The 72,089-nt window shown below is 36.7% G+C and overlaps 1 pseudogene across 1 annotated transcript; it reads right to left on the minus strand.

Moving 5' to 3' along the window:
• Positions 1-20,490: 20,490 nt before the first annotated feature.
• Positions 20,491-21,316, minus strand: LOC309640120 (large ribosomal subunit protein uL2 pseudogene; annotated as a pseudogene). Its single transcript has one exon. The product of its transcript is annotated as a large ribosomal subunit protein uL2 pseudogene (transcript).
• Positions 21,317-72,089: the final 50,773 nt, after the last annotated feature.

The following is a 72,089-nucleotide window of genomic DNA, read 5'->3' on the forward strand; positions in this document are numbered from 1 at the left end:
TGGGTTTGTACTTGGGGGCTGGGGAAAGAAGTGGCTGGGATGAGGAAACTGCACTGTGTTTGTTCCCTTGCCAGTTCCTCCATGACTTATATCTATCTCCAAAAGAGAAGAGTTGATATTTTACAAGGAACTATGTAGCACATGGAGTCCTTTGCAGTTATGATTTGGAAGCCAGCTGACAAAGTGAGATTTGATCTTGCAATATTTTAGCCTATTTGGGAAGACACAACTAAATATTTGGTATAATAGTGTTGCCGAAATCTTGGCTTCTGTACACAGGTGTTGAATAAAAATATGGAGGCAGAATTTAGGAGGAAAGAGAAAAAGTGGCTTTAATTCTTTGCTAAGCAAGGAGGGAACACAGTGGGCTAGCACCTCCAAAAAACTGTGCCCCCTTCCCTGGGGAATTGAGAGAGGTTATATAGCTGGGGCTCGTGGTCTATGGTAGGTGATAAGGCTCAAATTAATGAAGGTCTTGTATTCTTCTTCCTGCATTACTGCAAAACAGTCACAGCTGGCATCAGGCAGCCTGGTAATTGTGTCCATTTGTCTCTGGGTTGTTGACCTGTGACCTTTTGTTTCTGAAATGCAACTGCTACAAGGGGGTGCAGGATATAATTCACATAGTGTCAAAGAGTGATGGGTTAGCTTTGTGAAGTACAAATCTAGTTACAGACACTACAAATTAGTAACAGTTAAAATAAAACTAGGAAGGATTAACTCTTTCAGGCCAGTTTATGTTTCTTCTCTAGCCTGTTCACTCTTCCCTTGTTTTCTTTGTTTCTCAGAAAAATCTCATTTCTATTTTTGCTGCAATACCTTTGGGCATTTCCCATTTTCAATGATTAATATTCGTCTTTACATCTAGCTGCCTATACATTAATTCGCTGGCAAATACAGGCACATTGAGTTGTCACTATATGTGATAAAATATGAATCTAGGGTAACACATTGCTGTTTTCCCTCATGGTTTTCATTGTTCATAAAAATCATAAACTCTTCCCCAGCAATAGTGCTTTAAGCTGTGATTAGTAAACAGCTAACCTTTCTTCTTAAACACAGTACACAAATTTAAAAGCATAAATATTGTTTTTCCAAACTTGCATCATTATATTTGATCCCTTACTGACAGGGGGACAAAGGATCTGTATTTCTGGTTTTTTAGCTATCTTGTCAGAGAAGAAAATAAATTCATTGCACTGGGGTGTTGTCTATTTTTTGAGATAATGAAATCAGAAATAACTAAAGATTGACTAAAGTTACTTTTATTAGAATACATGACTGAATATACAAGGACCAAATTCCAAACACACTGACGTTTCTTCTACATTATTGTTTTTCTCAAGAGTAATATTATGTCAGCCATTTTTCTTAGTTCACTTAACAATAAGAAAAATAAATATCATTTGGTCAGTCATGTCAGTCAAAATGTGTGAATGAAACAAGCTAGTATCCAATGTTTACAGAAGTAAAAACCAATATTGACTCCAACTTTTACCCTTGAAAATGTATACTTTTGATGAAGGTAAAATTTAGCGTCTTTAATCTCTCAGTTAAATCTGCTGTGTTTCACTGCCCTGCTTCTTTCAGGCCCAGAATCATTTGGTCAGTGTTTTGTCATTGTGAAGTTAAGATAGAGCATTACTATCTTCATGAAAGTTCCATGTGTTCTAAATATTTTGTGTCTAATATTTGCTTGTAGAATGAAATGTCTTATTTTCTAAAATAGGTTTGAAGGAGACTGGAAGGGGAATTTTGGGAAGCACTAATTTTCTTGATGTCCTTAGCTATTGTCTATTCTACTAATATGTGAGGTTTGACTTGAATTAGATCCTTTAGTGATGCCAGAGGTATAGAACAAGCAAGTCACACCATGCTATCACAATAATAGCATAGAAAGGAACAGATAAAGGCATTGTAACTGTAATCTAAAAATCAGTGTCAAATAATGAAAACAATTTAGAAAAGAAAGCTATAAACATCTTGGTTTCTTCTAGTGAAAATCCACTCCCTTCTTCAAGCCCTTATTGTATGTATTGGGCCTGACACACAGACGACTGCTCAGATTTGATTTTAAGAACACAGAGGTGATCTCTGAAACTCCAAACATTTCATTCTGTTTTGGCATCTGAAGTTTTCATCATCTCACTTACTTCTTAAATTATAAATCCTTGTGCCTAATGGGTTTTAATAGTTAATTATAAGAAAATAAATATTAATCTCAATTTAACTATTCTTCTAAATGAAAATGAAGGAAGATAAAGTTAAAAGTTTAAGCTGAAAAAAATCTAGAGCTTGGGTCACTGATAGAATTGGAATAGTGTGTGTGTGTGTGGGGGGGGTAGTTCTTGAGGGAATGAAAGAAATCGGTCGGGGGTATTCTCTTAATTTTCTTGGGTGGATGGAGTCACAGGAAAGAGAAGACAACTAAAATGAATGTGAGAGATTTCTTAATAATTTTATTCAAGAGATGGCTTTGTGTAGTCCGTCTGGATTTCTTTTGAACTAAAGATATATGTACGGATCACAGAACTATCTGGTTAATTTGCTTCCCACGTAAATGAATGAATGAATGAATGAATAAATAAATAAATAAATAAATAAGTTGTTTATTCTTTGAAGACACTGGAAAACTCATTTACTTTATTCATTCACACACCCTTTTCAAAGTATTATCTGAACATTTTTGGCAGCACCAAGGAGCTGTTTTGAGCTAAACATACTGAGAGGTCAGGCTTCCCACACTTAAGGACACCCAAAGATAAGGAAATTCATGCTAACATGATTTTATTTCTAAATCAGTTAAAAGTCATAAATTTTATTTCAGAGTAAAAACTTATTTTTCAGATCAGGAAATAAAATTCCTGGAAATATAACTATGTTACTTGTTTGGGAAAACATCATGTCTTCACAGAAATTTAGAGACCTTTCTTCTTTCAACCTTAATCGTATTTCCCAAATCAAATTATTTTGTATCACAAGATGAGATTTTACTTTGCTTCTCTTGAAAGAGACATATATATTCCACCAGGATTCTTAATAAGCAGATGGCACAACGTGTTGGAGATTGGGAAAAAATCCCTATGCCAAAATATGATTTATGGCTTAAATCATTCCCAAAAAATTTGATCAATATAACCAGTTGCTTGAAGACATTGTATTTAATATAAATTTCAATAAAATAATAATATGCAAGGTATTAGTAAACTATAACCCATAGCTTTGTGGAAATTATCAAATTCTTTCCAAAATAGCACTAAGCTTAAGTGAGTTTAGAATAAAGAATAGGGTCAGTTTTGGAATGAAGGAGTGGATTAAGAGGAAGTCAGATCCCTTTTCCCCCATAAACTTTACTGACCCCGTACCATCCACCTGAATAACACACTGTTTATTTTCAAACAGGCCTCTTTTGCCCTCAAATAAGTTTATAAGTCCCAGCTTCTCATCCCAAACAGATTTCTGCCCTAACCCACCTGAAGTAGCCTCTACTTAAAGTAGAAGGCTACAGAAGACCTGCTGAGTTTAGTTGAGATGAGCTTCCTCAGCAACCATGCCCTTCACAGCCAGGCTTTCAAAGAGGTGGTTGATTGTGCTTGGGTCTAGATGAGTATGAGCAGAAACTCATCCTAAAATCGAATGCCCAGGAAGCCTAAGAGATCATTGTCATTTTGCCTATTGCTGTTCTGGAAATTTACCTCCAGTGTCCTGATGTTTCTTGTGCTTGCCACTTATGCTCACTCTGAAAGCATCTTAACTGAGGATTTAAAATAATTCTGAGAATTTATCCCATCTCATCTTTTTTTTTTTTGAAATAAGAACTTTATTGCCATCTCATCTTTTAATTTGATTTATATTTCACCTCCATAAAAACTATGTTTTGAAAAGTCAGCAATGGCTCTCTATAACATGTCTATTTCTCAGTCCATGTTCTCTTCCAAGGGATGACAAACTAAGGATTCCTTCCTTCTGAATATTTTTTCTCTTTATTTATAAAAATGTTTATTCAACAGCAATTTATTGAAACGTCTAGGTTCTAATCTTGAATTTAAGTACAAAGATAACCTCACACTTTGTGGTTACACTCTGCTACTTTGTTTCTTACCATTTAAATTTCTCCATTGCCTGTTTTCACACAAAATTTCTTTAAATATTCTCAAGCTTCTATTATATTTCCCTTATTTTTTTTTTAAAGCTAGGCTCCCTAATTCCTTTTGTTGTATCTTTCTAAAAATTTTTTTATTGAAGTATAGTTGGTTTACAATGATGTGTTCATTTCTGGTATAAAGTGATTCAGTTGTATATAAATCAATCAATCAATCAATAAGAATATATATATATATATGTATATATGAATTCTTTTCCAGATTCTTTTCCATTATATGTTATTACAATGTATTGAATATAGTTCCCTGCGCTATAGAGTAAATACTTGCTGCATATATGTTTTATGTGTATTAGGTTGTATCTGCTAATCCCATGCTCCTAATTTATCCATCCCCACCATTACCTTTGGTAAGTATAAATTTGTTTTCTATGTCTGTGAGTCTCTTTCTGTTTTGTAAATAAGTTCATTTGTGTCATTTTTTAAGATTCCAAATACAAGTAGTATCATATAATATTTGTCTTTCTCTGTTTGACTTCACTTAGTATGATAATCTCTAGGTCCATCTATGTTGCTGCAAATGACATTATTTCATTTTTTTTTTTTTTTAACGCTGAGTAATATCCACTGTATATATATACCACATCTTCTTTATCCAGTCATCTTTCAATGGACAATTAGGTTGCTTCCATGTCTTGGCTACTGTAAACAGTGCTGCTCTGAATATTGGGGTGCATGTATCTTTTCAAATTATGGCTTTCTCTGGATATATGCTCAGGAGGGAGATTGCTGGATCATATGTTAACTCTATTTTTAGTTTTTTAGGGAACCACCATACTGTTCTTCATAGTGGCTACACCAATTTATGATCCCACCAACAGTGTAGGAGGGTTCCCTTTTCTCCACACCCTCTAAAGCATTTATTATTAGTGAACTTTTTGATGATGGCCATTCTGACTGGTGTGGAGCGATACCTCACATTTACACTTCTCTAGTAATTAGCAATGTTGAGCATCTGTTCATCTGCCTATTGGCCATCTGTATGTCTTATTTGAAGAAATGTCCATTTAGGTCTTCTGCTCATTTTTTGATTGGCTTGGTTTTTTGCTTGTTTATTTTGTTTTGTTAATGAACTATATGGAAAGTTTGTATATTCTGGAAATTAAGCCCTTGTAGGTAGCATTATTTAAAATATTTTTTCCCATCTCATACCTTGTCTTTTCATTTTGTTTTTGGTTTCATTTGTCGTGCAAAAGCTGATAAATTTGATTAAGTCACATTTCTCTATTTTTGCTTTAATTTATTTTGCTTTAGGGGAATGACCTAAGAAAACCTTGGTACGATTGATGTCAGAGAATGGTTTGCTTATGTTCTCCTCTAGGAGTTTTATACTGTCATGTCTTATAACTAAGTCTTTAAGTCATTATGAGTTTACTTTTGTGTATGGTATCTAACCATATGGGTGTCCCCATATGGTTAGAAGGTATGTTCTGACTTCATTGATTTACATACAGCTGTCCAACTTTCCCAAAATCACTTGCTGAAGAGACTCTCTTTTCCCCATTGTATACTCTTGCCTTCTTTATTCAAAATTAATTGACCATAGGTGTGTGAGTTTATTTCTGGGCTCTCTATTCTGTCCAGGTGATCCATATGTCTGGTTTTGTGTCCCTACCATACTGTTTTGATTACAGTAGCTTTGTAGAATTGTCTGAAGTCCAGAAGGGTTACGTTTCCTGCTTTGTTCTGGGTCTTTTATGGTCTTTTTTAAAAAGGTAGTTTATGATTCCTTATAAATTTTAGGATTATTTATTCTAGTTCTGTGAAAAATGTCATGGGTAATTTGATAGGGATCACATTAAATCTGCAGATTGCTTTGGGTAGTACGGCCTCTTTAACAATATTAATTCTTCCAATCCAAGAACATGGGTTATCTTTCCATTTCTTTGAATCATCTTCACTTTTCTTTATTAATGTTTTATACTTCTTATCATCACCATATAAGTCTTTCACCTCCTTTGCCAGGTTTATTACTAAGCATTTTAAATGCGATTTTAAAAGGGTTTTTTTTTTCTTACACTTGCTTTCTGATATTTCACTTTTAGTGTAAAGACATGTAACAAATTACTGTATGTTACTCTTGTATCCTTCTACTTTGTCTGAATGCTGTGGCCAGGACTTCCTATATTATGTTGAATAGAAGTGGTGAGAGTGGACATCCTTGTCTTGTTTGAGATTTTAATGAGACGGCTTAAAGCTTTTCACCCGTAAGTATTATGTTGGCTGTGGGTTTGTCATAAATGGCTTTTATTATGCTGAGATACGTTCCCTTTATACCAACTTGCTGAGAGTTTTTATCATAAATCGATGTTGAATTTTATCAAGTGATTTTTCTGAATTTATTGAGATGATCATGTGTTTATTGTCTTTTGTTGATGCTGTGTATCACATGAATTAGTTTGCATATGTTGAACCATCCTTCTGACCCTGGATGAATCCAACTTGATCATGTTGTACGGTCTTCTTTATGTATTGTTGGATTTGGTTTGCTTATATCTTCTTGAACATTTTTGCATCTATATTCATCAAAATATTGGCCTATAGTTTTCTTTTTCGGTAGTACCTTTGTATAGTTTTAGTATCAGGATGATGGTGGCTTCATAGAATGACATTGGGAGTAATCCTTTCTCTTCAAACTTTTGGAATAGTTTGAGAAGTATTGGTATGAGTTCTTCTTTGTATGTTTGGTAGAATTATCCAGTGAAGGCATCTGGTCCTGGATTTGGTTTGCAGGGAGTTTTATTTATTTATTTATTTATTTATTTATTTATTTATTTATTTACAGATTCTTTTTCACTTCTAGTCATCAGTCTGTTCAAATTAACTATTTCTTTTTCTTTGTGTGTGTGTGTGTGTGTGTGTGTGTGTATCTCTGCCTTGCTTCTGTCTTTTTTTAAAAACATCTTTATTGGAGTATAATTGCTTTGCAATGATGTGTTAGTTTCTGCTTTATAACAAAGTGAATCAGTTATACATATAAATATGTCCCCATATCTCTTCCCTCTTGCATCTCTCTCCCTCCACCCTCCCTATCCCACCCCTCTAGGTGGTCACAAAGCACTGAGGTGATCTCCCTGTGCTATGTGGCTGCTTCCTACTAGCTATCTATTTTACGTTTGGTAGTGTATATATGTCCATGCTGCTCTCTCACTTTGTCCCAGCTTACGCTTCCCCATCCCAGTATCTTCAAGTCCATTCTCTAGTAGGTCTGTGTCTTTATTCCCGTCTTGCCCCTAGGTTCTCATGACCTTTTTTTTTTTTTTTTAGATTCCATATATATGTGTTAGCATTTCTCTTTCTGACTTACTTCACTCTGTATGACAGACTCTAGGTCCATCCACCTCACTACAAATAACTCAATTTTGTTTCTTTTTATGGCTGAGTAATATTCCATTGTATATATGTGCCACATCTTCTTTATCCATTCATCTGTTGATGGACATTTAGGTTGCTTCCATGTCCTGGCTATTGTAAAGAGAGCTTGAATGAACATCTATTTCTTCTTGATTCAGGTTTTGTGGACTGTATATTTCTAGAAACTTGTCCATTTCTTCTAGGTTGTCCAATTTGTTGCCATATAATTGTCCATAATATTGTCTTATGATTTTTTGTATTTCTGTAGTGTCAGCAGTTATTTCTTCTCTTTCAATTCTTATATGTTTATTCGGGTCCTCTCTTTTCTTCTTGGTGAGCTTCACTGGAGGTTTATGGATCTTGCTTATCCTATCAAAAACAAGCTTTGGTTTTACTGATTGTTTTTCTATCGCTTTTTAAATTTTTTATTTATTTCCTATCTTTTTATTATTTCCTTCCTTCTACTGACTTTTGGTTTTGTTTGTTCTTTTTCTAATTCTTTTAGGTTGTAGGTTATGTTGTTTATTTGAGATTTTTCTTATTTTATGAGGAAGGCTTATATCACAATGTATTTCCCTCTTGGGACTCCTTTTGCTGCATACCATAGATATTGTATGGTTGTGTTTTCATTATCATTTATCTTGAGGTATTTTTAAATTTACTCTTTGATTTCATTGTTGACCTATTAATTTTTTAGTAGCACGTTTATTACTCTCCATGTAATCGGCTTTTATTTTTGACTTATTTTTCTTTCTGTGGATGTTTTCTACTTTCATGCCATTGTGGTCAGAAAATATGCTTGAAATAATTTCTATCCACTTAAATTGTTTGAGGCTTGTTTGTGTCTTACTATGTTGTCTATACTAGACAATGTTCCATGTGCACTTGAAAAGAATATGTATTCTGTATTTTGGATGTAGTGTCCTGTAGATATCAGTTAAGCTAATTGTTTTATTGTGTCATTTAGGGTCTCTGTTGCTTTGATTTTCTGTGTGGAAGATCTGTCCATTGATGTCAGTGGTATCTTAAAGTCTCCTACTGTTACTGTATTCCTGTCAATTTCTACCTTATGTCAGTTAATATTTGTTTTATGTATTTAGTTGCTCTTATATCAGGTGCATATTTGCTAATAAGTGTAATATCTTCTTCTTGCATTGATCCTTTTACCATTGTATAGTGTCCTTATTTATCTTTCTTTATGGCCTTTATTTTAAATTCAATTTTATCTTATATGAGTAGTGCCACATCTCTTCCCTGTCATTTCCATTTTCATGAAATATCTTTTTCCATCACTGCACTTTCAATCTATGTATGTCCTTCACCCTAAAGTGGGTCTACTGTAGGCAGCTTTGTAGATTCTTGTTTTATTATCCAATCTGTCACTGTATGTCTTTTGATTGGAGCATTTACTCCTTTGACATTTGAGGTAATTATTTTTATGTTTGTATTTATTGCCATTTTAAATATTATTTTCCAGTTTTTTTGGTATTCCTTCTTGTTCCTTTCTTTTTATTTTTAATTTTTTTAAAAAAATTTTAACATCTTTATTAGATTATAAATGCTTTACAATGGTGTGTCAGTTTCTGCTTTATAACAAAGTGAATCAGTTATATATATATACATATGTCCCCATATCTCTTCCCTCTTGCATATCCCTCCCTCCCACCCTCCCTATCCCACCCCTCTAGGTGGTCACAAAGCACCGAGCTGATCTCCCTGTGCTATGCAGCTGCTCCCCACTAGCTATCTACTTTATATTTGGTAGTATATATATGTCCATGCCACTCTCTCACTTTGTCCGAGCTTACGCTTCCCCCTCCCCATGTCCTCGAATCCATTCTCTAATAGGTGTAGGTCTTTATTCCCATCTTGCCCCTAGGTTCTTCATGACCATTTTTTTTTTTTAGACTCCATATATATGTGTTAGCATACGGTATTTCTTTTTCTCTTTCTGACTTACTTCACTCTGTATGACAGTCTCCAGGTCCAGCCATCTCATTACAAATAACTCAGTTTCATTCCTTTTTATGGCTGAGCAATATTCCATTGTATATATGTGCCACATCTTCTTTATCCATTCAACTGTTGATGGACACTTAGGTTGCTTCCCTGTCCTGGCTATTGTAAATGGAGCTGCAATGAATATTTTGGTACAAGACTCTTTTGAATTATGGCTTTCTCAGGGTATATGCCCAGTAGTGAGATGGCTGGGTAGTATGGTAGTTCTATTTTTAGTTTTTTAAGGAACCTCCATACTGTTCTCCATATTGGCTGTATCAATTTACATTCCCACCAATGGTGCAAGAGGGTTCCCTTTTCCCACACCCTCTCCAGCATTTATTATTTGTAGACTTTTTGCTGCTGGCCATTCTGACAGGTGTGAGATGATATCTCATTGTAGTTTTGATTTGCATTTCTCTAATGATTAATGATGTTGAGCATTCTTTCATGTGTTTGTTGGCAATCTGTATATCTTCTTTAGAGAAATTTCTATTTATGTCTTCTGCCCATTTTTGGATTGGGTTTTTTGTTTTTTTGATATTGAGCTGCATGTGTTGCTTGTATGTTTTGGAAATAAATCCTTTGTTAGTTGCTTCATTTGCAAATGTTTTCTCCCATTCTGAGGGTTGTCTTTTTGTCTTGTTCATGGTCTCCTTTGCTGTGCAAAAGCTTTTAAGTTTCATTAGGTCCCATTTGTTTATTTTTGTTTTTATTTCCATTACTCTGGGTGGTGGGTCAGAAAGGATCTTGCTGTGATTTATGTCATAGAGTGTTCTGCCTATGTTTTCCTCTAAGAGTTTGATGGTGTCTGAACTTACATTTAGGTCTTTAATCCATTTTGAGTTTATTTTTGTGTTTGGTGTTAGGGAGTATTCTAATTTCATTCTTTTACATGTAGCTGTCCAGTTTTCCAAGCACCACTTATTGTAGAGGCTCTATTTTCTCCACTGTATATTTTACCTCCTTTTTCAAAGATAAGGTGACCATATGTGCATGGGTTTATCTCTGGGCTTTGTATCCTGTTCCACTGATTGATATTTCTGTTTTTGTTCCAGTACCATATTGTCTTGATTACTGTCACTTTGTAGTATACTCTGAAGTCAGGGACCCTGATTCCTTCAGCTCCGTTTTTCTTTCTCAAGATTGCTTTGGCTATCCAGGGTTTGCTGTGTTTCCATACAAATTGTGAAATTTTTTGTTCCAGTTCCGTGAAAAATGTCAGTGGTAGTCTGATAGGGATTGCGCTGAATCTGTAGATTGCTTTGGGTAGTAGAGTCATTTACACAATGTTGATTCTTCCAATCCAAGAACATGGTATATCTCTCCTTCTATTTGTAAATCTCTAATTTCTTTCATTAGTGTCTTATAGTTTTCTCCATACAGGTGTTTTGCCTCCTTAGGTAGGTTTATTCCTAGATATTTTTTTCTTCTTGTTGCAATGGTAAATGGGACTGTTTTCTTAATTTCACTTTCAGATTTTTCATCATTGGTGTATAGGAATGCAAGAGATTTCTGTGCATTAATTTTGTATCCTGCTACTTTACCAAATTCATTGATTAGCTCTAGTAGTTTTCTGGTAGCATCTTTAGGATGCTCTGTGTATAGTATCATGTCATCTGCAGACAGTGACAGCTTTACTTCTTCTTTTCCAATTTGGATTCCTTTTATTTCTTTTTCTTCTGTGATTGTGTTGGCTAAGACTTCCAAAACTATGTTGAATAATAGTGGTGAGAGTGGGCAACCTTGTCTTGTTCCTGATCTTAGTGGAAATGGTTTCAGTTTTTCACCATTGAGGATGATGTTGGCTGTGGGTTTGTCATATATGGCCTCTATTATGTTGAGGAAAGTTCACTCTATGCCTACTTTCTGGAGGGTTTTTATCATAAATGGGTGTTGAATTTTGTCAAAAGCTTTCTCTGGATCTATTGAGATGATCATATGGTTTTTCTCCTGCAATATGTTAACATGGTGTATCACATTGATTGATTTGCATATACTGAAGAATCCTTGCATTCCTGGGATAAACCCCACTTGATCATAATGTATGATCCTTTTAATGTGCTGTTCGATTCTGTTTGCTAGTATATTATTGAGGATTTTTGCACCTATGTTCATCAGTGATATTGGCCTGTAATTTTCCTTCTTTGTGTCATCTTTGTATGGTTTTGGTATCAAGTGATGGTGGTCCCTTAGAATGAGTTTGGGAGTGTTCCTCCCGCTGCTATATTTTGGAAGAGTTTGATAAGGATAGGTCTTAGCTCTTCTCTAAATGTTTGATAGAATTTGCCCTTGAAGGCATCTGCTCCTGGACTTTTGTTTGTTGGAAGATTTTTAATCACAGTTTCAATTTCAGTGCTTGTGATTTGTCTTTTCATATTTTCTATTTCTTCCTAGTTCAGTCTCGGAGGTTGTGCATTTCTAAGAATTAGTCCATTTCTTCCAGGTTGTTCATTTTATTGGCATAGAGTTGCTTGTAGTAATGTCTCATGATCCTTTGTATTTCTGCAGTGTCAGTTGTTACTTCTCCTTTTTCATTTCTATTTCTATTGATTTGAGTCTTCTCCCTTTTTTTCTTGATAAGTCTGGCTAACGTTTTATCAATTTTGTTTACCTTCTCAAAGAACCGGCATTAGATCAAAGAACTGATCTTTGCTATCATTTCCTTCATTTCTTTTTCATTTATTTCTGATCTGATCTTTATGATTTCTTTCCTTCTGCTAACTTAGGGTTTTTTTTGTTCTTCTTTCTCTAATTGCTTTAGGTGTAAGGTTAGGTTGTTCATGTGAGATGTTTCTTCTTTCTTAAGGTAGGCTTGTATAATTATAAACTTCCCTCTTAGAAATTATTTTGCTGCATCCCATAGGTTCTGGGTCTTTGTGCTTTCATTTTCTCTTGTTTCTAGGTATTTTTTGATTTCCTCTTTGATTTCTTCAGGGATCTCTTGTTTATTAAGTAGTGTGTTGTTTAGCCTCCCTGTGTTTGTATTTCTTACAGTTTTTTTTCCTGTAATTGATATCTAGTCTCATAGCATTATAGTCGGAAAAGATACTTTATATGATGTCAATTTTCTTAAATTTACCATTGCTTGATTTGTGACCCAAGATATGATCTATGTTGGAGAATGTTCCATGAGCACTTGAGAAGTATGTGTATTCTGTTGTTTTTGGGTGGAATGTCCTATAAATATCAGTTAGGTTCATCTTGTTTATTGCATCATTTAAAGCTTGTGCTTCCTTATTTATTTTCATTTTGGATGATCTGTCCATTGGTGAAAGTGGGGTGTAAATGTCCCCTACTATGATTGTGTTACTGTCAATTTCCCCTTTTATGGCTCTTAGTATTTGCCTTATGTATTGAGGTGCTCCTATGTTGGGTGCATAAATATTTACAATTGTTAAATCTTCTTCTTGGATTGATCACTTGATCATTATGTAATGTCCTTCTTTGTCTCCTGTAATATTCTTTGTTTTAAAGTCTATTTTGTCTGATATGAGAATTGCTACTCCAGCTTTCTTTTGATTTCCATTTACATGGAATATCTTTTTCCATCCCCTCACTTACAGTCTGTATGTGTCCCTGGGTCTGAAGTGGTTCCCTTGTAGACCACATATATACGGGTCGTATTTTTGTATCCATTCAACCAGTCTGTGTCTTTTGGTTGGAGCAATTAATCCATTTACATTTAATGTAATTATCGGTATGTATGTTCCTAATACCATTTTCTTAATTGTTTTTGGTTTAATATTGTAGGTCGTTTCCTTCTCTTGTGTTTTCTGCCCAGAGAAATTCCTTTAGCATTTGTTGTAAAATTGGTTTGGTAGTGCTGAATTCTCTTAGCTTTTGCTTGTCTGTAAAGCTTTTAATTTCTCCATCCAATCTGAATGAGATCCTTTCTGGGTAGAGCAATCTTGGTTGTAGGTTTTTCTCTTTCATCACTTTAAATATGTACTGCCAGTCCCTTCTAGCTTGCAGAGTTTCTACTGAAAGATCAGCTGTTAACCTTATGGGGATTCCCTTATGTGTTACTTGTTTTTTTTTTTTTTTTTTTTTTTTTCCCTTGCTGCTGTTAATATTTCTTCTTTGTATTTAATTTTTGATAGTTTGATTAATATGTGTCTTGGCATGTTTCTCCTTGGATTTATCCTCTATGGGACTCTCTGTGCTTCCTGGGCTTCATTAACTATTTCCTTTTCCATATTAGGGAAGTTTTCAACTATAATCTCTTCAAATACTTTCTCAGTCGTTTTCTTTTTCTCTTCTTCTTCTGGGACCCCTATAATTCAAATGTTGGTGCATTTAATGTTGTCCCAGAGGTCTCTGAGACTGTTCTCAATTCTTTTCACTATTTTTCCTTTATTCTGCTCTGCAGTAGTTATTTCCACTATTTTATCTTCCAGGTCTCTTATCCGTCTTTCTGCCTCAGTTATTCTGCTATTGATCCCTTCTAGAGAATTTTTAATTTCATTTATTGTGTTGTTCATCACTGTTTGTTTGCTGTTTAGTTCTTCTCTGTCCTTGTTAAATGTTTCTTGTATTTTCTCCATTCTATTTCCAAGGTTTTGGATCATCTTTACTATCATTATTCTGAATTCTTTTTCAGGTAGACTGCCTATTTCCTCTTCTTTTGTTAGGTCTGATGGGTTTTTACCTTGCTCCTTCATCTGCTGTGTGTTTCTCTGTCTTCTCATTTTGCTTAACTTGCTGTGTTTGGGGTCTCCTTTTCACAGGCTTCAGGTTTGCAGTTCCCGTTGTTTTCAGTGTCTGTCCCCAGTGGCTGTTTGGTTCAGTGGGTTGTGTAGGCTTCCTGGTGGAGGGGACTAGTGCCTGTGTTCTGGTGGATGAGGCTGGCTCTTGTCTTTCTGGTGGGCAGGTCCATGTCTGGTGGTGTGTATTGGGGTGTCTGTGGCCTTATTATGGTTTTAGGCAGCCTCTGTGCTAATGGATGGGGTTGTGTTCCTGTCTTGCCAACTGTTTGGCATAGGGTGTGCTGCACTGTAGCTTGCTTGTCATTGAGTGGAGATGGGTCTTGGCATTGAGATGGAGATCTCTGGGAGAGTTTTGCCATTTGATATAACGTGGAGTTGGGAGGTCTCTTGTGGACCTGTGTTCTGAACTTGCCTCTCCCACCTCAGTGGCATAGCCCTGAGCCTGGCTGGAGCACCAAGAGCCTGTCTTCCACACAGCTCGGAATAAAATGGGGAAAAAGAAAGAAAGAAGAAGATAAAATAAAATAAAAAAATAAAATAAAATGAAATAAAAATTAAAATAAAATAACATTATTAAAATAAAAAATAAAACATAATTATTAAGAAAAAGAAATTTAAGTAATAATAAAATAAAAAACCAGACAGAGAGAACCCTAGGACAAATGGTAAAAGCAAAGCTATACAGACAAAATCACACACAGAAGCATACACATACACACTCACAAAAAGAGAAAAAGAGGAATATATATATATTACGTTGCTCCCAAATTCCACCTCCTCAATCTGGGATGATTTGTTGTCTATTCAGGTATTCCACAGATGCAGGGTACATCAAGTTGATTATAGAGATTTAATCCACTGCCCCTGAGGCTGCTTGGAGAAATTTCCCTTTCTCTTTTTTGTTTGCACAGTTCCTGGGGTTCAGCTTTGGATTTGTACCCGCTTCTGTGTGTAGGTCCCCTGAAGGCATCTGTTCTTTGCTCAGACAGGACGGGGTTAAAGGAGCAGCTAATTTGGGGGCTCTGGCTCACTCAGGACAGGGGGAGGGAGGGGTACAGATGTGGGGCGTGCCTGCCGTGGCAGAGGCTGGCATGACCTTGCACCAGCCTGAGGTATGCCATGCGTTCTCCCGGGGAAATTGTCCCTGGATCACGGGAACCTGGCAGTGGTGGGTTGCACAGGCTCCAGGGAGGGTAGGTGTGGATATTGACCTGTGATTCCACACAGGCTGCTTGGTGGCTGCAGCAGCAGCCTTAGCATCCGATGCCCGTCTCTGGGGTCCACGCTGATAGCCGCGGCTCGTACCCATCTCTGGAGCTCATTTAAGAGGCACTCTTAATCTCCTCCCCTCACGCACCAGGAAACAAAGAGGCAAGAAAAAGTCTCTTGTGTCTTCGGCAGCTCCACACCATTTTCTGGGCCTTCTCCTGGCTAGCTGTGGTGCACTAGCCCCCTTCAGGCTGTGTTCATGCAGCCAACCCCAGTCCTCTCCCTGGGATACAACCTCTGAAACCCGAGCCTCCGCCCCCAGCCCCCACCCGTCCTGGCAGGTGAGCGGACAAGCCTCTCGGGCTGCTGAGTGCTGGTCGGCACTGATCCTCTGTGTGGGATTCTCCCTGCTTTGCCCTCTGCACCCCTGTTGCTGTGCTCTCCTCTGTGGCTCTGAAACTCCCCTCTCTCTGCCTCCAGCCGTCTCCGCCTGCGAAGGGGCTTCTTAGCATGTGGAAACATTTCCTCCTTCACAGCTCCCTCCCACTGGTGCAGGTCCTGTCCCTATTCTTTGTCTCTGTTTTTTCTTTTTTCTTTTATCCTACACATGTATGTGGGGAGTTTCTTGCCTTTTGGGAGGTCTGAGGTCTTTTGCCAGTGTTCTGTAGGTGATCTGTAGGAGTTGTTCCACATGTAGATGTATTTCTGATGTATTTGTGGGGAAGAAGGTGATCTCCGCATCTTACTCTTCCGCCATATTGAAGCTCCTCCAAGTTGTACTCACTCTAGCACTAGGTGGCCATCCCTTGTTTCACATCAACATGACCTCAGGCACAAACCTCCTTGTTTTTCCATTTTGTCTTTAAGTTACTTGTTGAAAGAACTGACCCACGGTCCCAAGGACTGTCATGGCTTCAGCTGGTGGGGCCCCTCCACAGCCGGCAGCCTCAGTCAGGTCACCCTCCCCTCGGGCTCCAGGACAGTTCAGTGACAGACCTCTTTTTCTTTTTTTTTTTTAATTTTATTTAATTTTATTTATTTATTTATTTATGGCTGTGTTGGGTCTTCGTTTCTGTGCGAGGGCTCTTTCCAGTTGCGGCAAGTGGGGACCACTCTTCATCGCAGTGCGTGGGCCTCTCATTATCGCGGCCTCTCTTGTTGCGGAACACAGGCTCCAGACGCGCAGGCTCAGTAATTGTGGCTCACGGGCCTAGCTGCTCCGTGGCATGTGGGATCTTCCCAGACCAGTGCTCGAACCCGTGTCCCCTGCATTGGCAGGCAGATTCTCAACCACTGCGCCACCAGGGAAGCCCCCCTCTTTTTCTTTTTGTTTTTCTTTTGTGGTTTGATGGTTTCCTTTTGTATTATGCTTGAGTTCTCTTTTGTTTGGTTTTGGGGAATCTAGTAAGATTTTGATTTGTGATTACCCTGGTTTTCAAGTATGTTAGCCAATTCTATATCTACTTGCTTTAGGCTGATAGTCATATAAGTTCAAGCACATTCTGAAAAAAAATCTACATTTTCTTTCACCCCACCCCCACATTTTATGATTTTGATGTCTTCTTTTACATCTTCATGTTTATCCTTTCTACTTATAATCTATTCCACAATTTATTTTTGATTTTTTAAATCTATATACAGGCTTATTCAAGTGATCTTCAATCCTTTGATATATTTGTTTTTCCTATTATGGTTTTCTCTTTCCTATAGATTCTTATTTCTTTTCTATTTAAAGAAGACCTTTCAATATTTCTTTTAGGTTAGGTTTAGCATTGCTGTATTCTTTTAGTTTTTCTTATCTGAGAAAATCTTTATCTCTTTTTCTATTTTAAATGGTAATCTTGCTGGGTAGAGAATCTTAGGTTGCAGATTCTTCCCTTTCAGAACATTGAATATATTTCACGACTCCCTTCTGGCCTGCAACATATCTGTAGAGTAATTAGCTGATAGCCTTTTGGTGGTTCCCTTGTAACTAACATTTTTTTTCCCTCTTGCTGTCTTTAAAATCCTCTCTTTAACTTTTGCCATTTTAATTATAATGTGTCTTAATGTAAGTCTGTTTGGGTTCATCTTGTTTGGCACCCTCTGTGCTTCCTGTACCTGGATATCTGTTTCCTTCTATAAGTTTGAGAAGTTTTCCGCTATAATTTCTTCAAATACATTTTTAATCCCATTTTCTCTTTCTTCTCTTTCTGGGATCCCTATTATGTTTAGATTGGCATGCTTTAGATTATCCTATAGGTCTTATATATTGCTTTCTTTTATTTGTCTTTTTGTCTGCTGTTCTGATGGGTGATTTCTATTATTCTATCTTCCAGATCACTTATTCATTCTTTTACATTACTTAGTGTGTTGTTTATTGCCTTTAGCTCAGTGTTTATCTCATCAATTGAGTTGACGTAATCTTGTTGGCTCATTTTTTTAGTTTCTAGTTCCTTGTTACAGTGATCTGCATTTCTATCAATAGCCTTTCCTTCAGCACTTTTATTACTTCCTTTCTGAACTCAGGTTCTAGTAGAATAGAGAAGTCTCTTTCATTGTTTGTCCTTTCAGGGGAATTCTCTTGTTATTTTCATTGGGAGGGGTTCCTCTGCTTCTTCATTTCACTTATACTTCTCTGACTCTATGAATTTAGGAGAAACAGTTATCTATTGTTGTCTTGAATGGTTCTTTTTATGTTGAAATGTTGCTGTGTAGGCTGCATGAGTCTATTTTGGTAGGAGAGGCTGTTTTTGTATGGATGCCTACCACATCTTTCCTCAGGTTGTGTTGACTGTTTTTCCCTTGACTGGGGTGTTATTGGTGATGTGGTGACCAGAGCTTGCACTAGATGTTGGGCAGGGCCTCCTCTTTGCTTCTGTGGCTGTAACAGCCTTGTTGGGAGCAAGTTCTGCTCACCAATTTATGGAATAGAAACCCCCAAATCCGGTTCTATACAGCTGTGTGAAGTAGCAGAACTGGAGCAATCCTGCTGGGAAAAGAGGCACTGAGTATTCCTCTTCAGGGGCTGTCCACCAAGAAGTGCAGTCTCTGAGATCACCTGTCACCCAATGTGCATGCTTACAAAATACATTGTTGTTGGCACTGCCCTCAACCCCACCTCAGCTGTGGGAACACTGGCAGTTCTCTGGATTTCCCTCAGGCACTGTGTTCACAAAACTACCATCACAAATCTTCCAAAGACTGGCACTGGACCCACAGTGGTTGCACACCTGGGTCCACCGTGGGAGTGCAGACACCAGCCCTGCCTCTATCCATGCATCCACAAAGCCCACCACTGTTGATATCAGACCCACCCTGGCCACAGGAATACCAGTAATTGAATTTAATACTTATATGTAGAGAAAAGTAACACTATTTTTATCACTTATTCTAGTCACTTTTACACTTACTCTAATCTAAACTAAATTTATATAAATTTATTTAACATTTTTTGAAGTCACACTACAAGGTGGATTAAAATTGAATTTGCAGAAGCTCATGCAGCTCAATATCAATAAAACAAAAAACCCAATCCAAAAATGGGCAGAAGACCTAAATAGACATTTCTCCAAAGAAGATATACAGATTGTCAACTAACACATGAAAAGACTCTCAACATCACTAATCATTAGAGAAATGCAAATCAAAACTACAATGAGGTATCACCTAACACTAGTCACAATGGCCGTCATCAAAAAATCTACAAACAGTAAATGCTGGAGAGGGTGTGGAGAAAAGGGAACCTTCTTGCACTGTTGGTGGGAATGTAAATTGGTACAGCCACTATGGAGAATAGTATGGAGGTTCCTTAAAAAACTAAAAATAGAACTATCATACGACCCAGAAATCCCACTACTGGGCATATACCCTGAGAAAACCATAATTCAAAAAGAGTCATGTACCACAATGTTCATTGCAGCACTACTTACAATAGACAGGACATGGAAGCAACCTAAGTGTCCATCAACAGATGAATGGATAAAGAAGATGTGGCACATATATACAATGGAACATTACTCAGCCATAAAAAGAAACGAAATTGAGTTATTTGTAGCGATGTGGATGGACCTAGAGACTGTCATACAGAGTGAATTAAGTCAGAAAGAGAAAAACAAATATGTATGCTAACACATATATATGGAATCTTAAAAAAAAATGGTTCTGAAGAACCTAGGGGCAGGATAGGAATAAAATGCAGATGTAGAGAATAGACTTGAGGACACGGGGAGGGGGAAGGGTAAGTTGGGACGAAGTGAGAGAGTGGCATGGACATATATACACTACCAAATATAAAATAAATAGCTAATGGGAAGCAGCCGCATAGCACAGGGAAATCAGCTCGTTGCTTTGTGTCCACCTAGAAGGGTGGGATAGGGAGTGTGGGAGGGAGAAGTAAGAGGGAGGAGATAGAGGGATATATGTATCTGTATAGCTATTTCACTTTGTTATACAGCAGAAGCTAACACACCATTTTAAAGAAATTATATTCCAATAAAGATGTTTTAAAAAAAACCGAGATCTGAATGATAGGTGGAAAAGGGGAAGACAATTTAAGTCCAATAATTCATTCTGTGAGTAAATGGCAAAATACAAAAGAAGATAAAAAAATACCAACTTTCCTCTTCATCTTGGTTGCAAACTTTTACAAATTCAGTTATTTTGAATGCCTGTGGACTAGAAAAGGAGGAAAAAGGCCACTAAATTATTGTCCAAATAACTTTTTTCTTCTATAGAGGAGGCTAAGAATAAACTGAGATGGTTGAATGGCTTTAGTAAAACAAGAAAAAACTGCAATTCCAGATTATGTGAACAATAAAGCGTTGTTTGTTAGCTTTAGAGATGGGGAAATAAGAATATCTCAGAATATTGTTTAGAGCCTTGTTACTCTGGGCAGGTTAAATTGTGTTCTTCTGAGAAGACAGAGGGATTGATGGGATGATATCATCAAATTCTAGGATTTCAAATTGTTTCCATGACTGAAAGTTTGACAGTTTCAAATGGAATAATTTAAGGTGTTCCTTACAAAAGCTGCATAGGAACAAGTAAAAACAGGCTAGAATAATTTGTGTGTGTGTGTGTGAAAAAGACAAACTTTATTGAGCCCCCAGCCCTAATTCTCTTTGTCCTGCACAGTCTTGGTTCCCCGGAGATACCCAGTCCAGCAGGCAACAATAAGACCCACTTTCCGGCCAGCAGGGGCATCTCTGCGGATGGTAGAGGGTTTGCCAATGTGCTGGTTGTTGCCACCTCTGAAGGGATGCTCAACAGGGTTCATGGCCACACCCCACACGCATGGCCAACAATTCCTCTTTGCCTTATACTTGTGGCAGGCACGGCCGGCCTTCAGAATGGGCTTGTCAATGCAGCCACCTCCAGCCACCACAATGACAACAGCTCTGTTGATGGAGGAGATGACCTTCTTGGAGCCCAAGGGCAGTTTCACTCTGGTCTTCTTTGTCTCAGGGTTGTGGGAGATGACAATCGCATAGTTCCCAGAGGCTCTGGCCAGCGTGCCCCAGTCACCAGGCTTCTCCTCCAGACAACACACGATGGTGCCCTTGGGCATGGTGCCCACTGGCAGCACATTGCCGATGTTGAGCTGGGCGTTCTTGCCGTAATACACGACTGGCCAGTGTGGATGCCCTCGGCGGCAATGAACAGCTCCATCCGCTTCTTAAAACGGTACGGATCCTAGAAGACCACCTTGGCAAGGGGCACGCAGCAGACCGGGTCATGGATGATGTCCTTCAAGATGCCCTTGATGTAGCTGTGTCGCTTGGCAAAGTCCACAGCGTGCAGACGCGTGACGTCCTTTCGGCGATTCACACGCACGTGGAACACGGAGCCGGCCGGCACCCTTTCTCTGCCCAAGGATCACGCGGCCCATCGCGGTGGTCTGCTTCTGAGCGCGGCCGAAAGAGCAGGCTAGAATAATTGTAAATGACATTTATCTCTAAATATTCATTCAACTAAAATCAGAACATAAGAGGGCAGTGATGTGAAAGAAAATGCCTCTAACAGAAAGTAACATTTTATAGATATTTATCCTGCTTAGTTGGACATTCTGACTAATTCCATACTTTTTTAAGAAAAAAAAAATCATACTTTCTTAATTATGATCTGTCTTGATATTCAAATATTTTAGTTCTTCACTAAAGACTTATTAATATTAACTAACTTGATTAAAGGTTTGAATTTATTTCCTCCTCTACCATCTCTTTTATCTTCTCCATCTCTTCAGTCTTTTTAATCGCTTCTCAGGATTTTTGCTTACACTATTCCCCAATCAAAAATGTTCTCACCTCTTTATGAGGAAACACTAATCACTTTATATACTTCATTCAAATCCTCACTATTACATACAATCCTCCATGACAATCATAAACTGTGTTATCACAAATTCATGCTGCTTTCCTAATTATCAAGTCTAAAGGCACATTTTCATTACTCACCTTCTTTGCACTATTTACTACATTTTAAGGTGGTTATCATCTCCTCAACTTTGACATTATCTTCCATAATGACTTTTGTTGTGAGCATGTCCTACGGTTTTGTCTGCTGTCACACCTGAGTACATTTTAAGTGTCAACTTCACAAACCATAGTTCTAAATAAGGGACCCTGTAGAGTAAGCATCACATTTTATTCTCCTTGATATGACCTTGCAGGTATACCTCATTGGCCCTAAGATGGACATCTCTCCAAACAGCAGCCAATAAACAGGAGAAGTTTCACAGAGCGGTATCCCTGCACAGAATGTGGGAGCAGAAGTCTTATAGCAAAATAGAGCATGATTTGTGTAAAACATCTGTTTTGCATACATCATCTCACAATCTAGCAATCTGTGAGATGTGGCAAAGAATTCATGTAGCTTAGATTCTGCTAAGCGTCACCTAATTAGAAGTAAACTCTTTTAAGCAACTCTGTTACTACCTACATCTTCAAGCTTCTTAGTTCCTTGATGCCTTGGTTAAAATAGTTAAACAAAAACCTAAGGAAGAGGAGCAGTGGTTAGGTTCTGACCTATAGCATCAATTCTAGTGTAGCTGATATCCCCAGACACTAGAGAGCCTGGTCTTCTATAACCCAACACAAACCAGTTGTGCTCCCACTCACCTCTTCATTGTATGTCAGAGCAGTTTACTAAAAATCCCCAGCTCATTACAAGCTCATTCCCACTTTCACAACTTTTACTTTTTTGATCCTTTCACCAGGCAAGCCTTTGATTTCTTGCTTCTCTAGAAAAATTCTACTTATTCTTCCAGGCTCAAGTGCCACCTCTTTAAACAAGCATTTTCTGTCCCTTCACCTTAGTGCCTAAGACTGCTTCCCTTCCTATGAGTTTTTGTTGAATCTGTGGTCTCTTCCTTTAAGCTGGATGCACAATGAATGACTTATGAGTTTTTTTTTAATTTTTCAAATGGTGGTGTCTTCTCCCAACTGAATTTCAGGTACAGCGAGTACCATAAACACATTTAACCTTTTCTTGTATGTATCAGAGCACATAGAGACTATTAGTGAACTGATTGAATTAAATAGAAATAGATGGTATAAGATCAACATGCCCAACATTGACTATGTACAGAACACTCTTGGCTGGAGATTGAATTTTTCTTCAGTACACCAGCCCTACTAAAAATCTTAAATCAATAATATTATCTATTTTGCTACTGCTATAAATATTTTACATAAATTATTCTCCCCCTACCAGTGCCCTTTGGTAGTGCCCTCCCACACTGAGTCTGGAGTGGATTTGCAAGTTGTTTTGGCCAATAAGAGTTGAAAATTTTTGTGCAAGAGGTCTTTATCAGTCTTTTTCTGTTTTTTGGAACCTAGAGACTACCATGTGTCAAAGCAGAGCAAGCTTCCTGCAAGACAAGAGATTATGTAGAGCAGAGATAAGCAAACCCAGCTGAGGTTCTGCAGCTCAACCAGCCTGCCAGCTGACATGAGAGGGAGGTTATCTGGACCATTCCCTTTAGCTGAGCTGACTCAAACCAAAAAAGACACCCATTCTACACACAGTATCATGAAATATAATATTGCTTGTTTGGACACAAAATATTTATTTATGTGACTCATTTTGTAAATTTAAGACATAGATGTTGTTTACAAAGATACAGAAGTTGTTCATATCACAAATCAATTAAAACATATATCAACCTACAGTGAAATAAAGTCATGGCTGATGGAAATGGAAGTACATACATTCCCTCCAAACTTATTTGAAATTTTAAAGAATATTGAAACTTTCCTTTGTTATCTTGCCTTTTTTTTAATGTGTTTGCTTTTGCCTACAACAAGCCAAACAACAGCCTAACCATTTTTAAATTTTAGCCTTTATTATCAATGCAAAAATAAGATTTTAAATATTTCTTCTTTAATGAGAAATAAACTATATTAAATTTTTCTTTGTTTCTAGACACTAACATGACAAATGGGCCTATTCAAGCAACTTAAAATTTTTTCATGACATGTTTTTAAGAAAGCAGAAATCAGTAATACATCAGGTCTGAGTTATATGTCAAACATATGAGAGTTTAATATTTCAAGTTTGTTAAGCTTGATTTTCCCATTATATTGTAAAATTATCAAAGGCAAGAATCCTGTAATAAGCATTTAAAAAATTATATTAGTTTCAGGTTTACATAATTATAATGTGACATTTGTATATCCTACAAGGTGATCACAACCACGAGCCTCATTACCATCCATCACCATCACCTAGTTGACCAACTTTACCCATTTTGCTCAACCCCCAACTCCCTTTCCCTCTGGTAACCACTAATCTTCTCTCTGTATCTATGAGTTTGTCTTTGTTTTATTTAGTTTGTTAGTTTTTGTGGTTTTGTTTTTGTTTTTGTTTTAGATTCCACACATTAGAGATACTATATAGTATTTTTCTTTCTCTATCTGACTTACTTCACTTAGAATAAAACCTTTAAGGTCCATTCATGTTGTGACAGATGGCAGAATTTCATTCTTTTTTATAGCTGAGTAATATTCCTTAGTGTGGGTATACCACCTCTTCTTTACCAATTCATCCACCAATGGACACTTGGCTTGCTCTTCTGTCTGATAGTTTCTTATTAGTGTATAGAAATACCACAGACTTCTGTATATTGATTTTGTATACTGAGACTTTACTGAGTTCATTTATTAGTCCTAACAGTTTGTTGGTAGAGTCTTTAGGGTTTTCTGTATATAGTATCATGCCATCTGCAGATAGTGACAGTTTTGCTTCTTCGTTTTTGATTTGGATGTCTTTTACTTCTTCTTCTTGTCTATTTGTTGTGATTAAAGCTTCCAACACTATGTTGAATAAAAGTGGCAAGAATAGGCATCTTTGTCTTGTTCCTCACCTTGGAGGAAAAGTTTTCAGCTTTATACCACTAAGCATGATGTTAGCTGTGGGTTTGTTACATATGGCCTTTTTTATGTTGATGTATATTTCCTCTATACTTTGTTGAGAGTTTTTATCATAAATGAATGTTGAATTTTGTCAAATGCTTCTCCTGCATCTATTGAGATGATTATATAAATTTTATCCTTTATTTTTACTAGTATAGTGTATAACATTGATTGATTTGATATTGTTGAATCATCCTTACATCCCAGGAATAAATCTGACTTGATTGTGTTATATGATTATTTTAATTTGTTTTTGGATTCTGTTTCCTAATATTTTGTTGAGGGTTTTGCATCTATGTTCATCAGTGATATTGTCCTGTAAGTTTATTTTTTAGTGATGTTCTTGTCTGGTTTTGGTATCAGAGTAATGCTGACTTCATAAAATATGTTTAGGTTTCCCTTCTCTTCAATTTTTTAGAAGAGTTTGAGAAGGATAGGTATTAAATCATTTTTAGATTCTTTTTTTTTTTTTTTTTCAGAATTTGCCAGTGAAGCTGTATGATCCTAAGCTTTTGTTTGTTGGGAGAGTTTTTATTACCGTTTTAATTGTCTTACTAGTAATTGGTCAATTCAGATTTTCTATTTCTTCATGATTCAGTCTTTGAAAATTCTATGTTTCTAAGACTTTACCTATTTCTTCTAGGTTTTCCAGTGTGTTGCATAATTGTATGTAGTAGTCTCTTATGATCCTTTTTGGTATCAGCTGTAACTTCTTTTTCATTTTTGATTGTAATTATTTGGACCTCTCTCTTTTCTTCTTGATGAATCTGGTTAAAGCTTTGTTGATTTTGTTTATATTTCTAAATACATTCTCTAAGTTTTATTAATATTTTCTATTGTTTTTTAGTCTCTTATTTATTTCTGCTCTGATCTTTATTATTTCCTTTCTTCTTCTACATTTGGGCTTACTTGTTCCTCTTTTTCTAGTTCCTTTAGATGTACATTTTACTTCTTTTTAGCCACTACTTATTGGCATCTTTTCTGTTAGGAAAAGCTAACCAATTTCTGAAATGCTTTTAGGATGACAATGACACAAGATTGTATTAGTCAGAGATGGAAGATTTAGTGCCCAGGTTATAATCTGAGGAGCACATGGAAGCACAACCTTCTTTTATGAAATGCCTGTTCCAGCCTGGAATTCTCTCACTGCAGACTACCTGGGAGAATAATAATATTACAAATTTAGTTACACAGTTTGTTCTGCTGATTTTATTTAGTCAAGCATCTAATTCTTGAGAACATGAGATACAAGGCAGTCTCTATATTTTCTGGAAGAGTTTATATAATATTGGGATTACTTCATAATTATGAGGTAGAACCATCTGAAAATTACTTTGAGTCTCTTATATATTGATGCTGATAAATTAATTTTTCACAAGTGATTCAAATCTTTAGTGGTTATAAGACTGTGACTTGTTTTACACTTCTACTATTCCAAAATTTCATAGGTTATATTTGAAAGGAAATTTTCTACTTAATTTACATTTTCAAATTTATAATATTTTTGTATATTTTTAAAGAACTCTGTTTCACTATTTCATATTATCATTTGTTCTAAATTTTTGGTAAATTTGGTTGGTCAGTTATGTATATTTCAGTAGACTTTTCAGAAAAAGTTTGCTTTTGATTTTGTTGACTCTCCATTTTAATTTCAATAGTTTATTTCTTACTTTCTCTGTTTTAATCCCTTTTATTTACAGTTGTTCTTTTAAATATCTCAAATTGGATACTTAGCTTATTAAATGTTGGTGTTTTTTTTCTCAAATATAAACCTTTTAGTATTTTGGAGAAGGAAAAAATTTTCCCCTACCCTTTCTAGATTATGGCTAGCCTAAGAATTAAATTGACAAGAGACAAATTAACAGGAATAAATTAAATTTAGTTACATGCATATGGGGGTACCATTAGAAAAATGAGACTCAAGAACAAGTTAGACAATTGAAGTTTATATACCATCTGAGAGAAGGAGAAAGGGATAGGGGCTTGGGACTTCAAAGAAGAGGAAGGCGATTCATATGGAGATGAAAAAACAAGTGTTTGGTAAACAAATTGTTTGCTATGCCAGGCAAAGACAATAAGACACAAAGCAGCAGAGTCTGATCTCTAGACCCCACTGAATTACCCTACCACACCTAGCCCATATTTTTTATAGATATCTGTGGTGGTAGTGCTCTTGCTGGACCAAACCCTTTATCAAAATTATTTTAGGTAGTTAAGGAGGAGGTAAAAAGAAAGACTTCCTGGGTCTCCTGTTTCTTAAAAATAATCAGCCTAAAATAATCCTCATGCCAAAAGGATACATTTTGGGGTGTCAAATTTTGCTCCCTTATAAGTGTAAGTGTAAAACATTTCTAAATGATGCTATTTAGACTCTACAAGTTTTGATGTGCTATATTTGTATTATACTTACTTCAAATATTTTCTATTTTCCATCATGATGTACTATTTTGTTTGCTTTCCCTTAAGCATTTAAGCTTCTGTAAGATGTAAGCATCAGTCTATAATCCATGACATTTTCTATCAAAAAATATTTATCTATTGTCTCAACCCAATTTTGGCAATACAATTTAATAAAATTGATGGTAAGAATTTGCCATGGCGCTGCTTACATTATAGAGTTTATTTGATTTTTATTTAGGATAAAATTGAGTTCTACACAAAGATTGGCATCTGAAGACTCTGCCTTACTCAATGTATATAAATAAAGCTTTTGCTTTCTATTTGTTTTTTAGTATTTAAGGAGTATACACTGTGTGTCAGCTAATGTGACAAATGTTTCAAATACAGAATCTCATTTCATCTTTTATTTTTTTATTTTTAAATTTTTATTTATTTTATCTTATTTTTATTTTTGGCTGTGTTGAGTCGTTTGTTGCTGTGCATGGGCTTTCTCTAGTTGCAGCGAGTAGGGGCTACTCTTTGTTGTGCAGCACAGGCTTCTTATTGTGGTGGCTTCTCTTGTTGTGGAGCATGGGTTCTAAGCATGTGGGCTCAGTAGTTGTGGCTCATGGGCTCTAGAGCACAGGCTCAGTAGTTGTAGCACTTGGGCTTAGTTGCTCCGTGGCATATGGGATCTTCCCAGACCAGGGGTCGAACCCATGTCCCCTGCATTGATAGGTGGGTTGTTAACCACTATGCCACCAGGGAAACCCTCATCTTTTATTTTAACATACCTTATCTCCATTTCTCCCAAACTTGTTACATATAAATTAAATAGATTACTGTTCATATGCAGTTATCTAACTTTCAGATTTTTGAATCAAATTAAAGAATAAAACCAATTTTGTTACAGAATGTAATAATTCAGACATTTACCTATTGTTCTATGTTTAAAAAATGTGTGTGTGTTAAAAGAAATGAAGAAAAATAATAAAAATAAAGCAGGGTAATGAAAAAAACACTCTCATTATTCAATTTTGAGGCAGGACGTAGACGGGCTCCAGCTAGGACATTTACAACTGGCCTTCTGTTTATATTTCATGGGGCAGGAAAAAGTGGGCTTCAGGCCAGACACTTACAACTAGCCTCCTGTTTGCATTTTCTGAGACAGAAGATAGGTGGGCTTCAGGTTAGACATTTAAAATCAGCCTCCTGTTTGCTCTCTGAAATGAAGCAATGACAGAGACAGGGTAAATAGCCAAGCTTTGTCTCTTGTGGACACTTTAAGACAACAGTCATAGCAAGAACAAAGAGGAGCAAAACCTTGTTTGAGTAAAGGATCAAGAGAACACCGCTTCCCCCCAACCCACCCCCCGCCTTCCTTGAGGCAAGGGAGACACTATGCATGCGCAGAAAAGCTCCTTGGGGGTCAAAAATCAGTGGACAATGCCAGGCCATAATGAGTCTTGGTTCTCCCAGATGCCTTTGCATTGAGATCCATCTTAGCTAAGAGGTGTGTGTGCACCTAGGGGGCAGGTACTGAAACAAATAAGCCAGGGAGACAAAACAAGATGATTGGCCAGAAGGAAGACAAAGACCTGAAAGAACTGCCCTATATAAATGACTTAACTGCCTCTTTACTGTGCTCCTCCTCATTAGGGAGGACACCCACACCCTTTCTATCCAGGTGTGCATCTCTGCCTTGCTTCTATCTTAACTAAACAAACTGTTTCTCTGTGTGCTCTCCCACTTGTTGTTCTGTGACTCTAATCATAAACTTTGTACCTGTTTTTACAGTTTTTGTCTCTGTGAGAAATGCATTTTTCACTGGGGGCAAGAGCCAGGGAAAAATAGCTTCTAGCCTCTAGCCCTTGCTGGTCTGGTGGCTAGGATTCCTGGTTTTCTTCCAGGCTACCCAAGTTCAATGCCTGGGCAGGGAATTAAGATCTTGCTTCGTGCCACCTCTCACTGCTCCGTCTCTGAGATTAATTTGATTTAATAGGGAAAATGCATTCCTTTTTTAGATTTGTTGAAAGTAACTCCATTTAAGTAAAATGATACCTGTAGAGTTCTTTGAAGATTTCACATTTTCTGATAAAATTATAGGCATAGAAAAACACACCAGACTAGTCCTAAGCCCTTCCATGCCATAAATAGTATAGCTACAATTAGTGATTTTTGCCTGATGTTAACAAATGCCAGAGGGCATCTCAATCTCTGCAGACAAGTTCTCCAGGATTAAATTATCTCTACCCTCCTATTCTTCATAGAACTATACTGTTCCTAATATACCTTGCTTCAGACATAGGTCAAAGTATGCAACTGTCAATTTTTAATATTCATGATATTTTTTAACAAATGAAGTGTGCAAGAAGACTGCAGTACTGGAGGTTGTAGGAGCCAGTGCATTTATGGAAGAGATAGCTTAGTTCATTGAATAATAATTTGAAGAACTAAGGGACACAGGAATTTTGATCTTAAATCTCAAGAACTGTCTTTCCTCTTTGCTTATGATCATTAGGAGAGAGAAAAATGAGTGAGCATTCTGGGTTTTAGTTCTATCCTTATTATCTCAGTACATCAGTTTTGCACATCACTGCAGTTTTCAATTTTTTTCATCTTTAAAATGGAAAATCAAACTGGCTGAATTATGTCTCCTCTAGTTTTAAAAGTCTAAGCTTTGATGATGGTTATTATGGAAATTTTCATTAAATGTGGACTCATTTTTCTTAAAAGTAGATTGCTGAGGGAAATTTGATATTTTGTTTTATTATAATATAAATATGTATATAGATGAAATTCTATAACTTTTTAAGTTATATCATTTTCATCCTTGAAAATTTTGAAAAAAATTTTTTTTTTTTGGCTATGCCAGTTACATGGAATACATAAAGTAATTTTAGAATGAATTCCTGTAAATAAGTTACACAGCTCTGAAAGTTATAGTAGATTTTTCCAGCCTTCAGGTGGCATTTTGGTGTTGTAAATCAAGCATTTATTTGGTAACCTGGTTACTACAACTTCCCATAGTACCAAACAACATACCTTTTCTTTGCCTCTGGAGAATATAGCTCCTTACAAATGTGTTACAGTCAATTTTAAAGCAAATTCTACTTTTAGTTTTTTAAAGAATCTCCATACTCTTCGTCATAGTGGCTGTATCAATTTACATTGCCACCAACAATGCAAGAGGTTTCTCTTTTCTCCTCACGCTCTCCAGTATTTATGGTTTGAAGATTTTTTCATGATGGCCATTCTGACTGGTGTGAGGTTATAATTAATTGTAGTTTTGATTTGCATTTCTCTAATAATTAGTGACGTTGAGCACCTTTTCATGTGTTTGTTGTCCCTTTGTATGTCTTCTTTGGAGAAATGGCTATGTAGGTCTTTCACACATTTTTTGATTTTTTTTTAACATCTTTATTGGAGTATAATTGCTTTACAATGGTGTGTTAGCTTCTGCTTTATAACAAAGTGAATCAGTTATACATATACATATGTCCCCATGTCTCTTCCCTCTTACATCTCCTTCCCTCCCACCCTCCCTATCCCACACCTCTAGGTGGTCACAAAGCAACGAGCTGATCTCCCTGTGCTATGCGGCTGCTTCCCACTAGCTATCTATTTTACATTTGGTAGTGTATATATGTCCATGCCACTCTCTCACCCTGTCACATCTTACCCTTCCCCCTCCCCATATCCTCAAGTCCATTCTCTAGTAGGTCTGCACCTTTATTCCCATCTTGGCCTTAGGTTCTTTTTTTTTTTTAACATCTTTATTAGAGTATAATTGCTTTACAATGTTGTGTCAGTTTCTGCTTTATAACAAAGTGAATCAGTTATACATATACATATGTCCCCATATCTCTTCCCTCTTGCATCTCCCTCCCTCCCACGCTCCCTAACCCACCCCCTAGGTGGTCACAAAGAACCGAGCTGATTTCCCTGTGCTATGCGGCTGCTTCTCACTAGATATCTATTTTACGTGTGATAGTGTATATATGTCCATACCACTCTCTCACTTTGTCCCAGCTTACACTTCCCCCTCCCCGTATCCTGAACTCCATTCTCTAGTAGGTCTGCATCTTTATTCCCGTCTTGCCACTAGGTTCTTCTGACCATTTTCTTTTCTTTTTTTTAAGATTCCATATATATGTGTTAGCATATGGTATTTGTTTTTCTCTTTCTGACTTACTTCACTCTGTATGACAGTCTCTAGGTCCATCCACCTCACTACAAATAATTCAATTTTGTTCCTTTTTATGGCTGAGTAATATTCCATTGTACATATGTGCCACATCTTCTTTATCTATTCATCTGTTGATGGACACTTCAGTTACTTCCATGTCCTGGCTATTGTAAATAGAACTGCAATGAATATTTTGGTACATGACACTTTTTGTATTATGGTTTTCTCAAGGTATATGCCCAGTGGTGGGATTGCTGGGTCGTATGGTAGTTCTATTTTTAGTTTTTTAAATAATCTCTATACTGTTCTCCATAGGGGCTGTATCAATTTACATTCCCACCGACAGTGCAGGAGGGTTCCTTTTTCTCCACATCCTCTCCAGCATTTATTGTATCTAGATTTTTTGATGATGGCCATTCTGATCGGTGTGAGATGATATCTCATTGTAGTTTTGATTTGCATTTCTCTGATGATTAATGATGCTGAGAATTCTTTCATGTGTCTGTTGGCAATCTGTATATCTTCTTTGGAGAAATGTCTATTTAGGTCTTCTGCCCATTTTTGGATTAGGTTGTTTGATTTTTTAATGTTGAGCTGCATGAGCTGCTTGTAAATCTTAGAGATGAATCCTTTGTCAGTTGCTTCATTTGCAAATATTTTCTCCCATTCTGAGGGTTGTCTTTTCGTCTTGATTATGGTTTCCTCTCTGTGCAAAAGCTTTTAAGTTTCATTAGGTCCCATTTATTTATTTTTGTTTTTGTTTTCATTTCTCTCGGAGGTGGGTCAAAAAGGATCTTGCTGTGATTTATGTCATAGAGTGTTCTGCCTATATTTTCCTCTAAGAATTTGATGGTGTCTGGCCTTACATTTAGGTCTTTAATCCATTTTGAGTTTATTTTTGTGTATGGTGTTAGGGAGTGTTCTAATTTCATTCTTTTACATGTAGTTGTCGAGTTTTCCCAGCACCATTACTGAAGAGGCTGTCTTTTCTCCACTGTATATTCTTGCCTCCTTTATCAATGATAAGGTGACCATATGTGTGTGTGTTTATCTCTGGGCTTTCTATTCTGTTCCATTGATATATATTTCTGTTTCTGTGCCAGTACATACTTTCTTCATTACTGTAGCTTTGTAGTATAGACTGAAGTCAGGAAGCCTGATTCCTCGAGCTCCATTTTGCTTTCTCAAGATTGCTTTAGCTATTCAGGGTTCTTTGTGTTTCCATAGAAATTGTGAAATTTTTTCTTCTACTTCTGTGAAAAATGCCAGTGGTAGTCTGATAGGGATTGCATTGAATCTGTAGATTGCTTTGGGTAATATATTTATTTTCACAATGTTGATTCTTCCAATCCAAGAACATGGTATATCTCTCCATCCATTTGTATCATCTTTAATTTCTTTCATCAGTGTCATAATTTTCTGCATACAGGTCTTTTGTCTCCTTAGGTAGGTTTATTCCTAGATATTTTATTCTTTTTGTTGCAATGGTAAATGGGAGTGTTTTCTTAATTTCATTTTCAGATTTTTCATCATTAGTATATAGGAATGCAAGAGATTTCTGTGCATTAATTTTGTATCCTGCTACTTTACCAAATTCATTGATTAGCTCTAGTAATTTTCTGGTAGCATCTTTAGGATTCTCTGTGTATAGTATCATGTCATCTGCAAACAGTGACAGCTTTACTTCTTCTTTTCCAACTTGGATTCCTTTTATTTCTTTTTCTTCTCTGATTGCTGTGGCTAAGACTTTCAAAACTATGTTGAATACTAGTGGTGACAGTGGGCAACCTTGTCTTGTTCCTGATCTTAGTGAAAATGGTTTCAGTTTTTCACTATTGAGGATGATGTTGGCTGTGGGTTTGTCATATATGGCCTTTATTATGTTGAGGAAAGTTCCCTCTATGCCTACTGTCTGGAGGAATTTCATCATAAATGGGTGTTGAATTTTGTTGACAGCTTTCTCTGCATCTATTGAGATGATCATATATTTTTTCTCCTTCAATTTGTTAATATGGTGTATCAGATTGATTTATTTGTATATATTGAAGAATCCTTGCACTCCTCGGTTAAACCCCACTTGATCATAATGTATAATCCTTTTAATGTGCTGTTGGATTCTGTTTGCTAGTATTTTGTTGAGGATTTTTGCATCTATGTTCATCAGTGATATTGGTCTGTAGTTTTCTTTCCTTGTGAAATCTTTCTCTGGTTTTGTTGTCAGAGTAATGGTGGCCTCAGAGAATGAGTTTGGGAGCATTCCTCCCTCTGTTATATTTTGGAGAAGGATAGGTGTTAGCTCTTCTCTAAATGTTTGATAGAATTCTCCTTGAAGCCATCTCGTCCTGGGCTTTTATTTGTTGGAAGATTTTTAATCACAGTTTCAATTTCAGTGTTTGTGATTGGTCTGTTCATATTTTCTATTTCTTACTGGTTCAGTCTCAAAAGGTTGTGCATTTCTAAGAATTTGTCCATTTCTTCCAGGTTGTCCATTTTATTGGCATATAGTTGCTTGTAGTAATCTCTCATGATCCTTTGTATTTCTTCAGTGTCACTTGTTACTTCTCCTTCTTCATTTCTAATTCTATTGATTTGAGTCTTCTCCCTTTCTTTCTTGATGAATCTGCTAATGATTTATCAATTTTGTTTATCTAATCAAAGAACCAGCTTTTAGTTTTATTGATCTTCGTTATCATTTCCTTCACTGCTTTTTCATTTATTTCTGATCTGATATTTATGATTTCTTTCCTTCTGCTAACTTAGGTGTTTTTTTTTTCTTCTTTCTCTAATCGCTTTAGGTGTAAGGTTAGATTGTTTATTTGAGATGTTTCTTCTTTCTTAACGTAGGATTGTATTGCTATAAACTGCCCTCTTAGAAATGCTTTTACTGCATCCCATAGGTTTTGGGTCGTCGTGCTTTCATTTTCATTTGTTTCTCTGTATTTTTTTATTTCCTCTTTGATTTCTTCAGTGATCTCTTGTTTATTAAGTAGTGTGTTGTTTAGCCTCCATGTGTTTGTATTTTTTATAGATTTTTTCCTGTAATTGATATCTAGTCTCATAGCGCTGTGGTCAGAAAAGATACTTGATACGATTTCAATTTTCTTAAATTTACCTAGGCTTGACTTGTTCCTCAAGATATGGTCTATCCTGGAGAATGTTCCATGAGCACTTGAGAAGAATGTGTATTCTGTTGTTTTTGGATGGAATGTCCTACAAATATCAATTAAGTCCATCTTGTTTAATGTATCATTTAAAGCTTCTCTTTCCTTATTTATTTTCATTTTGGATGATCTGTCTATTGGTGAAAGTGGGGTGTTAAAGTCCCCTACTATGATTGTGTTACGGTCAATTTCCCCTTTTATGGCTGTTGGTATTTGCCTTATGTATTGAGGTGCTCCTATGTTGGGTGCATAAATATTTACAATTGTTATATCTTCTTCTCAGATTGATGCCTTGATCATCATGTAGTGTCCTTCTTTGTCTCTTGTAATTGTCTTTGTTTTAAAGTCTATTTTGTCTGGTATGAGAATTGCTACTCCAGCTTTCTTTTGATTTCCATTTTCATGGAATATATTTTTCCATCTCCTCACTTTCAGTCTGTATGTTTCCCTAAGTCTGACGTGGGTCTCTTATAGACAGCATATATATGGGTCTTGTTTTTGTATCCATTCAGCCAATCTATGTCTTTTTGTTGGAGCATTTAATCCATTTACATTTAAAGTAATTATCAATATGTATGTTCCTATTACCATTTGTTGTAAAGGTAGTTTGGTGGTGCTGAATTCTCTTAGCTTTTGCTTGTTTGTAAACTTTAATTTCTCTGTCAAATCTGAAAGAGATCCTTGCTGGGTAGAATAATCTTGGTTGTAGGTTTTTCTCTTTCATCACTTTAAATATGTACTGCCACTCCCTTGTGGCTTGCAGAGTTTCTGCTGAAAGATAAGCTGTTAACTTTATGGGGTTTCCCTTATGTGTTATTTGCTGTTTTACCCTTGCTGCTTTTAATATTTGTTCTTTGCATTTAATTTTTGATAGTTTGATTAATATGTGTTTTGGCTTGTTACTCCTTGTATTTATTCTGTATGGGACTCTGTGTGCTTCCTGGACTTTATTAACTATTTCCTTTCCATATTAGGGAAGTTTTTGACTATAATCTCTTCAAATATTTTCTCAGTCCCTTTCTTTTCCTCTTATTCTTCTGGGACCCCTATAATTCAAATGTTGGTGCATTTAATGTTGTTTCAGAGGTCTCTGAGACTGTCCTCAATTTTTTCATTCTTTTCTTTATTCTGCTCTGCAGGAGTTACTTCCACTATTTTATCTTTCATGTCACTTACTTGTTCTTCTGCCTCAGTTATTCTGCTATTGATCCCTTCTAGAGAATATTTAATTTCATTTGTTGTGTTGTTCGTCACTGTTTGTTTGCTCTTTAGTTCTTCTAGTTCCTTGTTAAACATTTCGTGTATTTTCTCCATTCTATTTCTAAGATTTTGGATCATCTTTACTATCATTATTCTGAATTCTTTTTCATGTAGACTGCCTATTTCCTCTTCATTTGTCAGGTCTGATGGGTTTTGCCTTGCTCCTTCATCTGCTGTGTGTTTCTTTGTCTTCTCATTTTGCTTAACTTACTGTGTTTGGGGTCTCCTTTTCACAGGCTGCAGGTTCATAGTTCCCGTTGATTTTGGTTTCTGTCCACAGTGGCTTAGGTTGTTTCAGTGGGTTGTGTAGGCTTCCTGGTGGAGGGGACTAGTGCCTGTGTTCTGGTGGATAAGGCTGGCTCTTTTCTTTCTGGTGGGCAGGTCCACGTCTGGTGGTATGTTTTGGGATATCTGGCCTTATTATGATTTTAGGCAGCCCCTGTGTTAATGGATGGGGTTGTGTTCCTGTCTTGCTAGTTGTTTGGCATAGGGTGTCCAGCACTGTAGCTTGCTGGTCGTTGAGTGGAGCTGGGTCTTGGCATTGAAGTGGAGATCTCTGGGAGATTTTCACCATTTGATATTACGTGGAGCTGGAGGTCTATTGTGGACCAGTGCTCTGAACTTGGCTCTCCCACCTCAGTGGCACAGCCCTGATGCCTGCCTGGAGCACCAAGAGCCTGTCCTCCACAAGGCTCAGAATAAAAGAGAGGAAAAAAAGAAAGAAGAAGATAAAATAAAATAAAGTTATTAAAGTAAAAAATAAAAAAAATAATTATTAAGAAAAAAATTTTTAAATAAAAAAAAATAAAAACAAAAAATAACGGACAGACAGAATCCTAGGACAAATGGTAAAAGCAAATCTATACAGACCAAATTACATACAAAAGCATACACATACACACTCACAAAGAGAAAGGGAAAATATATATATATGTCATTGCTCCCAAAGTCCACCTTCTCAATTTGGGATGATTCATTGTCTATTCAGGTAGTCCACAGATGTAGGGTACATCAAGTTGATTGTGCAGATTTAATCCACTGCTCCTTAGGCTGCTGGGAGAGATTTCCCTTTCTCTTCTTTGTTCGCATGTTGGTCGCCTGAGGGCGTCTGTTATTTGCTCAGACAGGACGGGGTGAAAAGGCCAGCTGATTCGGGGTCTCTGGCTCTCTCACGCTGGGGGGAGGGAGGGGTACGGGTGTGGGGTGACCCTGCAGTGTCAGAAGCTGGCGTGATATTGTACCAGCCTGAGGTGCACCGTGCATTCTCCCGGGGAAGTTGTCCCTGGATGATCACAGGACCCTGGCTGTGGCGTGTTGCACAGGCTTCCAGGAGGAGAGGTGTGGATAGTGACCTGTACTTCCACACAGGCTTTTTGTTGGCTGCAGCAGCAGTCTTAGCATCTCATGCCCCTCTCTGGTGTCTGCACTGATAGCTGCAGCTCGCTCCCGTCTCTGGAGCTCTTTAAGTGGCACTCTTAATACCCTCTCCTCGCGCACCAGGAAGCAAAGAGGCACGAAAAAGAGTCTTGCCTCTTTGGCATCTCCAGACTTTTTTGCAGACTCCCTCCCTGCTAGCTGTGGCACACTAGTCCCCTTCAAGCTGTGTTCACGCAGCCAACACCAGTCCTCTCCCTGGGATCCGACCGAAGCCCAAGCCTCAGCTCCCAACCCCCACCTATCCCGGTGGGTGAGCAGACAAGCCTCTCAGGCTGGTGAGTGTAGGTCAGCATAAACCCTCTGTGCGGGAATCTCTCAGCTTTGCCCTCTGCACCCCTGTTGCTGCGCTCTCCTCCATGGCTCTGAAGCTTCCCCCCTCAGCCACCTGCAGTTTCTGCCCACAAAGGGACTTCCTAGCGTGTGGAAACCTTTCCTCTTTCACAGCTCCCTTCCACAGATGCAGGTCCCGTCCCTATTCTTTTGTCTGTTGTCTTCTTTTTTCTTTTGCCCTACTCAGGTATGTGGGGAGTTTCTTTCCTTTTGGGATGTCTGAGGTCTTCTGCCAGCATTCAGTAGGTGTTCTGTAGGAGTTGTTCCACATGTAGATGTATTTCTGATGTATTTGTGGGGAGGAAGTTGATCTCCAAGTCTTACTCTTCCACCATCTTGAAGCTCTCTCTCCCCATGGTTTTTTTTTTTTTTTTTTTTTTTTTTTTCTGATGTTGAGTTGCATGAGCTGTTTGTGTATTTTGGAGATTAATCCTTTGTCAGTTGTTTCATTTGCAATATTTTCTCCCATTCTGAGGGTTGCCTTTTCATCTTATTTATGGTTTCCTTTGCTGTGCAAAAGCTTTTAAGTTTAATTAGATCCCATTTTTTTATTTTTGTTTTTATTTTTCTTACTCCAGGAAGTGGGTCAAAAAAAGTTCTTGCTGTGATTTATGTCAAAGAGTGTTCTGCCCATGTTTTCCTCTAAGAGTTTTATAGTGTCTGGTCTTACATTTAGGTCTTTATTCCATTTTGAGTTTATTTTTGTGTATGGTGCTAGGGAGCGTTCTAATTTCATTCTTTTACATGTAGCTCTCCAGTTTTCCCAGCACCACTTATTGAAGGGGCTGCCTTTTCTCCATTATATATTCTTACCTCCTTTGCCATAGATTAATTGACCATAGGTGCTACCATGTGACCCAGCAATCCCACTACTGGACATTTACACAGAGAAAACCATAATTCAAAAAGACACATATACCCCAGTGTTCATTGCAGCACTACTTACAATAGCCAGGACATGGAAGAAACATAAATGTCCATCAACAGAGGAATAGATAAAGAAGATGTGATACATATACAGAATGGGGTATTACCCAGCCATAAAAAGGAATAAAACTGGGTCATTTGTAGAGAAGTGGATGGACTGAGAGACTGTCATACAGAGTGAAGTAAGTCAGAAAGAGAAAAACAAATATCATATATTAACGCATATATATGGAATCTAGAAAAATGATATAGATAATCTTATTTGCATAGCAGAAATAGAGACAAAAACTTAGAGAACAAATGTATAGATACCAAGTGGGGCAGGTGTGGGTGGGATGAATTGGGAGATTGGGATTGACATATATACACTAATGATACTATGTATAAAATAGATAACTAATGAGAACCTACTAGATAGCACAGGGAAATTTACTCAATGTTCTGTGGTGACCTAAATGGGAAGGAAATCCAAAAAAGAGGGGATATATGTATACATATAGGTAATTCACTTTGTTATACAGTAGAAATTAACACAACATTTTAAAGCAACTATACTCCACTAAATTTTTTTAAAAATTAAGCTAATTCTGAATATTAGTCTAATGACTTGGCTAATTGTCCTTGCTCATTTAAGCTAAAGTCTACTTTTTTACAGAATGGACACCTGATTTCACTTTTGGTTATTTGAGCAATTACATGGTTGACATCAGAAAGGAAGGGTAGTTTATGTGATATAAGTGGTTATAGGTATGACAGTGAATTTTCTTTGAGTTTATGCATTTCATTAAGGCAATTTTTAAGTAATGACAATGACTCTAACGTATGTAGATATACCACAGGGCTAGACATTGCATAGAATATGGCAAGTCACAAGCTCTTATGAATAAAATGTATTTAATTTCAACTGATACTAAGAACAATATATATGGATATAGATATAACTTTAAACAGCTTTATTGAAGTATAATAAGCATACAGTAAACTTTATACATTTAAAGTGTACAATTCAGTTTTGACATATGCATACATCTGTGAAACCATCACCATAATCAAAATAATGAATCCACATTTCTTCTCAATTTTCCTTATGCTCCTTTGCAATTGTTCCCACTTGCCCATCCCAATCCTCCTGTCCAAAAAAAAAAACTCTGACTTGTTGTTTGTCACTATAGGTTATTATGCATTTTCTAAACTCATATAAATTAAATGTTATGGTATATGCCTTTTTTTTTTTGGTTTGACTTTTTTCACTCAACATATTTATTTTGAGATTCACCCATGTTGTGAATTTTAATAGTTCCTTCCTATTCATTGTTGAGTAACTTTCCATTATATGAATACTTTGCAAATTGTTTCTCATTCCTCTGTTTATAAGTATTTGGGTTGTTTCCAGTTTTTGGTTATTGCAAATAGAGCTCATATTTGTGTATAAGAGTTGAACAGAGTAAACAACAATGAGTGTTATCAGTTAGTTATTAGTACTAGTAGTTTTTTGGTGGAGGAAATTCCAATCAATTTTCTATATAGAAGTTTACATCATCTTAGAATAAAGACAATCTTAATTCTTCCTTTAAAAGTTGGAAGAATTCTACTTCTTTTCATTGCCTGATTGCACTGACTAGAGCCTCCAATATAATGTTGAACAGAACTGTGAGAGCAGACATTCCTGTCTTGTTTCTGATCATGGGGTAAAGCAATCAGAATTTTACCATTAAGTATGATGCTAGCTGTAGGTCTTCACAGATATCTTTTATCAGGTTGAAGGAGTTCCCTTGTATTAATAATTTGCTGAGAATTTTTATAAGAAATGGATACTGAACTTTTTCAAATGATTTATCTGCATAAATTGAGATGATTGTGACCTTCTTTTTTTTTAGATTGCTAGTGTTGTGAACTACCTTGCTGATTTTCAAACATAAACCAACTCTACATTTCTGGAATAAACCCCACTTGGTCACTTATATATTATCTTTTTAATATTTTGTTGCTTTGATTTTGCAAAATACATTTATTTCATACAACTATTGAATAACTATATGGTTTGGATATAATGATGAGAATTTATTAAACACATAAACTCTTTAACCAAATTACCTTGGTTAAAATCCAAGTCTTGTGGATGGGGTCAAGATGGTGCAGTAGGAGGATGGGGAGTTTGCATCTTCTCACAATTAGGGCACTTATCAGGCACCAGTGGGGAACCTTCGACACCTAAGGGGATGGGAGGAATCCCTGCATGACCAGATAGGATATCGGGGGGGGGGTGAGGAAGGGGCAGAAAAAGTTGAGGTGGGATGGGACCAGTGTCCCTGAGGGGCAACTGGGGAAGAGGTGGGGTTCACACTTACAGAGGGCCCCACTCATGGTGAGAGGATCAGCAGGAAAGGGTAGAGGCTTTTGGGGGTTCAGGGATTGGAGGGGAATGTGGCCAGTATCTCCCCTGCCTGCCTGAGTCCCAGTGAACCTGCTGGGGTTCTGGGCCTGAAACTCTGCCCTCCAGTGCTTGCTCCAGCCATGCAGATCCTGAGCATAAGCTCCACTACCACAACCCAACCCCACCACCAGGGCCTTTTCCAGCTCCTTCTTTTTTCTTTTTTTTCTATTGTGGTTCTGTTTTGCTTTGTTGTTGTTTCATTTTTATTTTTTCTAATATATATTTTATTTTTTATTCTTTGTTATTGTTCTGCTCTTTTTGTTTGTTGCCTTTTTATTTTGTTTATTTTTTTTTACCATGCCACTTGACTTGTGGCATCTTGGCTCCCAGGGCAGGGGTCAGGCATGAGCTCCAATGGTGTGAGCATTGAGTCCAAACCACTGGACTAGCAGAAAACCTCAGACCCCAGAGAATATTAATCGGTGTGAACTCTCCCAGAGGTCCTCATCTTGGCACTAAGACCCAGCTCCATCCAACTGCCTGCAAACCTAAGGCCAAACAACAAGTAAGACAGGAACACAGCCTCACTCATAAAAAAAAAAAGATAAAAAATAATTGTTACAGATAAACGAGCAAGGTAAAAACCTACAAGATGAAATAAATGAAGAGGAAATAGGCAACTTACTTGAAAAATAATTTAGACTAATGTTAATAGAGATGATCCAAAATCTCAGAAATAGAATGGAAAAGATCAAGAAAATACAAGAAATGCATAACAAGGACCTAGAAGAACTAAAGAATAAACAGAGATGAACAACACAATAACTGAAATGAAAAATACACTAGAAGAAATCAATAGAAGAATAACTGAAATGGAGGAATGAATAAGTGAGCTGGAAGATAGAATGGTGGAAATAACAGCCAAGGAGCAGAACAAAGAAAAAAGAATGAAAAAAAAAAAATGAAGACAGTCTCAGAGACTTCTAGGGTAACATTGAAAGCACCAACGTTTGAATTCTAGGGGTCTTAGAAAAAGAAGAGAAAGAGAAATGGTCTGAGAAAATATTTGAAGATATTAGAGTTGGAACCTCCTAACATGAGAAAGGAAATATCTACCCAAGTCCAGGAAGTGCAGAGAGTCCCATTCAGGATAAACACAAGGAGAAAAACACTGAGACACATATTAATCAAACTATCAAAAAGTAAATTTAAAGAGAAAATATTAAAAGCAACAAGGGAAAAGTAACAAATAGTATACAAGGGAATCCCAATAAGGTTATCAGTTGATTTTTCAACAGAAACCCTGCAGGCTAGAAAGGATTGGCAGGATATATTTAAAGTGATGAATGGGAAAAATCTACAAGAAAAATTATTCTACCCAGCAAGGATCCCATTCAGATTCAACTGAGAAATCAAAAGCTTTACAGGCAAGCAAAATCTAAGAGAATACACCACCATGAATCCAGTTTTAAAACAAATGCTAAAGGAACTTCTTTAGGTGAGAAACATAAGAGAAGAAAAAGACCCACAAAATCAAACCCAAAAAATTAAGAAAATGGTAGTGGGAATATACATATTGATAACTACCTTGAATGTAAATGGATTAAATGCTCTAAGCAAAAGACACACTCTGGCTGAATGGATACAAAAACAAGACCTGTGTATATGCTGTCTACAAGAGACCCACTTCAGATTTAGGGACACATACAGACTGAAAGTGATGGGATGGAAAAGATATTCCATGCAATTGGAAATCAAATGACAGTTGGAGTAGCAAGACTCATATCAGATAAAATAGACTTTAAAATAAAGACTGTTACAAGAGACAAGGAAGGATACTATATCATGATTAAGGGATCAATCCAAGGAGAAGATATAAAAATTATAAATATTTCTCCACCCAACATAGGAGCAACTCAATACATAAGGAAAATTAGAACAGCCAAAAAAGGGGAAATTGACAGTAACAGGATAATTGTGGGGGATTTAACACCCCACTTACACCAATGGACATATCATCCAGACAGAAAATAAATAAGGATATGAAAGTTTAAATGACACAGTAGACCAGATAGACTTAGTTGATATTTATAGGACATCCCACCCAAAAGCGGCAGAATACACTTTCTTCTCAAGTGTACATGAAACATTCTCCAGGATAGATCACATCTTGCATCACAAATCAAGCCTCGGTAAATTTAAGAAACATGAAATAGTATCAACCATCTTTTCTGACCACAATGTTATAAGATTAGTAATCAGTTACAAGAAAAAAAAACTATAAAAAATACAAACACATAGAGGATAAACAATTTGACACTAAATAACAAAGAGATCACTGAAGAAATCAAAGATGAGATAAAAAAAATACATCGAAAAAAATGACAATGAAAGCAGGACAACTCAAAACCTATGAGACACAGCAAAAGCAGTTCTAAGAGGTAAGTTTATAGCAATTCAATCTCACCTCAAGAAAAGCCTCAAGTAAAAACTTAAACTTACACCTAAAGCAACTAGAGAAAGAAGAAGAAACAAAACCCAAAGTTAGTAGAAGAAAGAAATCATAAAGATCAGAGCAGAAATAAATGAAATTAAAATGAAGAAAACAATAGCAAAGATCAATAAAACTAAATTTTGGACTTTTGAGAAGATAAACGAAATTGATAAAGCTTTAGCAAGACTCATTAAGATAAAAAGGGAGAAGACTCAAATCACCAGAAGTAGAAACAAAAAAGGAGAAGTAACAACTGACACAACAGAAATACAAAGGATCATGAGAGACTACTACAAGAAACTGTATGCCAATAAAGTGGACAACCTGGAAGAAATGGACAAATTCTTAGAAAGGTAAAACCTTCCAAGACTGAACCAGGAAGAAATAGAAAATATGAATAGAATAATCACAAGTACTGAAATTGAAACTGTGTTTTAAAAGCTTCCAACAAATAAAAGTCCAGGACCAGATTGCGTCACAGGCGAATTCTATCAAACATTTAGAGAAGAGCTACCACCTATCCTTCTCAAACTCTTCCAAAAAAATTAAAGAGGAAGGAGCACTACCAAACTCATTCTATGAGACAACCAGCACCCTGATACCAAAACCAGAAAAAGATATTTAAAAAAAGAAAATTACAGACCAATATCACTGATGAATATAGATGTAAAAATCCTCAACAAAATACTAGCAAACAGAATCCAACAATACATTAAAAGGATCATACACCATGATCAAGTGAGATTTATCCCAGGGAGGCAAGGATTTTTCAATATATGCAAATCAATCAATGTGATACACCATATTAACAAATTAAAGAATAAAAACCATATGATCATCTCAATAGATGCAGAAAAAGCTTTTAACAAAATTCAACACACATTTATGATAAAAACTCTCCAGAAAGTGGACATAGAGGGAACCTACCTCAACATAATAAAGGCCATATATGACAAACCCACAGCCAACATTGTCCTCAATGGTGAAAAACTTTAAGCGTTTCCTCTAAGATCAGAAACAAAACAAGTATGTCCACTCTCACCAATATTATTCAACATAGTTTGAATAGGAAGTCCTAGCCATGGCAATCAGAGAAGGAAAAGAAATAAAAGAAATCCAAATTAGAAAAGAAGTAAAACCATCACTGTTTGCAGATGACATGACACTATACATAGAAAATCCTAACGATGCTACCAGAAAACAACTAGAGCTAATTAATGAATTTAGTAAAGTTGTAGGATACAAAATTAATGCACAGAAATCTCTTGCATTCCTATACATTAACAAAAAAACGTCAGAAAGAGAAATTAAGAAAACAATCCCATTTACCACTGCAACAAAAAGAATAAAATACCTAGGAATAAACCTACCTAAGCAGGCAAAAGACCTGTATGCAGAAAATCATAAAACACTGATAAAAGAAATCAAAGAGGACACAAACAGATGGAGAGATGTACTGTGTTCTTGGGTTGGAAAAAACAATATTGTGAAAATGACTATACTATCCAAAGCAATTTACAGATTCAATGCAATCCCTATCAAATTACCAATGGCATTTTTCACAGGTTAGAACAAAAAAATTTACAATTTGTATGGAAACAAAAAAGACCCCAAATAGCCAAAGCAATTCTGAGAAAGAAAAACGGAGCTGGAGGAATCAGGCCCCTTGACTTCAGATTATACTATGAAGCTACAGTAATCAATGCAGTGTGGTACTGGCACAAAAACAGAAATATATATCAATGGTACAGGATAGAAAGCCCAGAGGTAAACACACGCACCTATGGTCACCTAATCTATGACAAAGGAGGCAAGAATATACAATGGAGAAAAGACTGTCTCTTCAATAAGTGCAGGTGTGAAAACTGGACAACTACATGTAATAAAATGAAATTAGAACACTACCTAACACCATACACAAAAATATTCTCAAAATGAATTGAAACCTAAATGTAAGGCCAGACCCTGTAAAACTCTTAGAGGAAAACAGGAAAAACACTCTTTGACATAAATCACAGCAAGATTTTTTTTGACTCACCTCTTGGAGTAAGGAAAATAAAAGCAAAAATAAACAAATGGGACCCTATTAAATGTAAAAGCTTTTGCACAGCAAAAGAAGCTGCAAACAAGACAAAAAGACAATCCTCAGAATGGGAGAAAATATTTACCAGTGAAGTAACTGACAAAGATTAATCTCTAAAATATACAAACAGCTCATGCAGCTCAATATCAAAAAAACAAACAACCCAATCCTAAAATGGGCAAAAGACCTAAATAGACATTTCTCCAAAGAAGACATGCAGAGGGCCAACAAACACATGAAAAGATGCTCAACATCACTAATTATTATAGAAATGCAAATCAAAACTACAATGAGGTATCACCTCACACAGGTCAGAATGGCCATCATCAAAAATTCTACAAACAATAAATGGTGGAGAGGGTGTAGAGAAAAGGGAACCCTCCTGTAGTGTTGGTGGGAATGTAAATTGATACAGCCACTATGGAGAACAGTATGGAGGTTCCTTAAAAAACTGAAAATAAAACTACCACATGACCCAGCAATCCCACTTCTGGGCATATGCCCTGAGAAAACCATAATTCAAAAAGACATATGTACCCCAATATTCATTGAAACATTATTTACTATAGCCAGGACATGGAAACTACCTAAATGTCCATTGAGAGATGAACGGATAAAGAAGATGTGGTACATATATATGATGGAATATTACTTAGCCATACAAAGGAACGAAATTGGATCATTTGTAGAGATGTGGATGGAGGTATAGTCTGTCATACAGAGTGACATAAGTCAGAAAGAGAAAAAGCAGTATCGTATATTAATGCATATATGTGGAATCTAGAAAAATGCTACAGGTAAAATTTTTGCAGAGCAGGAATAGAGACACAGATATAAAGAATGGATGGGTGGACACAGAGGGGAAAGGGGAAGGTGGGATGAATAGGGAGATTAGGATTGAAATATATACATTAATACATACATACATATATATATGTGTAAAATATATAGCTAGTGGGAACTTGCTTTATAGCCCAGGGAGCTCAGCTCAGTGCTCTGTGATGACCTAGATGGGTGGGGGTGAGAGGGAGGTCCAAAATGGAGGGGATATATGTATACGTATTGAATTCGTTGTACAGAGGAAACTAACACAACATTGTAAAAAAATTATACACCAATAAAAAAATAAAAAATCCCAGTCTTGGTTCAGCTACTTAAGATTTTGTGACTCAGTTTACTTACTGTAAAATATCAATAAGAGTAACAACCTAGCTATCTCACAGGCTGTTGATAGGACAAAATAAAGTAATGCAATTGGGAGTGTAATGCAATACCTGGTGTATAACACCTGCCAGACATGGTCAGATAGTATTAATGTATTTTGAGTGACTGTGGTTAAGTCCAGACCAGTAATGTGTGGCAGATTGTCAGTGGTGGGAGAAGATGAAGGAAAATGATTTTGGAATAATTATGACAGGGAGTTATTGAGCCAGCTGGAGACATTGCTAAGAGCTAGTGAGAGAAGGTAAGAGCCACCTCTTGGGGAGGTGGCATGCTGGTTTAGAGACTGCAAAAGGAAAGTTTCTGAACTAATTCTGGAGGTGTGGAGCTGAGTATACCTAGAGTATATTTATTTATCTAGGAACATATAAAGGGACTTTTATGCAGGAGATATCTAAGGGTCACCTGACAATAAGAGGCAGTTAGTTAATACCAAGGTCAAAATCCAATTCCAACCTTCCATCTAGTCTCTTAGGACCCTATCCTTAATGATGTTCACATAGTTTTGTTCAATGGATTCCTTTGTCAGTGTGGTAAAGCTATAGAGCCCTTCTCAGAGTAATATTTTTAAAAGCATGAATAAAATACACAGGATTAAAAATAAAACCATAGTTTTGTGAAATACTCTTCTACACACAGGCTTCTCTGTGGGGTGAGGTGTTGTGTCTATGTATCCCAGGTGAAGAAGCTGTGGGAATAATGAATGAGATGGAGACTGAGATAGAAAGATTAAGGAAATATTTTATTTCTTTTTTTTTTAAAGGATATTTATTTTACTTTTTTTTTTAAAAGGAATTTATTTTTATTTTTTATTTATTTATTTATTTATTTTTGGCTGTGTTGGGTCTTCGTTTCTTTCTTTCTTTTTTTTTTTTAAACATCTTTATTGAAGTATAATTGCCTTACAATGGTGTGTTAGCTTCTGCTTTATAACAAAATGAATCAGTTATACATATACAATATGTTCCCATTTCTCTTCCTTCTTGCATCTCCCTCCCTCCCACCCTCCCCATCCCACCCCTCTAGGTGGTCACAAAGCACCGAGCTGATCTCCCTGTGCTATGCGGCTGCTTCCCACTAGCTATCTATTTTACATTTGGTAGTGTATATATGTGCATGACACTCTCTTACCCTGTCACATCTCACCCCACTCCCTCCCCGTATCCTCAAGTCCATTCTCTAGTAGGTCTGTGTCTTTATTCTCGACTTGCCACTAGGTTCTTCATGGCCTTTTTTTTTTTTTTTTTTTCCTTAGATTCCGTATATATGTGTTAGCATACTGTATTTGTTTTTCTCTTTCTGACTTACTTCACTCTGTATGACAGACTCTAACTCCATTCACCTCATTACAAATACCTCCATTTCATTTCTTTTTATGGCTGAGTAATATTCCACTGTATATATGTGCCACATCTTCTTTATCCATTCATCTGTCGATGGACATTTAGGTTGCTTCCATGTCCTGGCTATTGTAAATAGAGCTGCAATGAACATTTTGGTACATGACTATTTTTGACCTATGGTTTGCTCAGGGTATATGCCCAGTAGTGGAATTGCTGGGTCGTATGGTAGTTCTATTTGTAGTTTTTTAAGGAACCTCCATACTGTTCTCCATAGTGGCTGTATCAATTTACATTCCCACCAACAGTGCAAGAGTGTTCCCTTTCCTCCACACCCTCTCCAGCATTTATTCTTTCTAGAGTTTTTGATGATGGCCATTCTGACCGGTGTGAAATGATATCTCATTGTAGTTTTGATTTGCATTTCTCTAATGATTAATGATGTTGAGCATTCTTTCATGTGTCTGTAGGCCATCTGTATATCTTCTTTGGAGAAATGTCTATTTAGGTCTTCTGCCCATTTTTGGATTGGGTTGTTCGTTTTTATGTTATTGAGCTGCATGAGGTACTTGTAAATCTTGGAGATTAATCCTTTGTCAGTTGCTTCATTTGCAAATATTTTCTCCCATTCTGATGGTTGTCTTTTGGTCTTGTTTATGGTTTCCTTTGCTGTGCAAAGGCTTTTAAGTTTCATTAGGTCCCATTTGTTTATTTGTGTTCTTATTTCCATTTCTCTGGGAGCTGGGTCAAAAAGAATCTTGCTGTGATGTATGTCATAGAGTGTTCTGCCTATGTTTTCCTCTAAGAGTTTGATAGTGTCTGGCCTTACATTTAGGTCTTCAATCCATTTTGAGTTTATTTTTGTGCATGGTGTCAGGGAGTGTTCTAATTTCATACTTTTACATGTACCTGTCCAATTTTCCCAGCACCACTTATTGAAGAGGCTGTCTTTTCTCCACTGTATATGCTTGCCTCCTTTATCAAAGATAAGGTGACCATATGTGTGTGGGTTTATCTCTGGGCTTTCTATCCTGTTCCATTGACCTATATTTCTCTTTTTGTGCCAGTACCAAACTGTCTTGATTACTGAAGCTTTGTAATATAGTCTGAAGTCAGGGAGCCTGATTCCCCCAGCTCCATTTTTCGTTCTCAAGATTGCTTTGGCTATTCGGGGTCTTTTGTGTTTCCATACAAATTGTGAAATTTTTTGTTCTAGTTCTGTGAAAAATTCCAGTGGTAGTTTGATAGGGATTGCATTGAATCTGTAGATTGCTTTGGGTAGTAGAGTCATTTTCACAATGTTGATTCTTCCAATCCAGGAATATGGTATATCTCTCCATCTATTTGTATCATCTTTAATTTCTTTCATCAGTGTCTTATAATTTTCTGTATACAGGTCTTTTGTCTCCCTAGGTAGGTTTATTCCTAGATATTTTATTCTTTTTGTTGCAATGGTAAATGGGAGTGTTTTCTTAATTTCACTTTCAGATTTTTCGTCATTAGTGTATAGAAATGCAAGAGATTTCTGTGCATTAATTTTGTATCCTGCTACTTTACCAAATTCATTGATTAGCTCTAGGAGTTTTCTGGTAGCATCTTTAGGATTTTCTCTGTATAGTATCATGTCATCTGCAAATAGTGACAGCTTTACTTCTTCTTTTCCGATTTGGATTCCTTTTATTTCTTTGTCTTCTCTGATTGCTGTGGCTAACACTTCCAAAACTATGTTGAATAATAGTGGTGAGAGTGGGCAACCTTGTCTTGTTCCTGATCTTAGTGGAAATGGTTTCAGTTTTTCACCATTGAGGACAATGTTGGCTGTGGGTTTGTCATATATGGCCTTTATTATGTTGAGGAAAGTTCCCTCTATGCCTACTTTCTGCAGGGCTTTTATCATAAATGGGTGTTGCATTTTGTCGAAAGCTTTCCCTGCATCTATTGAGATGATCATATGGTTTTTCTCCTTCAATTTGTTAATATGGTGTATCACATTGATTAATTTGCGTATGTTGAAGAATCCTTGCATTCCTGTGATAAACCCCACTTGATCATGGTGTATGATCCTTTTAATGTGCTGTTGGATTCTGTTTGCTAGTATTTTGTTGAGGATTTTTGCATCTATGTTCATCAGTGATATTGGCCTGTAGTTTTCTTTCTTTGTGACATCTTTGTCTGGTTTTGGTATCAGGGTGATGGTGGCCTCGAAGAATGAGTTTGGGAGTGTTCCTCCCTCTGCAATATTTTGGAAGAGTTTGAGAAGGATAGGTGTTACCTCTTCTCTAAATGTTTGATAGAATTCACCTGTGAAGCCATCTGGTCCTGGGCTTTTGTTTGTTGGAAGGTGTTTAATCACAGTTTCAATTTCAGTGCTTGTGATTGGTCTGTTCATATTTTCTATTTCTTCCTGGTTCAATCTCGGCAGTTTGTGCATTTCTAAGAATCTGTCCATTTCTTCCAGGTTGTCCATTTTATTGGCATAGAGTTGCTTGTAGTAATCTCTCATGACCTTTTGTTTTCCTGCAGTGTCAGTGGTTACTTCTCCTTTTTCTTTTCTAATTCTATTGATCTGAGTCTTCTCCCTTTTTCTCTTGATGAGTCTGGCTAATGGTTTATCAATTTTGTTTATCTTCTCAAAGAACCAGCTTTTAGTTTCATTGATTTTTGCTATTGTTTCCTTCATTTCTTTTTCATTTTTTTCTCACCTGATCTTTATAATTTCTTTCCTTCTGCTGGCTTTGGGGTTTTTTTTGTTCTTTTTCTCTAATTGCTTTAGGTGCCAGGTTAGGTTGTTTATTCGAGATGTTTCCTGTTTCTTGAGGTAGGCTTGTATTGCTATAAAATTCCCTCTTAGCACTGCTTTTGCTGCGTCCCATAGGATTTGGGTCATCGTATCTCCATTGTCATTTGTTTCTAGGAATTTTTTGATTTCCCCTTTGATTTCTTCAGTGATCACTTCGTTATTAAGTAGTGTATTGTGTAGCCTCCATGTGTTTGTATTTTTTACAGATCTTTTCCTGTAATTGATATCTAGTCTCATAGCGTTGTGGTCAGAAAAGATACTTGATGCGATTTCAATTTCCTTAAATTAACCAAGGCTTGATTTGTGACCCAAGATATGATCTATCCTCGAGAATGTTTCATGAGCACTTGAGAAAAATGTGTATTCTGTTGTTTTTGGGTGGAATGTCCTATAAATATCAAGTAAGTCCATCTTGTTTAATGTATCATTTAAAGCTTGTGTTTCCTTATTTATTTTCATTTTGGATGATCTGTCCATTGGTGAAAGTGGGGTGTTAAAGTCCCCTACTATGATTGTGTTGCTGTCGATTTCCCCTTTTATGGCTGTTAGTATTTGCCTTATGTATTGAGGTGCTCCTATGTTGGGTGCATAAATATTTACAATTGTTATACCTTCCTCTTGGATCGATCCCTTGATCATTATATAGTGTCCTTCTTTGTCTCTTGTAATAGTCTTTATTTTAAAGTCTATTTTGTCTGATGTGAGAATTGCTACTCCAGCTTTCTTTCGATTTCCATTTGCATGGAATACCTTTTTCCATCCCCTCACTTTCAGTCTGTATGTGTCTCTAGGTCTGAAGTGGGTCTCTTGTAGACAGCATATATATGGGTCTTGTTTTTGTATCCATTCAGCCAGCCTGTGTCTTTTGGTGGGAGCATTTAATCCATTTACATTCAAGGTAATTATCGATATGTATGTTCCTATTCCCATTTTCTTAAATGTTTTGGGTTTGTTATTGCAGGTGTTTTCCTTCTCTTGTGTTTCTTGCCTAGAGAAGTTCCTTTAGCATTTGTTGTAAAGCTGGTTTGGTGGTGCTGAACTCTCTCAGCTTTTGCTTGTCTGTAAATGTTTTAATTTCTCCATCAAATCTGAATGAGATCCTCGCTGGGTAGAGTAATCTTGGTTGTAGGTTTTTCTCCTTCATCACTTTAAGTATATCCTGCCACTCCCTTCTGGCTTGCAGAGTTTCTCCTGAAGGATCAGATGTTAACCTTATGGGGATTCCCTTGTGTGTTATTTGTTGTTTTTCCCTTGCTGCTTTTAATATGTTTTCCTTATATTTAATTTTTGACAGTTTGATTAATATGTGTCTTGGCGTGTTTCTCCTTGGGTTAATCCTGTATGGGACTCTCTGTGCTTCCAGGACTTGATTAACAATTTCCTTTCCCATATTAGGGAAGTTTTCAACTATAATCTCTTCAAATATTTTCTCAGTCCCTTTCTTTTTCTCTTCTTCTTCTGGGACCCCTATAATTCGAATGTTGCTGTGTTTAATGTTGTCCCAGAGGTCTCTGAGACTGTCCTCAGTTCTTTTCATTCTTTTTTCTTTATCCTGCTCTGCAGTAGTTATTTCCACCATTTTATCTTCCAGGTCACTTATCCTTTCTTCTGCCTCAGTTATTCTGCTATTGATCCCATCTAGAGTATTTTTAATTTAATTTATTGTGTTTTTCATCGTTGCTTGGTTCCTCTTTAGTTCTTCTACGTCCTTGTTAAATGTTTCTTGCATTTTGTCTATTCTATTTCCAAGATTTTGGATCATCCTTACTATCATTATTCTGAATTCTTTTTCAGGTAGACTACCTGTTTCCTCTTCATTTGTTAAGTCTGGTGTGTTTTGACCCTGCTCCTTCATCTGCTGTGTGTTTTTCTGTCTTCTCATTTTGCTTATCTTACTGTGTTTGGGATCTCCTTTTCACAGGCTGCAGGTTCATAGCTCCTTTTGTTTTTGGTATCTGTCCCCAGTGGCTAAGGTTGGTTCAGTGGGTTGTGTAGGCTTCCTGGTGGAGGGAACTAGTGCCTGAGTTCTGGTGGATGAGGCTGGATCTTGTCTTTCTGGTGGGCACGTCCACGTCTGGTGGTGTATTTTGGGGTGTCTGTGGCCTTATTATGATTTTAAGCAGCCTCTCTGCTAATGGATGGGGCTGTGTTCCTGTCTTGCTAGTTGTTTGGCATAGGGTGTCCAGCACTGTAGCTTGCTGGTCATTGAGTGATGCTGGGTCTTGATGTTGAGATGGATATCTCTGAGAGATTTTTGCCATTTGGTATTATGTGGAGCTGGGAGGTCTCTTGTGGACCAGTGTCCTGAAGTTGGCTCTCCCACCTCAGAGGTATGGCCCTGATGCCTGGCTGGAGCACCAAGAGCCTTTCGTCCACACGGCTCAGAGTAAAAGGGAGAAAAAATAGAAAGAAAGAAAGAAAGAGGCTATAATATAGTGAAGTAAAATAAAGCTATTATAAAGCAAAGCTATACAGACAAAATCTCACCCAGAAGCTTATACATATACACTCACAAAAAAAAAGGAAGAGGGGAAAAATTAATATATCCTGCTCCCAAAGTCCACCTCCTGAATTTGGGATGATTCGTTGTCTATTCAGGTATTCAACAGATGCATCACATCAAGTTGTTTGTGGAGTTTTAATCCTCTTCTTCTGAGGCTGCTGGGAGAGATTTCCCCTTCTCTTCTCTGTTCCCACAGCTCCTGGGGATCAGCTTTGGATTTGGACCCGCTTCTGCGTGTAGGTCGCCTGAGGGCGTCTGTTCCCCGCCCAGACAGGACGGGGTTAAAGGAGCAGCTGCTTCGGGGGCTCTGGCTCACCCAGGCCACGGGGAGGGAGGGGTACAGAGGAGGTGGGGCGAGCCTGCGGTGGCAGAGGCCAGCGTGACGTTGCAGCAGCCTGAGGCGCGCCGTGCATTCTCCCGGGGAAGTTGTCCCTGGATCACCGGACGCTGGCAGTGGCGGGCTGCACCGGCTCCCGGGAGGGGCGGTGTGGAGAGTGACCTGTGCTTGCACACAGGATTTTTGGAGGCGGCAGCAGCAGCACCAGCGTCTCATGCCCGTCTCTGGGGTCTGCGCTGATAGCCACGGCTCGCGCCCGTCTCTGGAGTTCATTTAGGTGGCGCTCTGAATCCCCTCTCCTTGCGCTCAGCGAAACAAAGAGGCAAGAAAAAGTCTCTTGGCTCTTCGGCAGCTGCAGAGTTTTTCCCGGACTCCCTCCCAGCTAGCTGTGGTGCGCTAACCCCTTCAGGCTGTGTTCACGCCGCCAACCCCAGTCCTCTCCCTGCGATCCTACCAAAGCTGAGCCTCAGCTCCCAGCCCCGCCCGCCCCGGCCGGTGAGCAGACACGCCTCTTGGGCTGGTGAGTGCTGCTCGGCGCCAATCCTCTGTGCGGGAATCTCTCTGCTTTTTCTCTGCGCCCCTGTTGCTGTGGGGTCCGCGCTGATAGCCGCGGCTCACGCCAGTCTCTGAAGTTCGTTTAGGCGGCGCTCTGAATCCCCTCCCCTCACGCACCAGGAAACAAAGAGGGAAGAAAAAGTCTCTTGCCTCTTCGGCAGCTCCAGACCTTTTCCTGGACTCCCTCCCGGCTAGCTGTGGTGCACTAACCCCTTCAGGCTGTGTTCACGCAGCCAACTCCAGTCCTCTCCCTGCGATCCGACCAAAGCCTGAGCCTCAGCTCCCAGCCCCGCCCTTCCCAGCAGGTGAGCAGACAAGCCTCTTGGGCTGGTGAGTGCTGCTCGGCGCCGAGCCTCTGTGCGGGAATCTCTCCGCTTTGCCCTCCGCACCCCTGTGGCTGCGCTCTCCTCCGTGGCTCCGAAGCTTCCCTCCTCTGCCACCCGCAGTCTCCGCCCGTGAAGGGGCTTCCTAGTGGGTGGAAATCTTTCCTCCTTCACAGCTCCCTCCCACTGGTGCAGGTGCCATCCCTATTCTTTTGTCTCTGTTATTTCTTTTTTCTTTTACCCTACCCAAGTATGGGGGGAATTTCTTGACTTTTGGGAGGTCTGACGTTTTCTGCCAGCGTTCAGTGGGTGTTCTGTAGGTGCAGTTCCACGTGTAGATGTATTTCTAGTGTATCTGTGGGAAGGAAGGTGATCTCCGCGTCTTACTCTTCCGCCATCTTCTCTCCTCCCCGGGTCTTCGTTTCTTTGCGAGGGCTTTCTCTAGTTGTGGCAAGCGGGGGTCACTCTTCATCGTGGTGTGCCGGCCTCTCATTATCTCGGCCTCTCTTGTTGTGGAGCACAAGCTCCAGACACACAGCCTCAGTAGTTGTGGCTCACGGGCCTAGTTGCTCTGCGGCATGTGGTATCTTCCCAGACCAGGGCTCGAACCCGTGTCCCCTGCATTGGCAGGCAGATTCTCAACCACTGTGCCATCAGGGAAGCCCAATATTTTATTTCTTAAGTCTCTTATTGTTGAGTGAAATTTATATCTCTTCCTTTGATTCTTTATTCATATGTCACCTTTCTGTGGGTCCTTATCTGAGCCACTCTTTCTAAAAATACATTCTGACTCTATACTGCCAACACTCACTAATCCACTTCTCTGATTTTGTTTTCTCTTTAGCACTCACCATTATCTAAAACCATGTTCAACAATCATGCCCATAGGTCAAATTCTGACCACCCTCTGTTTTTGTACGATCCATGAGCTGAGAAGAGTTTTTACATATTAAATGTTTTTTTAAGTCAAAAGAAGAATATTTTATAATATGAGAAATTTTTATTAAATTCAAATTTTACCATCCATAAGTCAAGTTTTGTTGGAACACTCTCATTTTCATTTATATATTGTCTTAGCTGTTTTGTAATACAAGGGCAAAATTGAAGAGTTGTACTCTTTGGACCTCTTAGTTAAAATATTATATTTTAGTTTTTTTCAGATATACTATTTTATCTACTATATTTTTATTGTTCATTTCTTTCCACTAAGCTAATAAATCCTTGGCTGGTAGGAATTTTTGTCTGTTTTGTTCCCTAGTTTATTCCTGAAACCTAGAAACAGTGTGTGGCACATAGTTAGTACTTACTAAACATTTGCTGATTGAATGAATATCAGGCACATTAATAATATGATATAGAGCAGTTCAGATAAAACAAGTGCTATCAGGAAGGGATGAATCAACATGTGAGATTTTTAAAACTGCCTTAGTGAAGGATCTTGATGGATGAGTATGCCTCTGATAGGTAGAGAGAACTGGGCATAACAAAAAGTGCCCGGAAATGAGAAGGAGCTCATTTTGCGAACGTGGTCATTAGCATGGCTCATTCAGGGAATAATGAGAAATAATCCTAGAGAAAATAGTTAAAGGTTTACAATGGGAAAGTAAGAGGAATACTGCTGGAAAATGTAAAAGTGAGACCAGATTATGTAGAGCCTCCAGGATGAGAAGTTTGGTTTGAGACAAATATGTGAATGTCCTGACTCTGAGGTGTTTACAAACCTTGGAAAGAAATGGAGGAGGGAAAGGTTACAACGCAACCAAGAAAATGTCAATTTGCCCTGTAGTTAACTTGTGATTTGGAGCAATTCCAAACAAAAGCAGCAAGTCAAAAGATCGAATCCCTTTTATTTTCTTCTCTTCACTTTAAGAATACCAATTACAAGTGATTGAAAGAAAACATTTTCATGGTATTTCCACAGACCTGATTATGCTACAAGTTTGGAGACAATATCTCCAGGGCTCCAGCTGGGAAACATTTATAGGATATTGAGTTTGGATTTTATGTCTTGTTTGCCACTATGTGGAAGTTACTTTGATGTTTATTATACTGCTGGATTGATACAAATCACAGTAAGATAAACACAATCAACATCTTTTACTAGTTGTTCAAATTGTGACTTGCACTCAGTAGGAGACAGTGGTAATTTCTGGTATATTAGAAACTTGATGCAACCCTCAGCTTGACTCCCAAAATATTAAAGAGAATTTTTTATACTTTTAACCTACTTGAACTTTCAGTTTAATTTAATATGCACTTGCTAATACCCACTATTACCAGGTAGAAGAAATTTAATAAATGACATGAAGTGTATGAATTAATGGACTCAACCAAATTCACAAAAGGTATTTAAAAACATGAAACATTTTTAATTGGTTATAGAATAGAATTATGTGATTATGAAATGGAGCTTGATAATACAACTTGATGTTAATTTCCAACATATATTTTTATAGTTCTAAAGCATGCATTTTCAACAGTGATGTATCACCTTCCAAGGGGTTGAAATATATTCTTGGGGAGTGAAAAAAAATCTTAGTTATTACAATGGCTTGTGGCCCTCCAAATTGCCCAGAGTATAACAACATATATGCTGCATATCTCTGGTATTAAAATTTCATGATGGAGGAACTATTAAGAAAAAAATTATAGAAAGATTCTTTAGGAGAGGGGAAATGATCAAAAAAGAAACAAACCAGAACACGTTGAGAAACACTGTGTTAAAGTGCTTGCCTTCCTTTTGCCAGTGATCTTGATATCCTGACAACTCAATTCATGAACTGTGTTATGTGTATCTGTGGTGTGTGTATGTGTGTGCATGTGTGCACAGTCCTGTTCTAACCAACTAAGGTACACACTTCCCAAGGGTAGAGGCTGAGCCTCCTATGTTTTATGACTTTGTGAAAAGTTATAATTTTTAAGTCTTAGATATCTAGATATTTTGACTGATTTATGATAAACCATAGGTTTGTTTTTATTGATCACCCATTCTTCTTTTTACCTTTTTATCAACTTCTTTGTAGATTTTCTAATAACCTGTAAACCAAAAGAATTTTTAATTAAAAATCACCTCATCACCTAGGGGCAAGACGGGAATGAAGACACAGACCTACTAGAGAATGGACTTGAGGATATGGGGAGGGGGAAGGGTAAGTTGTGACAAAGTGAGAGAGTGGCATGGACATATATACACTACCAAACTTAAAATAGATAGCTAGTGGGAAGCAGCCGCATAGCATAGAGAGATCAGCTTGGTGCTTTGTGACCACCTAGAGGGGTGGGATAGGGAGGGTGGGAGGGAGGGAGACGCAAGAGGGAAGATATATGGGAACATATGTATATGTATAACTGATTCACTTTATTATAAAGCAGAAACTAACACACCATTGTAAAGCAATTATACTCCAATAAAGACGTTAAAAAAAAAAATCACCTTATCACAAACCCTAATTTCAGGTAAGGAATTCCTTTGTAACATGAATAAATGCACACTAATTTATTTATGTATTTATTTAGTTATTTGCTTATAAACAACAGAAATTTATTTCTCACACTTCTGGAGCCTTGAAATACAAGGTCACGCTGCTAGCACGGTTGGGTTCTGGTGAAAACCCTCTTCTTTGTTGCAGACAGCTCACTTCTCTCTGTATCCTCATGAGGCAGAGAGCATAGAGAGCCACATTATTTTATTTTATTTTATTTGTATGTTTATATCTTCACTAGTTGCATATCTTAGATATGCTTCAATAAATGTGTCATCTAATTGCCTGAACTAGCTTTTGATTTTAACACAATTGACACAAGTGTTAAGAAAATATTACGTCTGTGAAGAAATGACTTAATAAATATCAACAGCATTTATCACTATATTCTCCTTATTAATGACAGTGATAACTTCAGTTGGACCCTTTGAATTTTGGACTGCATTGTAAGGTGGTATGATGTAGCCAGACTTAGGTTTGAAATTATGGTCTAGACATGACTATATTTCTAACCTGTGGCAAGCTATTTAAACATTCTAAGCATCCTTTTTTGTCTGTAAAATAGATATTATAATATTGTCTACCTTACAAAGTTGTTGTGAGAATTAAATGAGAACAATTACAAAACTGTTAATGTAGAGGCTAACACATAATAAAAGAATAGTAAATAGTAATGATAATAACATATAAGTAGTAGTATAATAGTGATAATCATAGTAATGGTAGTTTGTTAGATTTGTGATCATGTTATCTACATGTTCAAGTTCCCTTGTAAAATTATTATTTCAGAAACCCAACACAGTGACAGTAAAAATGATAAAATTCTAGGGCATTTTCAGCCTGAGATTTGATCAGTGTCTTTTAGAAAATTGGTATTTATGGGGAGCAAATGCAATCAGAATGAGGTAACTCAACTAACAAAAATAGGGAGAAATTTAGCAGAAAGAGGTCATGATAGGAATAAATTACAGGCTACATGAGACAAAAAAGAGAAGAGGTGAAAATAGAGAAAATTGTCATTTTAAGGGAATATTCCTAATTTAAAATTCAAAAGTGGAAATGTTTCCATTTGAGATAGGATCAAATTATGGCTGTGCTCATGGATTAGAGTTGAAGCTCTAACCTGAGGGTGCTGAGAAACAGTTATATCAGTTTATTAAATGGATCATCAACATGTCTGTTGATATGATGGAGAAACATGGCAGTGGATGGGGTAAGAAAGAAAACAATTGGGCTAGTTCTTGAAATCCTCAAGGAAAACAAGAGCGTGTCATGAGGACCAAGTGACAAGGGATTTGAGAGTATGTAATAAGCAAATTTTACTAAGTTAAGTTAATGTTTGTAAAGAATTTACAGTAGTGCATGACACCTATTGAACACTAAATAAGAGTGTATTAAATGTAATTAAAGATAGTTACATAAATATAATGGTGCAGCTACATAATACACATTCACTGAAAGGATGATCATGATGGTTATGGTGGAAATAAAACACTGATGACTGTCCATTACATGTCCACGGCAGGGTTAAATTGGAGGCTACTTCCCTGAAACTGACCAGCCAACCTAAAAGAAGTTGACAACTCAAATCTCTTCCACTCAATTGGACTGGGCAGTTAATCTGTCGTGTAACCTCTGGCTTAACAGTTAATGCTTATAGTAAAAAATTATAATCAGACTCTTACATGTGTTCAGAAAATAGGAAATTAATTATAAACACACCACTGAATGAAGGGAGGGTTGAATGGCCACAGTTTCTGTTAAGGCATCATTGAAGTAATCTCCCTACCATTAATTGAACATTTCTGTAGAACTCATCTAAAATTGCTCAGTGAATCCACAGAGAGTTTCTGCTTCATTAACTATTTACATGGTGACCTCAATAGAAAGGTTTTAGTCTGATGAGAGGTTTCTCTTACAAGTCTTAGGCACCAATTGTAGTAGAGTCATCTGACTTTTCATGATACATTGAGAAATGAGAAATATTACATTAGCATTCTTAACCTTACCACATTAAGCACTGAAATGCCCCTTGTTGTGTTAACCTCTAAATAGCCTGCATAATGCCACATTATAAGCTCCATCTCCAAAGTCCTCAGTTTCTATTCATTTGGAGTGAAAGATACATATGCAGCTGTGTCTCCTGCTCATATTTTAAGGCTGTAAAATCCTAAATTTGAAAGAGGGCACTCTACCTGTTCCATTCATTTTTTAATGACATTAATATTTGCATCATATATTATAATGTCAAGGAAACCCATGTATTCAAATTTCAACAGGCATATTTTGAGAAAAAATAACTTTTCAATAAGCAAAATGTTAAGGAAATAATTGTTTACTACACAATATTTGCAACAGAATCTCTATTATAATAACAATTGGATAGGTGGATTCATTCAGTGGACAGATCAGAGAAAGGCATAATAATGCTACTTGACTTTTGCATAATATAATAACTAAATTCTAAATATACATTTTGTATATTTAGAATTTTGTATATTTAAAATTTTGTAATAAAGCACTGATGCATACAGATCAACATGGATTTTAAAAGGAAGATTAAACAGGAGAGTTGCTGTAACTGTGTCTTGGTCCCAAAATGATTGGAAACTCTGTTACATTGTATAAATAACTCTACAGTTGGGACCTCAGTTTCTACATTTCTAAAATGAGGGAAATGGGTGATGTACTCTTCAAGAACTCACCTCTACATTCTGCTATACTATGTGATATTGGTTACTATTTCTATCTATAAAATGATGGAACTGAATATCATGAGTTCTAAAGTCTTACTAGAAATTTATATGTCAGTGATTTTCCATATTTATTTATTAACTCACTCTCATTCTTTGTCAACAGAGATTTAACTTGTTTGTTTCAATTATTCTTGAGAATTATCCTCTGATGTTGCTTTTGATATTCTTTCTTTCCCAGATATATTTTACTCAATAATTGGATTCATATTTCTAAAATATTATTAACCAGATTAATTTAAAATTCATGATATTTATACAATAAAATAATCTCTATATAAACATGTTACATTCCTTGTTGTATTTTATCATATATCTTTGTTATATCCTTTGTTGGTTCTTTGAACCTATATCAATTTCTCTCTTATCCACAGTCCTGCAAATCATTATGGCTTAAATATGGTTTTCAGTTGTTACTCACTCACAAAAAAACCCATTGAAGGCAGGCTTATATTCCCTTTTATTACGTCCAGTGCTTAGCACAGTGATGAGCACATAGCTAGTATGCAGTAGTTTTGTCATGCTTAAACATTCTTCCTCACAGCACTAGGATCTGGGTTTTGAGACTTCCAGGGATGAATGGATTTTGCTGATTCCAATATGTATCCTCTTCTTTGAGCCTCTTTGAACCAAAGGCAGTGGATTTTCAAGATGGATTCAATATTTTTCAATTTAGAAATAACTTCAGCTGAAAATTGTATTGAATGTTTCTGTGATGTAATGTAAAGGACACAGAGTCAGAATATTTGACTTTGTGAGGCTCAGTCTCCTCACCAGGTTAAAGGGAATAAAAATGTCTTCTCAGTTGATCTTACTGGCTTTCCAAGGGAATCAGGTGAGGAGGGAGCTAGATAAGAAAGCATTCAAATATTTCAGTGTTGTGAGATAAAAGGGACTAATTTTATTAGCAGGGATATAAGTAGTAGTAACAGTAACAGTAGTAGTAGTAATTATACTATCATTAATTAAGAATCTGGTCCACATTGTGGTGGAGGATATTCTCAGGACTATCTCACATAGCCAAAAATTTCACAATTAAGTAAATTTATATTTGTGTGTGTCCATATATATTTGTGTGTGTGTGTTTGCATATACATATATGTATTTTATATTAAGGGTGTATTTCTATCCTTCAGCCATTGCTCCCGTTCTTCATGACTCAAGGTTTTACCTTTTTTTTCCATTACATATAAGTTGAGTAGTCAAGGCTGGACAGAAGCATGGTGTCTTGATGTTTTCAATTGTAAGGAACTAAACACATTCAAAAAGACTCAAGTGGAAAGTTGCTTATTTAAAGACTTCAGCAGATATCCTGTGGATAATCAAGTGTCAAAGAGTATTTGGAAACAGTAAGTAGGAACAAAAGTCATTACTTCAGTCTCTCATTGAAGTACATTTACATTTCTGCTCATTTTCTCATTTCCTTTCTCACAGTCTCTCTGTTTTCTGGGAGTTGCTCATGGACTTGGTTTTCCCTGATGCCTAGTCACACATCAACTTAATATGACTTTTCAGTTAAGAAGCCCAACATTATCTGATGGATTGATTCTTATGGTTTTTGTACTCCATTTCTTTGGAAAGGAAACATAATAGATACTTTGCAGGTTAAGATCCACCTATGGTTTCATCAGCTATGACCCATAGGTGGTACTCAGTTGGAAGAGTGGGGCAGAATTATGTTGCATGAAAGCTATCCCTTTAAGGAGATGTAGATTCTTGCAAGGGAGACTTGGTAATGACTCAAGTGTTTGAATATCTTCACCATAATAAAAATCAATTGTTTTTGATATCATTCAAATGAAACGACAATTCTGTATCTTAGTTAAAAGTAACTTCATGTTCACTTATGCATTAAATGTAAAGTAATAGAAAAGTATTTGAAATCAATTTATAAAAATTCTATCCATCTTTTGAGATATCAGAAAATGCATCCCTTACTGATTATGGATGTCCAGATACTTTCTTATTTGCTCCTTGTAGTGATCAAGCGAGTCCTTGGCTCTGATCTCTAGGTTACTGTTTAATCACATAAGTCTTGCCATTTCTTGAATTAACTTACATAATTATAGACCTTATGCTTGTGTTCTTTAGGTCATAGAACAAATCCTTTCTTTATATGAACCAAGACTGAACATGATGAGATAAGAGAAACTGTAAAATGTTGCGGGCAATAATTTGTAGTAAAGTGTTGTATTGTGAGTAATAATTTTCTTGCCTTTTGTTATATTGAATCTATATTTTTAAAGGGAAATACATTCATCTTACTCACAATTAGATTTGCTTTATTTTTCTCTGTAAAGGAGAGTACTTAAACTTTTTTGTCATGTTGGATTTTTTGAGATTAAACTTATGAACCCTCTTCCTAGAGAAATTCTTTAAACAATTCTATACCATTTCAGGTGCTTCACTGCATCTCTAAAGCCTATCCATGGATTCCCAAAGGGTTCAGAGTTCATTCTCAAAATGTACTATCATAATGGGAATGATTACAAAAATATTTTCCAACCATGGTTTAGGAAACATATTCAGATAGGACATGACAATTATTGATAGGTCCTTCTCCTGAGTTTTCCAAGTTCATGAATATAAGAGTTTGAAAAGCTCCAAAGACATTTATGCATCATTGTTTCTGATTTTACAAGTAGGCCAACCAATATGTTCAGCAATATAAGTCTAACAGGGGTCAGGGAAGCTCAGTGGTATTAAATCTTTTTTTTTTTTTTTTTTTTTTTTAGTATAAAAACATGTTAATGTAAACATAATCCTACAAAGGAACCTAATATGAAAACCAACAGAAGTTAAACTGACTAGCTGAAGTGTGATTTGATAGGGTCATATGTGAGTCCTACCCATATGTCTTTATTCCCACCTGTTCATCTCAGCCTCTAATAGAGTTCTTTAGAACCCAAGGGTCTGAAACACATTAATGAGCCAATGGATAAAATGAGGGAAGGGAAAGGGTATTTTAAGTACAAGCAATAGTAGTCACAAATGTAGCAAAGAAAGAGAAGTTGAATATTGCAGTAAAGAATTGTATTGGGGGCAGGTAGAGAACACATGATGGATTTTTTAAAATAGCAAACACTTCCATTAAGGCTTTGTATTTCACATGAAATAATTTGAATATTATTCTGCAAGTATGAGGACTTGTGAATTTCAAATAGGGGAATACTTTAGTAAGATTTACGTTTCGGAAAGATCACTCTGAAAACTACGCAAAAGATAAATTAGAGGAAGAGATTAACTGGAAACAAAAAGATAGGAGATAACTTAAGTAATCCAGGAGAGAATACATTAGAACCAGAATTAAGAAAAAAGCACTAGGAGTGGAGGAAAGGTGATAGGTTCCAAAGATATTATGTAGATAGAAAAATTGACAGGACTTGGACCATTTGTAAATGGGTAGTAAGTGAAAGTAGGTAGTCACTATTTCCATCATACTGTTCTTGTATGGTACAGGAAATAAAGAAAGTTGCAGGATGGAAGGGATAGATAATTTCAAACTTATCTTGTCCTGTCCTCTAGTTCTTTCATGTGCATAAAATATTATTTTCCACCTGGATGATGATTTCCCCAATTATGGTATGTGCTTTACGAAGAATTTTCTAAAGTCGGGGTGGAAAAGAGTTTATTCAATGTAGTTAAATCCATAAGAGCATCTAGGTTAAGAATAATGGTTACACCATGGCTAGGCTGCAAGGAGTTTACTATGAGTGTTTGGCAATATCTGCCATATCTATGAAAGAAAGAAATACCCTGTGTATTGGCTAAATAGTTCATATATATGTATATGTGTGTATATATATATATATATATATATATATATATATATATTTATATATATATATATATATATAGCCTGCATGAAAGATTTGTTACAGTGCTTATTTATCAATAGCAAGGCCAGGATTTACAAGTTTGGTTTATTAAAATAAGCTAGTGTGTTCTTTCATGAATTTATTTACTTTATTTATTGAGTGATAATATATATGTATTTCTCTCATCATGAAGGTAGAGAGACAGAAAAAATAGACACAGTCCTTGTCCTTAAGAAGCTTATGGCTGAGATGTTGAAATTAATGTGCAGGAAATAATCAGAGCCTATTATGTGGGTGTAAACACTTGTAGTACCAAAGAATGTTAAAGACAATCAGTACTGTTGGAATAGATACAGGGTTAACACACTGGAAGTACCTGAATATTGTTTAGGTCAGACTTTAGAAAATGGTAAGATTTGGTTGAATGAAGATAGGCATCAGATTATGACAGATTATGGTGGATATTTCTAAACTCTGAGAAAGATCTCTAGGCACAAGCTCTCTTAAAGTCTGTGAACCATACCACATAGACCATGACCCAAGTCCACACGTACATGAAAATGAATTACCTTTAGGTGACAATGGGGGATTTACCCAGTAGCTTATGTGAACTCAATATCTTTTGAGAATAGACTGACAAAAATCTAGAATTTATTTTGAGGCTGATCACCTTTGGATTTGCCTGGCTTGCTCTTTGGATATCTCTACTCTAGAAAACAATTTGGCCAAGACTGAGCTAGAATTGAAGCAAAAAATAAACAAGAATAACACAACTTAATTCTATTTCTCCATTGGCTGATTGAATAGGCACACAATGAATATTTTTTGAGCGAAGTAATAGATAAATATATAGGAAATTTAATCTATAAGGGTTTAAGTTTTGTTAATATTGTTGCTGGGTTTTTTTTAAATTGACAGGCTACTTTCATGTTCTCTGTTTCTGTTTCTCCATTTATCACATACTGCCCCAAGTGGATATATGGCCTTCCACAAAAGATATGTGCCTGCTGCTTTTCCTCTAGTGCAATATCGAATGTATTTATTTTAGAATCTTTTGTCGTTTTACCCACTGCTTCATAGGAAGTAGTAGATACAGCATTGTTGGCATCATCATCATCATCACCATCAGGAAATACAACATACACTTTGAACCAGTATTAGTTTTCATGTCACTAGCTGCCAACATTCTGTTAGTATCTTAATTGGAATCACTTAATTGGGAATCAATGACAATTTCTTTTCTTAAGCTGCAGAGCACATTCACAGCCATAGAAATTTTTCCTGCTTCAAATTAAATTACTTCACTTTTAATCATTCATTAACTCCAATCTTAATACTCCTTTTCTAAACTGGCCTGAAGTATACATGGGATTAATACACACACACACACACACACACACACCGAAAGAGCTGCTTGGGAAAGGGCTCCTCCCCTCTGACTTTCAATGTACTGCTAGAGAGTTGAGCAAGCTCAGTAATAAATCATGCAGTGTTTTGGTTTATTCTGCAATGCAATATTCCCAAAACATTTTTGACAACCATTTAATTTGCAGTAAGATATTTGTGTACTAAACGACACCTCAAGCAATTTATTCTTGAAAGTGAAGTAGGAACAATAGACACAATAGTATGATTTCAGTAAATAACAATATATGACAACAATCGTTGCCATGTTAGGATATAGCTTTACTGTCTCCAGAAATAGATAGGATTTTAAGGGGAAAAATACCTTTCAAAATGACAAGCAAGATATAAAATTGAGATAAACAGCTCAGGAGAGTGAGTACTCAGTTATACATAGCCTTATTGATGAGCTTGATACATTTGCTTTTCCAAAGGGTTACATACCTTCCTGACTCTGAACCAGAGTATCCTTTTAAATGCTGATAATAAGCAATAAAGTAGATCCTGCCCAATTGCCTGGCTCTTTTTATTCATGAAACATTGGAATTAGATTTAGTATAGCTGTATCAATTGGGAAAGAATAAAATTTGGCCTTGTGACTTAATGGTAAAACTTACTTCATATCCTATGATACTGTGAGAGCATACCTACTTACTTATCCTTTAGAAAGACTCTACAGGGATTGAGCACAAATTGGATAATTATTTTTCAGAGGCAGTTTGGTTGGCAGAGGCTGTAACTTCTGATTACTCCAGTCTGACTTTCCACTAATTCAGCTAACCTATTATACTTAAATGATCTTTTAAACCAAAGACAATGCATTGCTACAACCGCCATGAGAATAAATCTGTCAATAGATATATCCTGAACATGTACATATGCAAGAGAGTATGTTAGGCATGAAGGGGGTTTCAAACAAGTGTAAAACATCAATGAGATTTCAATAGACTCACAACTAAGACAAAGGATAAATAATAGTAATTTAAAATATGAACAAAATGTTATATTCCAGAACAAGACAGTGATGCAAGATTATCAAATGAGTGGTTTAGCTATTAAGTGGTCCAGAGATGAAGAAAAGGGAAAGAGTAATTCAAGCTGGATTACAGGAATTGTTCCTAGAAGAGAAGGAACTTGTGCTGGACTTACAAAGAGGTAGGCTTTGGAATAGAGAAGAGGAGAAAGAGTAGACTTTCAAAAGTGGAAAATATAGTATGAATGTAAAAAATGTAAAAATCCTTCTAGAAGCCACTGAATAGAGCATTTCATAGGAGAGAAATATTTGTGCTTACACAGATGGAAATTAAGTTGTGTAAGTATAAAATTCCAGACTGAAGGAATTTAACGGCAGAGAGTTTTTAAATTCCTATATAGTTTGAAAGTTATTTTGTATTGCCCTTCTTGCAGGGAAGTCATACAATTTTAAATTTACTTTAAAGGGACCAGAATTTATTCACATATTGATTTGTTTTTGTATATATATTTTTTATTCTCTAATTAAATTTAGGTAATGTTCTGCTCATTGTGGATCTGACAGTAAACAAAACAGAAAAAAAGTCTATTCTCATGAAATTTATATTCTGGTAGGTGGAAGCAAACAATAAATAAAGGAAATAAATGAAATATATCACATGTTAGAAATGATTAAGTATGAAGAAAAAAACACAAGGCAGGGAGACGAAATATGAAGTGCTGGATGCATTGAAATATTTGTTCCAGAGCCCAGGCCTCATTGAGAAGGTGACTTCTGAGTAAAAACCTACAGGAAGTGAGGGAGTCATCCATGTGGATAGCTGGGACAGGAAAAGAATGACAAGCAGGGGAAGAGCAAGTGCAAGGCCCCAAAGCAGAGTGATCAAAGTGGTCAGAGTAATTGGAACAGCCCAAACAAGAGGGGAGTGGTAAAAGCAAGATGAGAGAAAGAATATGAGTCAGCTCATGGAGAAGATTCTAGTCCTCCTGAGGACATTGGTTTTTACCTAGAGTAAGCTGAAAAACCACTGAAAAGCCTTGAACAGAAGCTCGGTGTGTCCTGACTCATGATGGGTTATGCAGTGGGTATCAATATGGCCATCTTATACATTTACAGACAAAGGAAATTTTAAAATTAAAACTAATGACCTAGAAAGACGTGAGTCCAAAAAATTATTCAAGTATGTGTGTACTCTTGAGACTAACAGTAGATGCATATTAATGTCTCTTTTAAATTTAGTTGATGCTAATAATTTTTGAAATTCTTATGTAATAACCATTTTTTAATCTGGCTAATTTGTTGAGAGAGTGCTGGATCATCAGATCTGTGTGGATCATATTAATAAATGAAAATATTTTAGGAAAGTATTTTCTGATCATATGTAATAATCTGGGTCAGCATTTCTCATGTGATCTAATGGAAAAGTTTAAGACTGTGAGTGAGGAGATATGGATTTGAAACCAGATGAGCAACTAACGAGCTCTATGGCCTTAGGTAAATCAATGAATGTATACAGACCTCAGCTGGCAATCCCTACCCTGCCCATCTCATGTTACTCCTAACTTGGCCCCTTTAAAATGCAAACAGGGAAATCCTCAAATGAAGTTCTCTGGTAATGAGCCAGATCACATCTTACTCCTGTCTCTATCTTCTGTTTTTCACCGTACTGTGATTCTCCAACTGCTTTGGTTCCTTACTCATGGCCATATTCATACCTTAGATAAATTGCTGTACACTGCATTACTTTAGCTGTCTGCTCCTACCCCCTACTTTTCTCCTTGGACACTATACAATATTATTCCCCCCATGATTTAGGAACTCTTCCTTGGCATATTCCCCACTCAGCCTGTATGTCGGGAAAGGGGTAGACCCACATAATTCTGTATATTGCTAACATTCTATATCACAAATCCATACCTATAGTGAGTTTTCCAAATACTCTGTACTATTTTTTGCTTGCTTGGGTTCTCTATTGGTAATGCTGGTCTTGGCTAACATGATGTCTTCATAGTTGTTGACCTTACATGGTTATTGGAAATCTACCTGAGTTCCTTGCCACAGGACACTTAATATGCACAGGACACTTAATATGACTTATTCTGCTATTCTGGGTAATTTATCATTGCCTTAGACATCTGTCTTCCGAGGAATGAAATCATAATCCTCACTTTTGTCATGATCACTGTCATCACCATCATTATTCTAGTTTATGTGTTTTGAGTGCTTGCTGTGTACCAAGGATGGAAACAAGAATAGGATATGGGTCATCTCATTTACTCTTCACAACTATCCTTAGAAGAAATATCATTAGCCCCATTTTTCAAAGTGAGGTAGAGAAAGCCTAAATTACTTGCACAAAGTCAAGATAAGTGATAAAGCTGAAATCTAAATCCATAATATCTGACTTTAAAGATCTTCTATAAGACTTTCTCTAGCTATTGATCTTGGCCATCACAGTGAAATTGGGGTGAAGGCTTTTCTACAGTGACAAAATATAAATATTTTCCTTAACTAGTGCAATAAAAATGAATGAGAATTCTAGTATTTCTGAAATGTTTATCAATGACCATAAAAATATGAAAAGAGGGAATGACAACATGTATGTATATAAATACACAATATACATATACCAAATTATGACTGTAACAAAGCAAATTTGTTCAACGCAATTTAGTATCTTTCAAACCTTGTTTTAAAAATGGTAAGCTGTGTTACTGATTTGTGTCCTTGTAGATTTTAAAACAAACCATGGTGTATAACACAGACCACATAGTATTTACAGATGAGCAAAGGCACTGACCAAATGTCCAAATACGCAGAGAACAGAGGCAATGATGTGAGTTTGTTTGGAGATATCTAACATCAAGCTCACATTTCAGACCATCATAAAGCTGTGGGATGCATCACAAACAGACTCGTTATAATTTAACTGTGGTTTTTAATCCTAGAGCAAGAGAACATAAATGTGAGCAATAACATTTTAGGATATGTAGTAGTTCATTATGTGCTTTCTTTGGCATTTTGATGAATAAAAGAAAAGAGAAAAACAAAATTTTTCATCCATGCAAATGGATCTGGACTATTAGAATATAAAAGTTAATCATACAACCCGGTTAAACACATTAAAGGCAGCATATAATAGCAGGAATATTAACACTAGGAAAAATTCTTCATAGGGTACTGGAAAGAGGACAGAACTGCAATTAGGAAGCTCAATGATTCTTTCACTGATGGACTATAATTTACATATTTTCCCTGGATTTCTGTTTCTTCATCTGTAAAATGAGTAATTTAGGCGGAAATAATGTCTGGGATCCTTTCTAGTCCTAGCATTCTGCTATTTGGATTTGGATTAGAAGAAAAAATTCCTTTAGGACCAATTATGAAAAAAGCTTTCAGTAATATCTAATATACTGCTTAATATGAACTGTAAGACTATTTCATGTTAAAAAGAATTTGTTGTAGTATAGTGAATGGAACATTGGCTCTGGAGTCAGAGACTCAGATTTTTATCCCAACACTTCCACATACAAGCTATGAATATGCTACTTAAATCTGTTACCTATGAGGCTCAATGTATAATTAAATGTTTGAAATAACGACCTATTTTACAGAGGTGAGATAACCATTAAATGGAGTGTTTTGAGAGCAGTTTATAACTTATGAATTGATGAAACTACAAAAGGGACTCACAGGCCTTTACAGGATCTGAGACTTTTAACGCAAAAAATCTATAAGGGTAGGTACAGTGTCAATCTCAGTTTGCGCTGTAATGATATGTGGTTTAGACAACAGAAATTTATTTCTCATAGTTCTGGAGGCTGGAAAGTACAAGATCAGAGTGCTGGCACATTTGGTTTCTAGTGAGAGCACCCTTCCTGCTTTGCAGACAGCCATCTTCTCCTTGTATCCTCACATGGTGGAGAGAGAAAGAGCCCAGTCTTGTCATCAATAAGTGCATTAATCCCATCATGAGGACTCCACCCACATGACCTAATCTAATACTAATTACCTCCCAAAGGCCACACCTACAGATACCAAGAGATTGAGGATCAGAGATTCAACCAATGAATTTAGGAAGGGACACAGACATTCAGTCCATAAAAATGTCAAGTTCAAAATTGAATTCTGAACATATAGCTCAGAGTTAGAGCTCAATAAATATTTTCATTGTTGAATAAACAAATGAAAACTTGTCTTATTTTGTAACACACGGCATTCCTATAATGCATCAAATTGTTATTAGCAGGTTGTATGTCCATGCACATTTAGTGCTAAACTTGGTCATGTATTATAAATGTTTCCTAATCTTTGAGATCTTGGAAAATAAAAAGTTTTAGTTATTTTCCCATAGCAGATATAACTCAAGGTTAGTATAAAAAATGTTAACAGCTATAGTATAGAGAATGTGGGCTTTTTACCTCATGGAGCTTAATTCTTAGAGCTTAACCTGTCTTGAAGCCTTAAATAGAGAAATAAATTGCCTTGCAAGATTATTCAGTGAGTTAAGTTAGATTGTGCTTTTGAATTCATTAATACATTGTCTGGCCCATAATAGGCATTCAGTAAAGATTTATTCCTTTTTCCTTCATGCTACAATTTCCCATCATTAATAAGGAGGGAACTAGGGTAAATAAGCAGAAAAATAAAAAGTGTCATTTCCACACCTAAAGATAATGATGAGGTCATCACTGTTTATGACTAATTTCTCAAGAGAGAGATAGAGAAAAAATGAGAAAGAAAGGAAAGATCCCTAATCTATTGCTAGAGTTATGAGAATTGGCAAATGCCATCTCAAATATTATAAAAACGTGTTTTATGGAGTGGCAGAAAAGTAACATACACATAACATCTAGAATATGCCCCAAGGGGTTGCATCAATTCAATTGTGAGATGCAGTAGTAAAAAAGGTAGTATTTTCCTGGCTTTATTGGCTTTTGGATTGACTTCATATTAGAATAAGAATGATTAGTTTTTGACATGCAAGGAACAAGGAATCCAAAACCAAAACATCTGGTTCATGCTGCCCATAAACTTGCCCAGGGGACAGCAAACTTTTCTGTAAAGTGCCTGGTGGTAAATATTTAGGCTTTGTGGACCATTCTATCTCTGTCTGAAGTAT

This window comes from Balaenoptera physalus (assembly GCF_965194825.1).
Source record: "Balaenoptera physalus genome assembly, chromosome: 12".
In the NCBI taxonomy this organism is placed as follows: domain Eukaryota; kingdom Metazoa; phylum Chordata; class Mammalia; order Artiodactyla; family Balaenopteridae; genus Balaenoptera; species Balaenoptera physalus.